This window comes from Typopeltis vanoorti, chromosome 6 (assembly GCF_054136105.1).
Source record: "Typopeltis vanoorti isolate ZY-2024b chromosome 6, IOZ_Tvanoo_1.0, whole genome shotgun sequence".
Lineage (NCBI taxonomy): Eukaryota > Metazoa > Arthropoda > Arachnida > Uropygi > Thelyphonidae > Typopeltis > Typopeltis vanoorti.
The window spans coordinates 45,329,677-45,390,490 of NC_143554.1; the positions used below are offsets into that span (position 1 = coordinate 45,329,677).

At 37.2% G+C, this 60,814-nt stretch overlaps 1 protein-coding gene across 1 annotated transcript; it reads right to left on the reverse strand.

Moving 5' to 3' along the window:
• Positions 1–30,420: 30,420 nt before the first annotated feature.
• Positions 30,421–59,889, reverse strand: LOC150105420 (uncharacterized). Its single transcript, XM_090394796.1, has 3 exons — positions 59,754–59,889; positions 33,907–34,200; positions 30,421–31,833 (listed from the first exon to the last, which is right to left on the reverse strand). Exons 1-3 carry the CDS (start codon positions 59,818–59,820, stop codon positions 31,454–31,456), a joined length of 741 nt encoding a protein of 246 aa, XP_090250922.1. The 5' UTR covers positions 59,821–59,889; the 3' UTR covers positions 30,421–31,453.
• Positions 59,890–60,814: the final 925 nt, after the last annotated feature.

The following is a 60,814-nucleotide window of genomic DNA, read 5'->3' on the forward strand; positions in this document are numbered from 1 at the left end:
GAAGCGGTATGGAAAGCAAGACCCGTTTTCTGTTCTCTTTTGTATTGTATACGTCTTTTTGGTGTTCAGCCATGCGTATTTCTCCAGATCTTCTGTCCTACGTAGCAAATCCCGCAAGAGCAACGGATTTTGTAGACTCCTGGTTTTTTAAGAGGATGATGAGGTGGTTTTGGTGGATGTAGGTATCTTGAGATTTTTTCCATAGGAAGGAAGGCTACTTTTATGTTGTGTTTGTTCATTAATTTGGCTAGCTTATCTGTAACATTTTTGATATAAGGAAGCGGGATTACGTTTTTGTAATCTTCCATCCTACCTATGGAACAACATCGATAGTGTTACATTCACCAATGCAATAGCGATCTCAGAACAAAAGAAACATACATTAATTCATAAGTTCAACTTACTCCTTCAGAAGAAGGAAATACATAAAAAACAACTAGATCATTCAAAAGTAGTTATTAACCTTTCTTCGAGAGTCCTTACAAAAGAAGAGAATAACCTTTTACTTAAGGGTTTTAACTTCGCTTTAACCCCACGTTTCCTACCAAAAATTAATATCATAGCACAAATAGAAAAAGGAATTAGAAATCTACCGGACAACACGGCAGTTCTTATCCGTATAGAAAGTACAGCTTTACTATTAAAAAGCAGATTACCTCGTTGGAATCTACCTTGCAATGAATACGCTTGCCTTAAAAAGTTAAAGGATGACAAAAATATTGTCATAATCAAAGCGGATAAAGGCAACGTAACTGTCGTTTTAAATGCTACAGAATATGATAACAAAATGAAAAGTCTCCTGGAAGATACAAACACCTACAAACCCTTAGACAGAGACCCGACTTGGCCTACACACAAAAAAAACAAATGATCTAATAAAAAAAAGTGCCTCTCTGGATACTTACAATCAAAACATCCTTTGATACCAAGAATATATGGTGTTCCAAAGATCCATAAGACAGATATACCTTTAAGACCAATAGTAGATGGAAGAGATTCACCGACTTCCAACTTGGCGAAATACCTCATCAACATGATCTCACAACATATAGGAAAAACATCTTCCTTCATAAAAAATAGTAAACATTTCATAGAAAAAGTGAAAGATATACATATTGTTCCAACAGACATCTTAGCAAGTCTAGACATTAGCTTGTTTACAAACGTCCCGAGACAAGAAATTTTGAATCTCCTAAAAGACCTCTTCCCTCCGGACATCTTAAATCTTTTTTAAACATTGTATAAAAAAATACTTTTTTCACCTATCAAGACAGAATCTGGGGACAAAAAGCAGGACTCGCCATGGGTTCATCATTATCACCGGTATTAGCAAACCTATTTATGGAAAAATTTGAAAACAATTCTCTTAAGAGTTACCATAAAAAACCAAAAATATGGCTACGCTATGCGGACGATATTTTCATCATATTTAATGGAACAACAGATGAACTTATCAATTTCAAAGATTATCTCAACAATTTGCATAACACCATAAAATTCACTTTAGAACAAGAAGAAAATAAAAAACTTCCTTTTCTGGATATTCTATTAGAAGTTAATGAAGAAAGTAAGCTCTCCTTCTCAGTATATAGGAAGCCGACAAACACTGGAAAATTTCTAAATGCAACCTCACACCACCATCCTTCACAAAAAATAAGCTTAATTAAAACTCTTCGAGACAGAGCATACAATATCTCCAGCACACAAGAAAGATATAATGAAGAACTAAAATACTTAACACAGATCCTCCAACAGAATGGATATGAAACAAAAACCATCAAGAGAATCCTTAAAATGCCTCCAGTTAACAACTCCAAATTATATATACGAAAATAAATTAACTGACATGTTTCCGAATACTGCGATTGTGATACGTATTTATTTAACATTACTAATATCCGTAGCATCAGGGGAAAGAAGTTTTTCGAAACTGAAACTAATAAAAAATTATTTGCGGTCAACAATGTCTGAAGAGCGTCTAACGGATTTATCAATTATATCAATTTAAAATAATATTATGGATCCATTATACATTAAAGATATTATTAAAAATTTTGTGGCGGCTAAAGCAAGACGGATAAATATGTAATATTTCTTTTTATATTAAAATAAAAGTAATTTTTGTTTATATATATATATATATATATATATATATTACACACACACTGTTGTATTTATATATCAAGGAATAAACATTTTTGAAAATTTTTATTATTAAAAATTCCTTATTAATGAATTTCAGTGATTACAATGTTCTACTACTGTTAAATAACATTTATTTTTATGTATGCGTATAAACTGTTTTGTACTTTTAACAAAGTAAAATTTTTCGCAAAAGGTTTTCGTGGAAACTTATTTTATGGGGGCGCTGAAAAAAGTTTTGCACAAGGGCGCGCCCTACCCACGGCGCGGCACTGACTGTAGCATCCCTTTAGTTCCCCACCTACAGTTACTTCCTGAATAGACTACCACCAAAATGAATGTAACGTCATAATTTCTGTGGCAGCGTATCGCTCATTACAACGCTACAATAATCGACAGTTTCTGTCTCCCCTCCCAAGAAGTCAAGACGTTCTTGAGATCCATCACTTCGATCTGTATTAAAAGTAGAGCAGACTAAACTAAGTTGATCCACTTATTTCTTTCACACTCTTTCGAATCCATTTCAAACTATCTCTCAACTGTTTGCATTGAGACTGTTCTACTTTCGACAGTGTGCTCCTTACGACTAGTTTTTTTTTCCCTTCACCCTTGACCTTTTTTCCGTTCGCAAAACACCCAAGAGTGACCACACATCGATTTGTCATGTCATAAATTCAAAATGCCTTCTACGGCTGCGATATATCTTGTAATATTATTGAAAAATAAATAACACTCCACCATCCCTCCTTTCTAAGACGTTAATTATCCTAGTTAGCAGTAACCATCTCTGCCGATTCGGTGTAATATACACAAACACTTCGTCATATAAATATCCGATTGCGTTGGTAATTTCGTTTGGCCTCGAGGCAAGTCGCGTTTAATTTGAACCATCTTTTTTATCGGTTCGCCTCCCACACGTAAGGGGTGTAGATGGAAAGACAGGGTGTATTAAATGTTAACTACAAGTAAAGCAAAACGGTAGGTCAGTCATCACAGAACACTCTTTTTGCAAAAAAAAAAAAAAAAAAATTACCTCGATACACGCCCTGTAATTTGGTTGAATGCAGAGTAATAGCAGCTAGTGACACGGCACACCCAACTATTTGTTTTACAGCAATTTTCTGTGATTGCGTTTGTGCACTAATTTGGCAGAAAAGAAAAAAATGTTTTTCTGTTGAAATCTTGTATTTGAAAACCACGGTTAAACCAGTTTTGGTATAGCTTCTGCCTTTTATTCACATAATTATTTGTTGTTTATGTCCCATTAAATCATTCTTATAGCTTATCGTGATGGCGCTTGTCTGGTTTAGCTATTGCTAACACACAAAATTGAATCTAATTTACATTTGATGGAAATATTAACACTACTGGCTTTTCATTTGGCTTTACAATTGCAAATATACTGAAAAACGGAGACAATTCTGTACAATCTGGTTGCATTGTTTGGCTGGAGTGATCAGCGCTACCAGGTTCTGCTATGGCATTTTATTTACGTAAAATCATACCCAATAAGAGCTAACAATGAGAAAGCCATTCTACCATAAGATTATAAAACAATTAAAATTATTAACACTGAACAGGAGTCTCAGTTGATTCCATTGTTAGCTGACAATTGCACGTAAATGTATAGGATTGTTTGTAATTACGTAAGTAACGTGCAATTTCAAGAAGTTTTTTTTTTTAATTTTTTTTTAATAGAAGCTGGCTGAAATATCTCACAATGATAAATGCACATAGCAGTTTTTGAAGTTTTGTCAAGCCACATTTTATCTGAATGTAAAAAGCCATGATTTATTTTTGAAAGGAAGCTCCGTCTGTTAACGCTTATGTAATTCAATTACATTAAAACCGTATGGCAGTGATTGACAATGGCTTCAATTTCAAGTCCCATTTTCTCTTATCTTTCGACTGATTTCTTGAAATCTTCCGTGAGTAACAAGCCTGAAGAAATGGAACATACATCAGATTTAAGGGAAAAAAAAAAGAAACGAGGGAAGTCAGCCAAATCTAAATGCACAAACATTTGTCTACAATACTGAATTTAGTCGAGGATTGCATTAGCAAAATCGAGAATAAAAGGGAAATATTAATGGCATTAAGGCGCTAAATACAACCAAACGAGATGTATGGAAACACAGATTAATCTATTGTCTTGGTTCCTGTTCAAAAAAAAAAAAAAAAATTACTATGCCAAAGGCTACCAAAAGAAAAAGTGAAATCAAAGGCTAATATTTCAATACAAATTAGCTGAAGGCTAATTTTAACACGTCGGGAAGTCGAAGGATAAATTAAGCACGTTCATAAAGGAATGAACAAAGGTTTCGAAGGGTAATAAATATATTTTAAATTGTTTGTTACCATCAGTGTTTCATTAAGGTTATTCAGCTGATTAACAAATGTTTCAGCATTGGATATTTCGAACTGGAAATTTTCGGTTAACTGTTTATTCATACCGTTGACACTAATAAGGTCTCATTACCGCCCAGCCCACATAATTTACAAATTACAATTTTATCACATCATAAGTAATCAACTAATAATAAATGGTGTCGATTTATCTGAAACTCTGTTAAGCGCTACTCCACCCTGGGCCTAAGGACTACGTCTATTCATTCAGTGAACTATTGAGGTTCACTACCCTCTGTGGGTTGTACTTTTAAAACAAATATCTGACGCGTCTATGAGTAATTGTGTGATTGATTTTATGCAAATTAGTGATGGTGATCGTAGTCAGCTTATTTTTACGGGGGGGGGGTGGAGTAAATAGTGGCAGTTTACGTGGTACGTGTTAGTTCAAAGGGTGGCGAGACACATACGAAGCCAGCAAAAGAAACAACGTGTCAAGGAGTACAAGTGGATTGTAATGATAATCCAACATCGCACCTGCAGTGTCTTAGGCCCTTTTTTTGTTTATTTTTTTCCTCCTTCCTAAGACGGGTTTACTCCAATGGTGCAGATTCGTTATAAGGTCGACTCGTATTGTATATCGACAAGTACTGGTGGTGCAGCAGCAGCAGTATGACACGTGTCTCTCCGAAAACTGGTGGCTCCACAGCTCGTTTCTGGTACCTAATGTCGGCGCCGTAAGGACTGCTCCAAAGGGACAAGCCGCCTCGTGGCGGCGGTTCGCTACGGGCAGACAAGTAACGGATACAGCTGCCAGAGCTTCCTATCGCCTAACAATAGGACCGTGTCAATTACTAAGATTACCTCACGTGAGATTTTTTCTGTGACGTCACTCGCTCGAGATGGAACCTCGTGGTTGAAGCAACGTTCGCTGAGGGAATCTGAAATTATTAATTACTGAATCGGGTCTTGGAGAGATTTGGAAACTCAGAACTTTTTTTTTTTCGACTCTGGTGCTGACGGCAGAGACAGTTGGAAAGGTGTGGGAAGCAGGATTTGACGAAGTTATCCTCGGCCAACCAGAAAAATGATTTTACTACAAAAAAAAAAAGATTACTACAAGTGCTTCATACGTTAGCAACATTAAATATGTGTTGGTAATATTGCTAGTGAGTGCTTTTATGATACAAAATTATGATTTTACACGTGTAGCAATAGTAAAAGTAATTCCTTTAAAAATGGGGGGGGGTGAGTAGGGATCTTTTCTTCATTGCATCTCTTCTAGCGTTTAAAAATAGCAGGAAGCATACAGGAAGAAATTCTTATTAACCCAGATCAGCGTAAAAGACGCACACTACAGGTTTTTTTTTTTTTTTTTCTGCTTTGACTTCGTTATAGCGTTCATTCTAGATTCATGGGGGAGGGATAATTTTAGGGCTGATCGCAAATGCTCTTTTAAGAGAACACATACTTAGATCGTGAACAAGTACAGTATTTATCTTTACGCGAGCGTAAGTAAGCCTTAAATTTAGTTTTGCTTTGATAATTCTCATGTGTTTTCTGGTTACATAGCTTTAATTATCCAGAGGATTACTGGGATAGTCACACGATCATCTTCCTAGAGAATTCATACGTCTAAAGGAGGGGGAATAAAAGACGACAAAAAGTGGGGCCTACCTCATACAAAGATCCGTAATATTTTTTCTTTGTAAATTCCACCTACGAAAGTTGTTGTCCACATGTAGCATACTACTACAGTGGGTGAGCTAAATGTTATAATCCGCTCTAGAGTTCCTAACATGGAACCTTGTTTAAGCCACTTCAACATCGTAGTTGAAGTGGCTTGAAAAAGATCGCTACACTGGTTTACTAATTCGTTTGTTACTTATAGACTGCTGTATTATTTATTCACAAACACATCTGTGTTTGTGAATAAATAACCTAATGGACCAGCTATATGTTTATAATAATAATAATAATTTAAATTCACATTGTATACAATGTAATCTTATTTTACAGCTTAATTATTACCTCTAAAATTGCACGCACGTGTCTGGCAGACTGATACATCAGTGTACTGTAACAGTCGAATAACAACTGCGTGACAAACAGCTGTACGCTACCAATGCGTACAAATCCCATAACAATAAGTATAGCGCGCCTGCATGTCTTTCTTCTTCTTCTTTTTTTTTTTTTTTTTTTTGTTATTCTTAAACTGTGTTAAACCGAATGTGTACGGTACAAAATGAAATTGTGATAGATGCATCGAAGAGATTGATCGCATCTTACTTAAATATCTTGCTACGTTTCTGTGAAACTGAATATTCGCTGGAAATGAAAATAGTCGGGATGTCGAGTTGCTTTTTGAATGTTTATTTTCACATCTCTTTGATGACGATGCAAATTGCGAAAAGGAAGGCTCTGCATGCTATCTCATTACGCGCCACCCTGTTTCATCTCCGATTCTCGACCTCTCGGCAGACCGTGGCGTACGCTTTCCTCCCTGGCCCAGCACTTCTTTGCTGCTGTTTGTTGTGAAAATAGCAACAATGCAAACTCCTTTCCTGTCAGCAAACAATGGCGACGCCACTTCACGAAATGTTCACCACAACTCGTGAACTTGTTCACGCGACACATTGTTAGCTCAACACAGACAGAAAGAGACGCAATTAAAAGTTCTTTGTTTGACCAAGGAATGCAATACGCTTTTTTTACACCGCGACCTTGGATTTCAGGTAGTTAAGTGCGGGTCATGATATCCAAGTGGAGCGCGCTCAGTTTCGAAGCACGCACCGGATTTCACATGAAGTGCACCTTCATTAGACGGCGGGAAGAGAAGAGAACATTCCGTCCGATGCAGTTAATGGATAGCCTCGGCCTTCCAAGTGAACCTTCTAATATCCCGAGTTCTTCGGACGCCGAGCGAAGGGGGTGAGACAGGAGTTAACTGATCGATGGGGCTGTCGTGAAGACAGACGCTCCCCTATCTTTTCTTCTTATCCTGGCAGTGTTGGTTTAAGGACATCGATGCACGACAGCTCGTTCCGGCGGTGTCTTGTCATGTTTTCCCGGTACGGCCGATGCCACTTTCCTCACAGGGAGATGTTTGATGTATGTAAAGACCAGCAACGAATACATAGGTTTTCCCATCGCAACGGCCCTTGGGAAACTTTTCAACAGGAGTGATTAAAAGTATAACAGAAAGAATCACTCATTGTTGATTCATGCAGCAATTCATTGATATGCACAGCCATTCGCGATTAGGTACCGGTAACTATTTCTCAGAAGCTAACGTTATTTTGTTGTCACGTGGTTAATGACGTGGCATACATATAATTGCCCGTGGGGGAAACAAGACAACGTGATCACTTGCCCCGATAATTATACGAAATATTTTTTAAAAATACAGGATATTTTTTTCTCTTAATTTTCCGCTAGTTCGTATGTCCTCACGTGTAGCGATTATTCGCACGCGCGTGCTTCGAAACCGAAAAAAAAAAAAAAAAAAAAAGCCACGGTTTAACAGCAGCGATACCCCACCCTTTCTGACTGGTACAGAAGTGAGCTATTAGATGGGATAAAGACGATAAGACAGACATATTTCTTTAACTTGTTACCGCTAAGAACAGCGGAAAATAAAGGTAATTGATATTGGAGAGACAGTTGCTAGAAAACACCTCCGACGTTGACAGCTCCTTGTCAGGTCCATAATGGCTTCCCTAAGATAAGAAGAGGATCAACCCATTACATGGATCTCGGGATCATACAGCTTATAATTTGGTTCCATCATTACATCGGATGGACAGATAGACTGTGTTTATCGTTAGCAAATATCGCAGTTACAACGCTCTGTGCAGGCCAATTCACACGCGATGGTGTCGGACCGTCAAAAAAAACAAGCAGATAAAAGTGTGAGTCCCTGTTACAAACACGGGACGCTAAAAAATCTTATCCGCTAAGAATTAGTTTGGCAACATTAGCCTAATTAAATTCCAAACTCCGGCTTCGACCCGCACGTGTTTTTTTCCTTATCTCGCGACATCACGTGCAGCTGCAACGAACAACGAAATGAGCTTAAAAAGGTACTCTGTTATCAAGCAGAAACACTTCGGAAGGGGGGGGGGCGGCGGTTAAGATGAGTTAATTGAATGCCAGAATTGTTCTTATCACGATATATTAGAACACACCTTCCTATTTGATGTTCGTTTTTATTAGAACGATATAAGTGATTAAACATTCATAACAGTCGCTAAGTACATCGACAGTGAGCCAATGTCTTTACTGATGTTAAACTAAATGGGGTATTTACGGTGCATCGATATATATTTATATTTTTAAATATTCTGAGCATCGTAACACAACTTTGTCCTGCAGCCATAGCATTCTTAGCTTCCTGCAAATTGTGTAGACGAGGTGGAAAGGAGAGAAACTATCTAGCAAGAAATAGTGAATGACTAACTCAGTACTTGGCATAAAGACTACTGCTTCCACATTACGCAGAAAATCGTGATTTTTCGAGCCAGCTGCCCTCACTCGATTGCCTGGAGATACAAAGACAGTAAACAAGAAAATAAATTCTCATAATTTTTCCGCACATAAAAATAATGGAAGCATTAATTTCTTTCAATTCAAGGTTCCTAATATTCCTTACATTCTACTGCGTGAACGTTAGTTATCCGTGAATTATAACTATAATTTAAATCTTATCGGAACTAAATTGCTTAAGAATACCTAACCGTATACGAAATGATACTTTAAATCTTCCTCTGAAATATCGCCTCCAAACAAATATCCCACGAACCAAACCGGCGGGGTCACATGCCTGTCATCATTGGACATGGTGTGTTGACAGGAGGGAGTGATTTACAGGGACTGTCTCTAAATTATTGGGTAAGGAAGACGTGGAAACGTATTCGCTCCACGTACAACGAGATCTGTTACGAACATTTCAACTATTATCATTAACTGGCAAGATCTATGGAAGCAAGAACCTGACCATCCGTAGCTATTTCTCGGAGTCTAAATACCTTTTCCGTTTATCCACTAATTGGTTGCTCCCAGTGACCTGTTAGCAGGTAGCACAGCTTCATTATCATTTGTCGTGGGTCTAGAAATACTGCGGAATTGGTGAAAAATGGCTTTTATCGTAAATGTAAGCTCTTTATAACCAACAACTTAAACCTTACCTTAACTGGCTTAGCTGCATCCGATCAGAAAACATTTTCAATATTTTTTTTATAACTGCTACTTAAAGTACAATTAATAAATGTTGCTAGGATGGCTGTTGGTAATTTATAGAGTGTGTGCAGTCTTTCGAGATAAGCAAGTGACTATTACTGCCACCACGTAGTCTAAAATATGACTTGCGCGCTACTTCAGAGTCAGGTTCGCGAGCTTTTGTCATGTAAATAACCGTTTCAACAAAATCAACATATAACAGTAAAAAGAAGAATCAACAGTAGAGGGCGTGGTGCTCGTTCAAACTTTCAATAGCTATGGACCGAAAGATGCGAGTTAGTGTTCATATAATACTGGTGGGTTTGTTATGTAGACGAGATGGAGCTAAAGACGTAGGCCGTTTCTATAAGGTTAATTTATGTCGGTTGTCAAACGTAATGTCTGGGAGCTTCTCTGTGGGAATAAATACGAGAGCAAACGCAGCGTTTTGGTCTTAAAAGTAACAAAGAGAGAAATACGGCAAGAATAGAGAATGTCTTGAAATGCAGGTCTTTTGTGAGTCGCATAATAAAACTGCTCGAGACGTTAAAATGAAGAAAAAAAAATAGTTTGAACCTTTTAACTGCTGGAGGGTAAAATCTCTGTAGAATTTGCGTAACACAATAATGTTTTTAATATTTATAATTTAAATAAATGTTTGATAGATCGGAATTTATTTTAAAATATTAAGCCCGCCTGTCTCTTTGTTTAAGTAAGTGATTTATTCCCAACTGCTCGTCCATCCAAAATATCCAAATCAGTATTCACACTGTGCGCTCGTTCGTGTCCTACACACCAAAGAAATCTTTTATGCTGCAATTAATGAAAGCAAGACAGAGCAGCGCTTCTGTCTTGCTATGCTGTTCCTGCTTCAAACGTATTCTTGGGTGGGCAACTCAATACTAGACAGACAGGATGATGTATGGTTCCATTTACTTTTTTCTTACTGTAAGCACTGAAGATAAACACGTAAGTTATCTTTGGTGTACGCATAGAATAATTTGCTCCTATTAAAATTATTCTGATTTTTATTTTTTCAAAAATTATCGTAATGGATAAAAATCCAATCAATAAAAACATATCAATCTTCTAAACTGAAGTGGTTGAGTCATTTAAACAGATGATCCAAATCATAATTATCTGAAATCTTTTCGATCATTATATAGTTTTTAAACAAAAATAATAACAAAATGGAGAAAAGAAATAAAACCAGTAAGTCATTACAGGAAGAAAACATTGCAGTTAACAGCTTACCTAAACGAAGCCCAAATTATTGAAGATATAAAAGAAAAAGAATGGGAAACTTTAATTAAGATAATAAGAAAAATAAAACAGTAAAAAGAAAAACATCAAGAAATTGGATGCTAAGAATTTTTGTTAAGAAAAAAAAGGAAAAAAAAAACAAAATCGTTGGGATGAATTTGTGAATGAAGAAATCAATCCATATATGGAACCCAATTAGATTCGAAGAAGTAAAAGAAGCAATAAAGGTATCAAATGAACTGGATTAGATGGCATAAATACAAAAGAAATTGAAATTAATGAAGATGTAAGACAAGGACTAGGCCTAGCGCGGCCTGTTCCGGCCTTAGAAGTCATCGTTGAATCGTTTAAGAGGACGTCCTGGTTTTCTTTTTCCTAATGGCTTGTACTTTAAGGCTTGTTTTGGTAATCTTTCTGTTTTCATTCTTTGAACGTGTTCCATCCATTTATGTTTATATTTTTTAATTTTTTCTATTACTGGTTCTTGGTTTAATTCTTTCATAATATCTTTGTTTCTTTTGTGATCAAATAGGGTATACTTTGCAGTTTTTCTCATAAACTTCATTTCTGCTGTTGTTAATCTTTGTTTGTCTTTTTGTTTTATTGTCCAGATTTCGCTTCCATACATTAAGACTGGTAGGCTAATGTATTGTATACTTTTAGCCTGGTTTGTTTTTGAACTAGGTTTGGTTTAAATATAGAGTTAATTACTCCTGTTATTTTTTAATATTTTGCAATTTTTATCTTTTTAATTTTCATATGTGATCGTACATCCTAGGTGGTTAAATGAATTCACCTGTTCTAAGATCTTGTTATCTATTACTATTTTAGTTCTTGCTGGATCTTGTCCTTTAAAGGCCATAGTTTTTGATTTTTCCGTTGATATTATCATACCATAATCTTTGGCTATATCATTTAGATCTAAAATTGCTTTCTGTAGTTTATCTTCAGAATTTGTAATTATTATTTGGTCGTCGGCAAAGAGGAGAGTATTTAAGTTAGGAGAAAGGTTAATTCCTTGATGTAAATTTTTATTCCATTTTATTATTATTTCATTTAAGTAGATATTAAAAAGAGTTGCTGAGAGGGGACATCCCTGTCGGACCCCTTGGTTTATCTCTCTTGTATATGATAGCTCGTGTTTTAATCTTATTTGTATTTGATTATTTTCATATATCCTTCTGATAGCTTTTAGGATATTATTTGGTATTTGTCTTTCTTTTAATATGTTAAATAATATGTTTCTTTTAACTTTGTCAAATGCTTTTTCAATATAATAAGATTATTAAAAAAAACAAAAGAAAACAGCAATGAAATAAGGAAGTATGGAGGAGAATATTTACATCAAAGGTACTTACAATTAATATGCTGGAATGGTCAAAAGGAATAAGCTGATTAAGCACATGCTGTAAAATATAGAATGAAAGTTTGAATAAAAGATTTCGAAATATTGCAAAACATCTACTCTTAGAAAAAACGAAATGGGTTTAGATTATCTGAAACACTTTGTTCTTTTAAGAGTAGATGTTTTGCAATATTGATGTTTTGAAACAAATTATGTAAAAAAAAAGAAGAGAATTTAATTTGGAGATGCATTTTTCCTTCGCATATTATGATAAATCTTTTGCTAATATAAGCAAAAAACCGCATTGGATTTAAGATGGACACACACACACACACGGGATCTATAACTCTTTCACATGAAAGTTAAAATTGTTTAATAGATGCAAAATTTTCAGACAGGTTTCTGAATTGACCTATGTTTTGACAACCCTCCGGCCTGTCTATATATTTGCCCCATCTATTTGTATTCCCTCCTCCCCAAAGTTAAGCATAATAGCATCTGAATGCATGGGTTCTCCTTAACAACCGTCGTAAATTCCAATACTCATGACCAGCGAAATTAGCTTGGAGAGAATACTACATCATTATCATTATCTTGCTTTTCTTTTTTTTCTCTCTTTCTAATGTCATGGCAACAACAGCTCTCCCGTTGAACGCTGCCCAAGTGTTGCATGTTGTGAGCCATAAGCAGGCTGCCGTGAAAGGTTACTTGCAATTAAAGAGAATTATTAGCGGCATAAAAGTCGACATCAGAATCCGCTGCTTGCACTCCAGAGTGCGCGTCTCGCTAGGCCTAGCAGAGGAGCTATTCCCTGCGTTAATTTCACGTATAATGGGGTCGTGAGTTGCAGCTAAGTTGGCGTCACACTCGCTCCGGTGTCATTGACTTATGTGGCGTTCTGCCGAACTCTTCATTTCGATAGAGGATTAAAGTAAGGAAGGTCTCTTAGACCCAACCGAGAAAGGAGAGCGTAAAGTTGAGAGGTAATCTGGTTTGATCGTACAGCCGCTGTATCTGCAGATGCTCTCCATTATGCGTGTCTGTTACAAACGACTAGTGTAATGCGTTGCAATTACGCAAGCTCCGTACCCTTGGAACCTTGATAATGGGGAAGAACGAATAACCTCCGTATTACTGCCGCGTAAATATGAAGAATAATAAATAAGAAGAATATTATCCAAATATACATTAATACTGATGTGCACTTTAACTTGTAGCTATTTTTATCAAAGTACCAATATGGTAATAACAATGTGATCGGGAACAATAAAAAAAAATTGTTTATCATTTAGCATTCTTGAGTAATGACGTCATTCTTCAGAACAATTCGATAATCTCGAGGTGCCGTTTTTGACTTTGTTTATTGCGAACATTATGTTTCGGTATCATTCAGAACTTTTTTTTATTATTATTTCTCCAAACAAAACAGCTCTTTTGAAGCCAAATTTGAGAGGATTGGAAAACGTTTAGTGGATATTATAAATTCTCAAATTAAATTCCTTCTGGCCGGAACAAAATTAATAACTCAGTTTGTAACCGGACTTGAAGATACGTCAGATGTAGTGAAAAAGTAGAATACCATCATGAAATGATGTTGGAGGCTCAATTATTTTAAGGAATGAACATCAGTAAAAAGCTCTTGTAATAAACTCTAATGTTTAAACACATTCGCGGAGCATCTATTCCTGGATTCGATTCCTTTTATTTATTTATTTTTTTTTTTAATTTTTTTTTGGAGACAAAATCCTAGAAACAAAAGCTGCAATGTTATTAAAAAAAAAAAAAAAAAAAACCGGAACCATGTGGTTTGTAAATACGCAGATTGATATTTTTAAGCATTTTAAGGCGCTATATTTTTCGTTCCTATCCATTTTCGTTGTTTCTAGACGTACTAATCAAAAAAGCTACACCTGCTTTGATAGGTTTATTCGAGTGGCTTTTTGTAACACACAAAATAATGTAAGTTGTCACCTGATTCCCAATCTTAATACTAGCTGCATTTCCTCGTATGTGTGCGCGTTTTATAATTAGGACTGCTAAATACTTGCAAGCATTATAAAATGAAAAACTTCAATCGGAACAATCGTGACAAAATGCGATTTCGTCGCGTTAAACTTTAATGAATAGTCTTAATTAATACTTTAATAATAAATTAAGACACGTTCTGAACATATATTTATGCGTATTATAAACAAAGTAAAGACGTTCGTGAACTACTTAACATCCCTAAAAAGAAGTATACAAAAATACAAAACAACTTCTTTTAATGACATTGGCTTTGAATGTTTTTTTTTTTTTCTTTTTGTTACTGATTTTGTGAAGACCACAAAATCAGTAACAACCATTTTGCCTGAATTACAAACTCAAATTCTGTATTTTATGTATGTAAAATGGAAACAACTTTCGAATGGTGCGAGTATCGCCAATATTTTACTCATTTATTTAAAGCATTTTTTTAAAAATAAATCTATCAAATGGTTAAGAATTCTTGATCCCCCCCCCCCCCCTGCAAGTGTTTACAGTTGGTGTCACTGAGGTGGCCGGATGTGCGATATCATGGTTGGTTAAGCGGTAGTACGTGACAGATTGCTACGCACATACTTTAGGTTATTGACCTATTTGGTGAAACGATGGCTCAATAACCCAAACTCTCCACTGTAAACACGAATGTGTGGCATCGCTTCGATTAATGGGAGCAAACGTTGACAAAATGGATTAACAATCATCCACTAACGTCCGCCATTTTGAAACATGACAGGACTTTGATTGCCACACGAGTCGGATAGGAGACATAAACCCTCTAGTACGCGAAGAGTGGAAATACTTAGCCCTCGCGTTTCTCGGGGAGAGGGGATCTGGTGATGAAATCCACCCACCAATCTATAGACGAAATCTCACGCTGACACATCGCAAAAGGAAAATGGTAAAAGTTCCTGGCGCCACGCTTCGTAATCCCACCCCACCGAGTTTCTGGTTTCCTTCCCCCCTTTTGGAAATGCTTTCATGCACGACTGACAGGATACACACGTGACAAATTGACAACAGACCCAAGATGCAGACGGCGCCAGAACAACAGTCGTGAGTAATGGCGGTGGGAAATTGCCGAAGACCTCTCCGTATCGATACAAAGTCAGAGTTGCCACCGACAAAGTCACTTTTCCTGTGGAACTTGAAGTATGCTAATAACGGGCTCCTCCATGTCTGGGTGCCTCGCTGTCCTCTTGTTAAAATGGACCATGTGCCAACTTTCGACTAATCCCTGCATGAGTGATGCTTCGAGTGGTCAAAGAAGGCTTTCGGCTTCCTCTCAGAGAGTTTATTCATAAAAAAAAAAAACCTTTGTGATATTAAACCAGAATATTGTTCACCAGTCTTCTAATAGAGGGCGCCACTACCTTACTAGCAAGTTTTGAGAACTCTTAGAAGTTAACCATTTTGCTTCTGTTTGGAGTGAGTTAAACAATGAAAACTGAAAAGCATTGCTACGTTTCCTATGAATTAGGTTACTGTAAAACAAACATTCACCGATAAACTGACTCATTCAGTTACTGTTTGCACTTCCTGCTATTTCTACAGTATTGCAACATCGTGTTTTCTAAGAATAGTTCTTCGCTCAAATACATAATAGTGTGTCCTGCTTGTCTAAAACAGGCCTTTTATCAAGTTGAAAATAAAATGAATGAAACCTTCTAGCATACTTGCCATCGCAATTTATTCGGACATTTTTTTTTCTTTTATCCAAATAAGAAATTTCGGCCGTGTGTATTTGAAACTGTACCACAAATAGAGAAGGATATTTGCCTACAAACATTAAGTTAAGTATATGTGGGTGTCTATAACTATGTGTGTTCTAAGATTGTCTGAGTGTGGGGGGAACCCCCCCCCCCCTTCACGACCGCGGTCCAAGAATGACTAACTCAATACGAAATGAAAAAAAAAACAGAGGATAAACCACACACACACACACACAACACACACCTCTGGAGGAGATTGGATCCTTGGTTATTTCATTCGCAAGGGCACGCCACTGCGCCACAGAGGCCCATGACATAAGAATATGTATTTCCATTCTTCATATCGAGATCCCGCGAGTCGTAGTCCCAAATATCGGCACAATATATCTTCCAGTTGTGAGAGATACTATAGCCTAATCGGGAATTTTGGATCCTATTTTCCGATTCAAAGTGTCAAAAATGCTGCTTATGTTGAACTTTAATATTAGTTTAGTTCTGTTTATATTCAGTGATTAAAAAAATATATATATTACTGTGATTCTAATCTGAAAACTTCAACATAGTCCTACTTTTCGAGTTTCAGATTGTTTACAAAACAATTGTTTCTTGTGGCGCCATCTACGCTCGGTGCACAAAACTAATATGGTTGTTCTTTCATCACCTAAAAACATCCGCCTGATTGACAAGCTTTGTATTGGCTTTAAAACGTTGGCTTTCTTGCATCCTCAAAAAAAAAAAAAAAAAAAAAAAAATCTGCATTCTCATACATTATATTTCTTTTAACATAGACGAAGACAATAATTACAAGAAACATTTTTAAGACAGTAAAAAAAAAAATGAAATGGCGGACAGGACGTGTGGTTATACTCACAAGGATATACTTTCTTTTCTCTCAGAAATAATTAAAAATACTTTGGATAAGTAAACAAGTAAAAAAACACTTGCGGCACAACACTGTGTCAAAAGGTTGGAGTCGATGAAAATATTTGTATATCGCTTAAAAACATCGCAATGTCTGCGTGCATCATACCAAACCTGGTATACATAAATTTCTCAGAACACGTGCAGCAGTTATACAGCATTCCTTCCAAGTTCAATTCAAACTCGCAGAGCAAATTTTACTTCATTTCATCGACTGTCTTCAGGAACACTTAGATTATACTCTTTAGGGAAAACGTGACTTGCCTTTTATTCTTTATCTGTGCAGGTGTTCCAAATTTACAGGAGCAGTCTCATTAGAGCGAATTTTCCTCGCAAAGATACGGGCTGTGTTTATCCACAACCGTGTCAATACATTAATATTGACACTATCCTATGCATATCCTAAAATATTCAAATTCAGAGTGTTTTAGAGAATGCTTTCCTACAGCTCCTGATGAAGTTGATCTGTTTTGGTTTTATTTAGAAAATTACTTTTACTTCCTGTTGATAGATGGCAGCATCATCTTGATTAACAAAAGCTTGATGTTAAAGAGTCTCTGAATTATATGATTCGTATATACTGTCATATAATTGCCATAATTATTGCAACAATTTTTGAACTAACACATACTGAGAATCGCCTTAATTAATATCAGAGAAATAATGAAAATGAATGCGATTGCAAGTCAAGGTCCTGTGCTGCCATCTAACGGTACCAATATTAATTTTCTCATTTATCGCGATCATTAAGCATTTGGATGTAAAGTAATAATTATAGAACAAGTTAAAATACATACATGGATAGATTACTCTTACAGTTATGACATCTGTTTTCAAATGTAAGATTCAAAGCTTTTTGAAAGTAGGGTGATTCATGATATAAGTTAAGCTTATATCATGAACTATTTACGGAGTGGATAGTGGCAATATTAATGTGTGGCAATCTACATACCACAAACGTGCCCACAAATAAAACTTCACATACTAGAAGACAAAGGATTTGACAAGGCAGCAGCAAGAAATAATAGTTAATATAAATATCAGTGGCGTCGCGTTCCCATTTCTGTTGGGTGTGCTGTCTTAGCTTATGCAACCCGCGCTACAAAATTCACGTCAATTTGACTGCATGATTGCATTTTTATTGATGTATGAAAGGTTTAAGAGTGCGTAGCGCATCAGCGCTCATCTTCATTGGGCTAATGCAATGACTTTTAAGATAATTTTGAATAGTTTTAATTTATCAACCAAATCTGCGCAGAGTGGGAGACAATGCGTTTGTTTTAAGATACTGTATATTAGAAAACAGTAATGATGCTATATTTGGTTGGTATATTTGAATTACTGAAAGGTGTAAAATTTGGAAGAGGAGGAAGAGGCTTACCTCCTTCGAAATATGTAGAATTTTCTAGTGTTTTTTCTTTTTTAGAGCAAGGGCCCCTGCCCCCCCCCCTTGGGTGTGCTATGCCACTGCTGGAGGCCACCACCATGGAATTGGCACCTTGGGCAGTCGATATGAGTGATCGTCTGGGCCACAGGGGAACAGTCACAATAAGGGTTGTCTGACAGTCTCCATTTATGCAGTATGTGGCCACATTTGTCCTGGTTAGTTCTGATCCTGTTGATACATGACCAAATCTTCCTAGGAAGGGCAAAACTACGCTGCAGAGCACAGGGATCTTCAACCAGGAAACCATTTGTTGGAAGATTGTTGGACGAGTATTCTCTCTACATGTCAGGTGTTCATGGTAAGGCAGCTGAAGAGAGTCCGTCCATGGACCAGAAAGGGTTTCTTGATTTTAAGCGAAGACTAGGTGAATTTGAGAGTCTGAGTGACAGTCTGAGAGGTGCAGAGGCAGGAGCGAGTTGCTCATTTCTTTATTAATTCTTCAATCGAGGTTTGTCTTCTCCGTTGTGCGCATGGTAGAGTTTATCTCGGTGTCTATAATGTTAGTGTGCCACTTCTTTCCCAGTCTGAGCCTACAGAATCCTGGATAGACTTCTTTCCAGGTTCATTCAAACTATTTCGGGTGAGGCTCATGTTCTACCATTTTGCCACAGAAAGACAGGTTGAGTGTCGATTCGCCTCTGCATTGTTCAGGTGGAATGCTGTGGACACAGTTTTTTTAGATTTGGCTTCAGGTACCACTGCTTGTTGGCAAAGGAGGTAGATTGGTGTAGGATCGCTAGTTCATCTGAGTACATATACTTTTGCTTGAGCTGGTATGGGATAGGTTGGACGCGTAGATGTTAAAGAGTAAAAGGACTAACAAAGAGCCCTGTGGGAGACCGTTGTGGAGGAATATGGGCCTGCTCTTTTTTCCAGCAAATTCTTCCCAGACTGAAACCAGCTTGTTCAAAGGGAGTGCTTTTTCGATGAATGGTGAAATTCTTTCAAATAGCTTAAAGGTGGAGCAAAGCAAGGAGATAGGTCGTAGATTTTTGACATCATTTGGATCTTTCCCTCATTTTGGGGAGGGCAATTATTTTGGCTTCCTGCCACAGATTTGGTAGCTTTCCAGTTGTTATAATTTTTGAGAAAAGGGCGGCAAGCCATGTTTGACTTCGCTGGCCGAGATGTTTTAGAAATTTGGGGAGGATACCATCCACTTATGCAGCCTTGCCAAGATAGCACTTAGGGGTGGGTGGTATTGCTGTGCTAATGATTTGCTCAATTTGTTTCTCAAATACATTCCATTTGGATCTGCGAAGGTTCCCTCTAACGATTGGGTTTGATGCGACTGTCTCTATTAGTGTAGGACAATTCTGGCTGTTAGGGAATCTGTTGAGGATGGTTCTGGTTGTTGGCAGGCAGAGGGTGGTCTTCAGAGTCGCTATAGACTCTGAAGCCCATCCTCTGAAGAATGCACAGATCTGGAGTGTAGGTTCTGTTCCAGCTGGCTGAGTGAAGAATGCTTTCCTGCTTGGCATCGTAAATCCAGTTAACTAGATTATCATCTTGGCTGGTAGAGGAATAGTCCCACATGGTGTGATGAGAGTTGAAGGTGGCGGCCTGTCCATCTGGTCAGGCGATGGTGGTATTTTGAATTTTAATACCTATAGAGTATTCTGCTTCAGGCGCTCATTGGGTTATATCTTTCAGACCAGGCCGGATGTAGGTTGTAAGATAAGACACAAGAATTAGGCCTGGGATCTTTAGTCTATTTTAATCAGAGATGATTATCAGGCACATGGGTTTCCCGGAGAGCCGGGTTCGTTCTTAAATATAGTCCTATATTTAATGAACATATCTTAAGAGAGTGTTGTTTAAGGAACTGTAACTTATTTTTCGAAGCTTGACCTCCTCCCAAACAAGCAACGCGATTTTTATTATTCCGGGCGACGATCGAGCTGGCATGCAGCTTTTTGAGTTGTGTTTTTATGATGGTTGCTGCAAGTGGTCCAGGAGGCTCGGTACCTTTGAACGCCAGAGACATTAGCTTCGTGTTATCAGCGTTACATCTCTGGGGCTTCTTTTGTCCGAAGCACAAAATCAAGTGATATAGGTTAGAATAGTTAAAGCTTATATAACTAGTTAGTTATATAATGTTCCACTACTGGGTAGGTGGGGGGAGAGATCACGGGAAGGCTGTCTCAATCCTCCCTAATAAGATTGGGGGGGGGGGTGTGAGAGAACAACGTTCAAATAGAATTGGTTGACACAATCACAGCTTGTAAGTGCTATTGTGTCAGAGCTCAGCCTACCTCGCCTTCTGAGCTGTTTAAAACTACTAGAACGCTAAGAATTTGACCCGCTGCGCTATCTGTACATCTTTTCGAAGGGCTCAAAGGTGTATGTATTTTGAACACACAACCGACCTGTTAACCTGGATGTAATGCGATTTTTACGCGTGGAAAAGTGTCCTCTTCATGAAGCATTAGTTTATTGTGTTTAATTTTAGGAATCACACGAAGCCAGGAACAATTAAGGGAGTCTCTAATGGGAATAAATGAAAAAATATAATATCGGTGATATCGTATTTTTTATGGTTGGCCTAGTGGCTATGCGCTTCGCAACCATATGCCTGGGGAAGGAGTGTCCTAGGTTTAATTCCCGTCAACGATGTGAGGAACTTAAGGATCTTCCTCGGCCATAGCCAAGTTAGCCGGTTTTTTCCCACCGTTTATCTGGGGTTTTGATCCTGCAGGCCATAGTCATAGTACGGCTAGGCAGGCAACGGGAAACCACTTTGCTCATAGTCATTTCTGTAGATGGTGGCGTATATAGAGTTGTCCCCTAAACAGCCGAAAGGCTATAACCACCACCACAACAACAAATATACAGAAAGCGACTATCACATTAGCTTCCTGTTATTAGTGCTACATCCCTAGGGCTCTTTTGTCCAAATCAAGTGATAAAAAAGACATTTTAACATATTGGATGTTAAATAGTTCTTAACATCCAATAATTACAAGGCTGCCCTGATGCTTCCTTTCTAGTGGCCTCATCGCCAGAAAGATCGCGCCGTAACAGCATGAAAGCAACTCCGCTAGTTAGAATAGTTATTTAAGATAGCTATATACCGGGCATAGAATAGTTATAAAGTTATTTAAAGAATAGTTATGACAGTTACGGTAATAGTTATGATAGTTAACCATTCCATCACTGGAATGCCTGCCGCACTGAGACATTCCATAACTATCATAATGTAAATAGGATCTTACCTTATGGATGGTCACCATCATCACAGTAGTAACCATCCATCATGTCTGCAAGGATAGTAAAAACACCATCTGGACATAAGAAGTAGCCTGGGAAAGAAGAAAGCATACCAAAAGTTCTTAGCAAATAAGTCGGCAGTTGTCCTAAAAGAATATAGACTAAAATGTAAGAGAGCTAAGCTGTGTGTGAAAGTAGTAAACAAAAGTCATGCGAAGACTTTGGTAAGAATATAGAAAATAAATAAATTTCTCTTCTCTCAGGTTCTGCAGGTTATTGAAGAAGCTTAGAAATGGAGAAAAGGTGCTGGAAAAAGAATCAAATATGATAAAGGCGACATGAAAAGCGAAGATAAGAATATCCTGGATGTCCAAAGTAATTACTTTGAAGGGCTGTTAAACGAACCAAGCAGTGACAGAACCATACTAGAAAATTTCCAACAGGAAGGCAAAGAGTGCAAATCAATACTTGAGGTAGAAGAAGGCATCAAAAACCTGAAATGTGGAAAGGCATCTGGATTCGACCAGAAATGCTCAAGCATGGAAGTATAAACGTTTTTCAGTGCCTTTCTATAAAAAGGGGAAATAAAACTGAATTTGAGGAGTGTAGAAGAATTTCTCTACTAAGTTTTCCAATAAGAACTATGCAAGCTTACTTGAAAAAAGTTTGAGAAAGAGAAACTCGGAGAAGAACAAGCTGAGTTCAAGCCAAATAGAGCCAAGATCAGATTTTCATTTTAAGACAAACAGTTGAGAAATCGCGTGAATATGACAAGGATCTGCACTGTAGATCTGGAAAAGGCATACGACAAAGTGCCAAGAAAAAAAAAAAGCTTTTGAACAAAAACACTGAAGTTATATGGCATTAATGGGACATTACGCTGGTCTGTATTTAAATCATCAGCCAGCAATTAGAATTGAAGGATATACAGGAAGATGGTTTGCTGTAAAATTTGGGTGCACATCATCTTCATTCATATACTCGTACATGAGATATGGATCACATTATGAAGGAGAGTGAAAATAAATCTGACACTAATATCAGAGATATCAAACTTAGCTTTTTGCAGACTGTGTTATTTTTAAATACCTACAATGCGAATCCGCAGGATTCTCTATCTAAACTGAATAACAGCTGTAACAAATTTGGTATTAAAATTTGCAATAAAAAGACCAGAAATATGAAAATTGGCAGGAACACACTTCAGCTGCATTCTGAATGGAGATCCTGTAGAACAAGTAAAATCTTTTAGCTATTTAGGCACAATTTTTAGTGAAGATGGCGGGTTAAATCTGTAAATAGACAACAGAATAAGCAAAGCTGGTGTGGTGGGTAGCCCACTGAATAAATTTATGTGGAATAAGAGGGAAATTAGTCAAAACACTAAATTAGCTGTATAAGTGTTCAAACTAGTTTTTTAAGTTGTGCATTTGAGAGTTGGCTCAGAAAAGTGCTTCATCAAAGACTGGAGACTGGAGATATGAGGATTCTGAGAAAAATAAGGGGGTGAACTGATGGAATCAATGGCAGAATCATGTTAAAAATGAAGATATTAGAAAGGAACTTGACATTATTAGCATTAAAGAATGTGTCGGTAGAGCTAATCTAAGATGGTATGGTCACGTAAACAGAATGGGCTAGGAAAGATTAGCAAAACAGGTGTTTGATGCCAAGATGGGAAAAGAGACCCAAAGGAAGACCAAGATATAGGTGGATTGATACAGTGAAAAGTGACTTAGAAACACGAAATGTTAGACATGACAACATTGGAGTACTCACAAGTAATAGATTGATAGGAGATTACATTATTATTAAACTTAATCATGTAGTGCTGCCATATATACCTCCAAGGGGTGTTCGGTTACTATCAGGAAGTTGATGATGATGACTTTCTTTAAAAAAAAATAAAGTTCATAAAAAATGTATATTACGATATAATTATAGTATAGTACAGGGTGGCCATAAAATAACTTTCCCTCTTTGGAGGCATCTGTAGCTAAAACCAAGAAACGGAATGAGACCAAATTTTGTATTGAGACTTTTGAAGGGATGGGGGAGATGATTTCCGCTAAAAAAAAAGATTTAGTACCAAAAGTCGCCGATAGGGGAAAGTTTGGCACTGGCGGAGCCGAAAACAAGCGGATAATTACATTAAAGGCAGATAAAATGGAATAATAACATTTCGACGGTGTAAGCGACAGCCTTTAATGCGCCAGAGAATATTCAGTCACAATCCGCTCGCTTTATTCGTTTAGGACACAAAGCAACTAACTAGTAAAATTCCGATTCATTATAAAAGAGAAATTTCTATCACGACGTATTTATTTTCTTCTTTGCTTTTTTAAATCTATTCACTTTTATATGCTTGACACAAACAACCTGTTAAGAGACGTAACCGCCCCTCCATAATGAATGGGATGAGATGGGAGTTGTCGCTGTATGCTATTGTCAGGGGGATGAAACTTGAGCGCTCGAAAACTTTTCGACTCATACACTCACGAAGATAGAAGCGGAATGCTGCTGATGGGGGAGGTGTCGTTATTATAAAACATATGCAAACAAAAAAAAAGAAAAAGAAAAAAGTCGCCTGTGGCATTTATTCTCCTCATATTATAAATGATGGTAACAATCTCAGATTCGTTCTTTTCATTATCATATATTTATTCCGAAATATTTGCACCCTCCAATACATCACACACTTATGTAATTTACTTTTGTAGTTCGAACCATAAAAAAAAAAAAACTTTTGGAATTTCCAAAGTCGACCATCAAATATGAGTGCTCGTGGAGCGACAAAGAAATGATGTAATATTTCCATTCAGTGTGATGCCAACCAGCATGACACGTGCTTCCATTGTTTAATTCTGTATCATTCATAAATATCACATCATTTCTATATTTACGTATTAGTCAAATTCCTGTGCACAGTACATAAAAGTAGCACGTGGCTGGGATTTCGCATTGAACAAAGAATCTATTTCTTTAAAAAAAAATGCTCATCAACGAGAATAATTCATCGTTTTGTTTCTCTTAGTAATGGTGGACTACAACTGATGTTTTCCTGTTGTATTTCTGAGCATGCGCGAAACGAACGTCGTCTGAAATGGAGACGGTGGAAATCCTTTTAAGTTAGTCCACGTGGACTTTATTGAATTGCAACTGAAAACTTTGTTGCTTTCCAGTAAAGGTTCTTATAAGATTCTTGGTATGAAGGGTGATACGACATATTTGTTTCTTTCTTCAATCTATTGAGACTTTTGAATGGATTTACTTTCATATAGAAAGTGCTGCAACTGTGGATAAGGTTTTAACAATTTGTAGTGACTTTCGTGCGGAATGTTTTGGATGCAGACAAGAAAGCGTATTTTCTTTTCTTTCCGGTATTAAGATGCAAGAGGAATCCGACTGTTCTACGACATCAACATAAATCAGTTCTTGTGGTGGTTTCCTCCTGTACGAATCCAAGAATCAGACGCTTGGTCCATAAATGATAAGAATCGTCAGTTTATAATAAAAACGAAGACGTTGAGTGGAGGAGGTTTTTTCATGCTGCTGGAAGTTGTGATCTGGGGTAAAAAAAAAAAAAAAAACTATTGGCGCTTGCGTAGTTAAATTCAGTACAATCTGTTGTAAATCATGAATTTCCTGATATTTACCCTCAAACGGTGCTTTGGCTACTATGATAGCATTAATTCGCATTATTTCCTCATCCATTCTGTTTAAGTGGCCATACCATCTTAGATTAGCTCCGCTAACACATTCTTGAATGCTAAGTTCCTTTCTAATTTGAGTCTGCCATTGGTTCACTCCCTTAATTTTTCTTAGAACCCTCATATCTGTGGTCTTTGATCAAGTGCTTTATTTCGAATCCAACTCTCAGATTGCGTAATTTAAAACTGGTTTGAACACTGTCTTGTACACTGCTAGTTTGGTGTTTTGGCTAATTTCTCTCTTATTACGTATAAATTTATTCAACTAGCTACTCACTACACCACCTTTGACCTGCATCTTCTCTAAAAACTGTGAAGCCTAAACAGCTGAAATATTTTCCTTTTTTTTTTTATGGGATCTCCCTTCAGAATGCATTTGAAATTTTCCATGTTCCTGCCTATTTTCATAGTTTTGGTATTTTTGTTGCAGATTTTCATTCCAAATTTGCTTTTTATTCCATTTAGAGAATCCTGGAGGATTCCGCCGGATGTGTTTAGGAGTACATCATCTGCATAAAGCAAAGAGCGGAGTTTGACATCTCCAATTTTAATATCAGACGTAATGCCATCCATATTGATGATGTGCATCGTTGTCTTACCACTTATTTTACATGAAACCATCTTCCTGTATTTCCTTTAATTCTAGCTGACAACATAAATTTAGAAGTGTGTATTGCTCTGTATAATGTTCCATTCACCCCTTATCCAGATCTACAAAACTTAAGTACAGATCGTTATCATAATATCGCAACTATTTATCTTAAAGAAAAATTTTGATCCTGACAACCTCTATTTGGCCTGAACTCAGCTTGCTCTCCAAGTTTCAATTCTGCAGCTTGTATTTTACTTTCGTCTTTCTTTTTACCTGTCCATGTTTATGAATCATATATAGTTTCTCGTCAGTTTTTTATTGAGTGTCCTTTTAATTGTTCCACAGATTTTCTGAAATTTCTTTATCTTCTAGATGTAAAATAAAAATGATGTAGCCTAAATAATTAAACTACGTCATCCGTTCTGTTATTTTATTTTCGATCTAACGTGTCATGATCCCGACCTTTAAATATCGCGACTTTTTGCCGTCTTTTGTGACATTTTTAAATTGTATTGTTGGCTTATTTTGTTTAATTCGTCAACTGATTTTCGAAGGTCATCTTCATTGTCTTGTAATATAATCTGCATACAGCATTGTATCGACAACAGTTCTTCTGGTTAACTGAATACCCTGTTTTGTTGTTTTCCATATTTTAATAATCGGATATTAAATAGCGTTGCAGATAAGCTACATCCCTAATCGTATTTTGTACCAAATGTAATGCACATCCTTGTTTCGTTATCTTACATATAGTTTTTCTTTGTGTATTTTATCAAAAGCTTTCTCGTAATCTGTAAAGGCTGCAGGAGGCTCTAAATTAAATAATTTGTTTTTGTACATAAATACTGTACATGATCTTCATGTCTCAAGCCATTTTGTTTGCAATATTTCTAAGTCCTTTTATTGTAAATTTTTAACCTGTATTTAACAACGTGATTCCTCTGTAATTTCCACAATCATCTTCGTCTCCTTTCTTAAAATAAATATAACCTTATCTTTGAACCAATCTGATGGAACCTCACATTTTCATCAACAGTTATTTATTAATTTTAAATCTGTGATGTAAATATTCTCCGCCATATTTTCAAAGCTCTGCATTTATGGCATCTAATTCGGATGCTTTTTTTATTTTTTGATACCTTTATTGCTTCTCTTAGTTCTCAGAATTTTATTGGTTCTATATCAGTATGAAGATTTCTTCAATATTATTTTCTGTTATTAAATTTGGGTCATACCACAAATTCTTACAACGTTCTACCCATTGTTTCTCTTGTATTATGTTGAGTTGTGCTGCAACTCTTTCTTCGTTATTTAGTTTTCTTAATACTTTTGTTCTGTTTTATTAATAAATCTGCCCAAAGAATCTTTGGTGAATTTTATGTACTATGGTTTATATATATAAACAAAAGAAATATAGCTTTCTTCTGTTTCCTTTGTATGTTTTCGAAGAAGGGATTTATACGCCAATTTTTTTTTCTTTTATTGCATTTTCTATATATATATATATTCATCATCATCTTCCTTATACCCTCTTTTACCTTGCAGTGTCGAGGGTCCATTGATCATCGGACCTCAATCCGTTTACAGGATAAGGTGGTCAGCCCTATGCCCCGGTATATCCTATGGCCTATAGTGTTGAGTTTTCAAGGCCAGTTTGCCTGCTTTGCGGGATGAAAAACCCCAGGATAAACTGGGGGAAAACCCTACTGTCGACGCCCAAGACCGGCTAACTTGGCTATGGCTGAGAAGATCCTTCAGCTCCTCACATCACCGACGGGAATCGAACCTAGGACACTCCTTCCCCAGGCATAGGGTTGCGAAGCGCATAGCCACTAGGCCAACCGCGCGGACTATATATATATAATCTGTGTTCCAAATGTTTTTCTTTCAATATTTTATTTTATTTTTATTTCCAAGTACCTCAGAGATTGCTTTATGGATTATTTTTATTAACGATTTCCATTCTTCTATATCTACATTGATTTCGGCTTCTTGTAGGTAATTTGTTAATCTTGATCGATATTGCATTCCAATGTTTTCGTCTTGTAATAGATATACCTGTTATGTTTTTTCTTCCTTTTTCCATTTTGCTAGTATTTCTATTTTAGAGACTATTAAATAGAAATATTTAAAATTTCTATTTAATAACTGAAAAAATTTCATTTCCTTTGTACATCTGCAACACTTGCGGTTAGTTTCTGATTAGTATTGATAGAATCAATTATACATCTTGTTCCTCTGCCATTCCAAGTTTATTTATTTATATTCTTTTTTTTTTGAAAAAAAAAAGTATTGGTTATTCTAAAGTTATTAAAAGTACAGAAGTTTAATAGTTCTTGACCATTTTTTATTCATGAAAATTTCTTCATATTTTCCTAAGACATTTGGGATGGGATTATTTCCAACTCTAGCATTAAGATCTCCTGCAATTAATATATAGTCCTTTTTATTACATTTATGTAACTGTTTTTTTAGTTCCTCATAAAATTGTTTGGGATCCTCTCTCCTACCTTCTTCAGGGGTATATACTCCTATGATATTTAAGTGGCTTCTATTTGTTTATAATTTAACTGTCATAATTCAATCGTTTACAAAACTGTACTTTCGTATTCTATTTTTCCATTTATTATCGATTAAAATGGCCACACCACTAGAAGCTCTGATAGGCTGGTCCACTTCACTATATATATATTCTTACGAGTATATATTCACATCGGAATTTTTTTTCTAAGACGGCACGTGATAAAAACTAAAAAATGACGATTGTGCGAATTGGTTGCTAAGATTTTAAGTGAAGGACTTAATGGAAAGAAAAAGTAATCATGACTTAAATTACAGAACTTGAAATTTCGCATATATATATATATATATATATATTTTTTGTTTTTAATTTTAAATTAAATTCATACTTGAATCATAAGCATGTCAGTTATCTTTGCTTCCCAGACATGATTAATTTTTTAAAATCAATGGGTGGTTTAGAAAGAAGCAGATTTTACGTTACAATAACCTCCTACATACCCTTAAGAATGAAATTCAGTTTTATTTCCCGCTGAAAATGTTCGGCATTATGTTTTCACTGCAAACATTCAACACTTTTATAAGAAGATGACGAGGTGAGTAGGTTATGTCGTGATAGCGTATGTTTCCGACCCTCCAATCGTCTATTGCATGTGGAGGAAATCTTGTCGCAAATCTACTTGAGAAAAACCAATGGGATGTACCTTTTGTTCTGCTATATTACGTGCACGTGTAATAAAATTTTAAAAATGTAGTTCCAGAATACAAAGGATTTTGAGTACTCCGAATAACCCGTTACTGAGGACAGTGTTGTCTGGCTACAAGCCACTGAGATTCGCCGATTTTAATATTTGCAAGACAGTCCCAACAATTAGCATAAACTTGAGCTATAAAACTGACCGTTCCCTTGAAGCATTCACGCTGTCCTCAGAAGCACTTTTTGTTCCCCTAGAATTTTGACAGTCTCGCACCAGCTTAAAGAAGAAAGCAGGGTTTGACCGAATACTGTTTAAAATGTTTGCTGTGCATAGACATCGTATAAACAAAAGGTAAACTTAGTAAATCTTATGCGATTAAAAAGTTGTAACAAGAAACCAACATTTCAATAGGGAAGTTTTTAAAATGAAATTGAGGTTCATTTCAATTAAGAGTACTCTGGTAGGGTTGGTTCTTCACCCTCTCAAATCTACTTATATTTCTAAATATACAGATTGCAAATAGGAAAGTGATGCGAATACGTTTTCCCGATTAAGGTTGAGACTAAGGTCCGAAACGAGACATCATTGTAACTGACGCCACGAAAATTCGACGATTCGTTTGCTCATAATTCACCAAAACGCTCCGATAACATTAACTAAGATACCGACAACACGGAACAAAATAGTTACCTCTGAATATCGTTGTGTAAGTGCACGTGCTATCTCATAGCGAGCCTGATGATTCATATTTAACTTACATCGATAGTCGCTATTGTCATGGGGATGGACAGAACGTGCTTCTGTAAAAATCATTATTTAATTCAACTGAATCTTTACCTAATACCATCCTCATCAGAGCTAGTTTTGTGATTTTATTTACTTTCGTTAACATCAATGTTTCGTCACGTTGAATATTCGACTACTAAAACGCATTTAAGTCATTCGAAGAATAGTGTTATACCCTTCATCAGCCAATGAAATTATCGAAATAAATCTTTGTATCAACAATGGCATTGTTGCGTGAGTGTTATATTCCAAGTGAGATCCGTGACACGAGCAGCAGTTAAATGTTACAAAATACTGAGAATGTATTTCATATTAAGAAATAGTGGAGGTATCGCTACAGTTTCAGGCCCTTGATTTTTATTGTTTTCAGAAAACCTTTTAATTTCTATATATGTGCAATTAAAACACAGCAGCTGACACAAAATATTTTAATTCCTATTCATTTACAATGCGAACGCCTTTTTCCAATAATTGTTTATTTTTGTACAATCTTTTAAATAAATGTGAACAATGAAATGACAACGTAACAATCACACTATTCACACAAGTGCTCACGTCATAACCCGTGAATGCAATAAATAATGCTTCAAATGTACAAAGTTTTGCGATTGTTCGACTTCACTTTGATTGTCTGAAATTCGGTTTCAGTATCAGCGACCTCTAAAATGACAACACTCAGGGATGGAATTTTTCCTGGCATTTTAAGGGTGTGCTGGGAAGACACTTTACGAGTTATCTTCAGTATATTTTTCTTGGTCCATCCGACAACGAACAACACAGAAATATTTCAAACCTAAGTACCACGAAATTATTTCTTGAGTTACTCTAAACACAAAGTTATGCAAATGAAGTGCTTTTAGTAACAATGACTTCACTTTGTACCATACAATAGGAGAACAATGAAGCAGTTCCTCGGAAAACAGATCGTATTTTACTGGTTGATTATTTTACTCAATGTTGAATTCCTGAGACAGTTGAAAAGATGCAATATCGGCTCGAAATTCTCATTCAGAAACAATTAGGAAGACATCTTTTCTGTTATCAAATTGTAACATACGTATTGTAGGACGGAGAATAAAGGCAACCCATATGTACATCCATAATAAATAAATCGACCAAGTTCATGTAAGAAAGGTCTCATCTCCCACTTGAACAGCTAGGCAGAGCTTAAATATAGCATAAAACTACACTAGAAGCTGCTCAAATTATCAATCCTACATCTCCATTCCACTATTTAAATGCATGCCTATTTTGTAAATAACATTTTTATCATAACGTAATGGATATGGTTTAACAATGCATTACATTCTTTACGTTTGGTGGAAGACGAGAGTGAACAATCAATTGTTCACCACAACAATAAGGGAAGTTGCACGAGGTAATCTTCCAAACGAATAGTCCATCTTTGTTCGAACAATGTACACTTCTGAAAGACAATATCTCACTGCAGATTCAATCAAATATAATTACAAAGAATTGGAGGATTCTTGTAGACGAATTACTAATAGCTTGTCAACTTCAATCACGTGCGAATGTTTAATTTATTAGCAAAAGTTCCATTTTTTGGACTTGGTAAGGGACGTTGAAGGTCTGTATTCTCTCTGACGATTTGTCGATGACCTTTCAGGTATCCGTTACGTTCGATGGTGGAATAATCAGCATCATATAGACGACTCTGACGTCGGAGTACAAACATGGCCACAATACCAATAATAATTAAACTGCAAATGCCAATTACCAGAACTGCGATGTACACAGGACTAATGATATGGAATTTGTTGCTAGGACTACTGTTGCTGCTGTTAGAAAGATCGGAGTCGAAGACGTTCAGCTGTTTTCCATCGAAATCTTTAGTTGCAGAAGGATCCTTGATCAGCGGTGTTGCCAAAGTTGCCGCATCACCTGAAAAAAAAAAAAAAAAAAGGACAATAAATAAAAGTTTATTTTTAAGATTCTTCTATCAAAAAAAAAAAAAAAAACGTGATTAATATACGCACCGCGATGCGACTTCCCCCTGTGTTTGAAAGACGATCCCGTCCCCGAAAGGGTAGAAACTTACAGTAACAAACAAATTAATCCGAATCGAATTTTCGTCATGTTTGGTTTTCGTTTCAGTTCACAATTTAGGTTGAGTGTTGCGTATTTTAACAGTCTCCACGATGTTTATTGATAGCGTTTTTAATAGTGGAAACAAGTTGACATCCATAGTGTTTCATTTCATTCATTTTTATGTAGGATAATACCCAAACCAACGCCAAGGAATCTGGCGTTGGTTTGGGTATTTTAATGCGATTTTAAGGAGGTTTAAGGGAGACAGCTATCTTTCTCTTGACTGAAAAGGTAAACTATACTTACTCAAGATCGTTTATTGTTAGGAAAAGTAAAATGAATCCAAGGTTCTCTGCTGTAGACTTAAATAGTGACTTGGAAGCTAATAGGATTAATGTCTCTGACATGACAGTCCACCGAAGATTGTTGGAAGCAGGGAGGACTGCCCAGAAACCAAAAAAGAGGCTCTAGCGGGCAAAGGTTTACTAACATTGGACTGTCATGTTTGTAACATTGGAGGTCATATTTGTTTGTGAAAATATTAGTGGCGGTCAGCGATAGATGGCATTGGTGTAGATGGAGACAGGTTGTAGAGCAAGTGCCCTCCCTCGATGAGTCCATGGACTCCCTGGAGGTGTCATGTAATAATGATCTGGTTTTTGCCGGTCTGGTTGGCCGAGTGGTTAGCGTATCCGCTCTCCAACCAAAAGGCTGCGGGTTCGAATCCCACCGTGGACATGGATGTTTGTGAGTGTCTGTGAAAATGGTGGTGGTCGGCGGTAGATGAAGGTAGTTGTGGAGTAAGTACCCTCCCTCCTTCGATGAGACTTTGGACTCCCTGGAAGTATTATGTAATAATAATAATCTCAAATGAGAGCCATTTCTTTGTCCAAGGAGAGCGAGTACAAATCAGCGGCTGAGAAGACTTCTACCGCTAACCTTCAACAAGCTGCTAAACACCCAGCTAAAAAAGATGTTCTGGGATTGTTTTACACAGACCGTCCAGGATCACTTGTGGCTGTTGACAGTATGATGTAAAATAACAATATTGGTCCAACAGATTGAGAAAGACAAAAATAAATAAATAAATCTTCCACACTTCAGTGTTCCTCAAAAAGCACATGCAATTGCTTCAATAGCCAGATAACTCGTGATATTAATCGAATAGAAAATTTGTGGACCATTTGTTGGTTGGCCGAGTGGTTAACGCATCCGCTCTCTAGTCAAAAGGCTGCGGGTTCGAATCCCGCAGTGGGCATGAATGTTTGTGATTGTCTGTGGAAATACTAGTGGTGGTGGTTGGCGTAGTTGCGGTGGATTGAGTTGTGGAGTAGGTGCCCTCCCTCGATGAATCTTTGGACTCCTTGGAGGTGTCACGTATTAATAGTGAAAATTAAATTGTGATAAAGGATAACTTAATACAATCTATTATAAAAGTGTGGTTTCGACATGCAGAAATAAGAAAAATGTGTTCACGTCGGTAGAGTCCGTGCCTAAGCGAATGATTATTAGGTAAAGTCGGAGTTTTATTTCTTTTCTTTGCGAAATTAATATTTTCTTTAAAATGTTCGGATTAATTTGTTCGCTGCTGTATTAGTGTCATGGGTGAACTAAGATTCAGCAAGTGTTCATCAAATAAGGTGCATTTTATACCACTTCAGTGACGGTAGTGTCACACCGGGAGATGAAAATCATCTAGCAGCCGAGTGAATTGCAAAAGTTGTGGTGGATATTTCCAAGTAAGTATAGAAAGGACTGTCAATTTTTAAACCAATCAAAATGTGAATCTCCTGAAGTAGAAGAAAATCTTACCGTTTTATGCTACCTTAAGGTAAGAATCTCCAAGTTAAAATGCATATGACGAACATTTACGTTTTATTAACAACTCAAGGCGTTTTATTTTTAGTTAACTGGATCTCTGCTTACCTTCATTTCCTAAGGCCTTTCCTGATGATCGCCAAGAAGGAGTGGTCGGCATTACGTCCTGGTTACACAAGTTGCTGTTACAACACATCAAAACGGGCCAATTTCCATCTAATATTGCAGGCCTGCGGTTTTCGCACAACAGAGGAGTTTTACTTGTAATGCATCCTCGAACTAAAGGATTAGAACCATCTTTTCTATCCAGATATTGAGTATAACACATACTGGTAGTGTTACATTGGGTTGTTTTTTGCTCCTGACACAAGGCCGTAGTACAGAGACAAGTAATTCCATTTTCTGTAATAAAAACAAAAGACTTCCATTAAGTAATGACAAGCTTGAGGCTACTGACATCATAATTGCACTTACTCTACTGTATAATCATGCTAAATGATAGTCATCATTAACAATGGCGCATACGGTCTACAAATTCGCGCATGCGTAATACTTACTTTAAATGCGTCTGGTAACAATTAAAAATAACAATTAGTAAGCTGAATTGATTTCATTGTTGTCGACACGCGATAAACGGCATAAATAAAACAAATTATTATTTTTTAATGTTTTCACTGATGAATCGTACATTAGAGGCAAGGTCACTGCAAAGTAACGATTATAAAAGAAAAAAAAAATTGGATGCGCGCCAGCTATTCATATCTCAACCTTCTTTTACGCGTGCTAACTATTTGGCCAATGTGACTTTTGAACCCAACACTCTTAAGTCTCTTCTTTTTCGAGTGCATCACCCTGGTGCTAACACTCCGCAGGAGTTTTAAGGAAATGAATTACTTTCCATAGCACGCGCGGTGTTTTCACCTCCCATGGGTAGGCTTGTGACCCATGGAACGCGATGCATTTAATAGAATAACAACCACGGGCAGGGATTCTTTGGTGCTTAGACGACAGACTGCTACGGTGTTAATTCTTCCCCACTAAGATCGGAATTATTAACTCAGAGTGAATGACCCTCCCGTGTTGTGTACAACTCGAAAGGAACTTTGATTTATATATCTGCTTGTTAAATATTGAGTATAAATGCGACTTTTTTTTTTTTTATTGTTGTCTTGTAGCGCCCTCTATCGAACTTTTCGGCTTATCTTTCAAATATTGAGTATAAATGCGACTTTTATTGTTGCCTTGTAGCGCCTTCTATCGAACTTTTCGGCTTATCTGTTTCAAAGATGAGTCAAAATTATTACGTAAGGTATGATTAGTGGTGTTTAAACGCAGATGCGATATATATATATATATTTTTTTTTTTTCAGTCGAATACGTAAAAGAAAATCCCTAAACTGTGTGGCGTAGTGTTTATTGAAAAGTTAATTGCTGGATGACAACTGTGAACATGCGTATTGAAAGAGTGATGACTTTAAAATTGAAGACATTTGGATAAGTAGTAAGTAAGAAAATATAATTTGCAAGACATTCGTCGCAAGAAACAAAAGAAAATTAATAAACTGTAATATAAACCTTAAATTATATTCTCGGCTTGAAAAATTGTCATTAAAAAAACGAAATATCCTTAAAGAATAACACGTTCCTGTTCATAATGCTTAGTAATTAAGAATCAGATAAGCCTAGACATACGTTAAATGACATGCATCGGGAAAAAAAAAAAGGCTACGATGTGTGAACCCTTTTCCTAAGGCATTATTCTACATAAGATTGCATTAATTTTGTTTTTATCACTTTAAACAATTCTCTTTGTCGGAAAAAAAAATGCTGAATGAGTAGTAGCGGGTAAACGTAATGAATATAATGACAAACCGTCACTTTTATCCCTCGGCTGTCAGGTAAATAAGATCGATCGTTTTCCCCATCTCCACTGTCAAGTTTTTGCTTACCGTTCCAATGAACCTGTGACACCAGGTGGCATCTGGAAGGCAATCCAGAACTGACCCAAATGCTTATGAAATGCGGTCCCTTTGTAATGCAAAGTCGACGGTGAGCCCACTCGGAATGAATTAATATTGACCCGTCTCGTTCATATCAAGTCCCTCCCACCTGCTTCAACGTTCGCTTGCACAGGGAATGAATGAAAAATATAAAATCTTTAATAGTAGGCAAGGAAACATTAAGTCGTTCCATTGAACTACGATTGATCAAGACAGCCTTCTAGAAACTAAGTTTCCGGTATTCTGACATTTGAACAAATTGGGGGGAGGGGAGAGAAATAGACGTGCACTCTAAAAGGCGAACCTCGCCTTTCAAACAATTATTCGCAAATAATTGATGACATCATTGTTGATTAGATAGTTTGTTTGGTTGGTCTGGAGTAAAAGTGATTCCGTGGATTATATTTCGTGCGTGGAATTATAAAACGTGCGTAGTGCAGTGGAAGTATTATCATGGCAACATGTCACAGTTTTCATATATAGAAAAATACATATTCCCAACATTTCAGGGAATATGTATCCTTCCCTTAAGTACCGACAGAGTAAGGGTTGTGAGGCAGTTCGAATCTCTTTAGGTTCAAGCTGAAAACATTACTAATTTAAAGAGGTTCGGATTTCAAAGTTTGTCTGAGGGGGAGGTGGGGGAAATATATGGACAAGAAGGAATTGGTAAATGTGAACCGTATTATAGTTCTCTCTTTCCCTCCTGCAAAAATATTACTTCGACTTTCAAATATGCAGGCTTTGGCATATTACGATATAAAAGACCGTCTCTGCTGCAAGTATCCTAACAATAGGGGGTCCGAGTTGCGTCACCACTTAGCTTCCCTGTGATGGATTGCCGTTGACTGTGTGATATTGTTCTACCTGTCAAGCTGTCACAGCTGTGTCTTTTTCTCTTAGCAACTGACGGACGGAAACACTGACGACTCATCAATTCATCTGCCAACGTGTCGCCAAATGAGGATATTTCCAAGACACTGCGCAGGCGAGGGATTATTTCAGGGAGGTCCTAAGGATCTCTCTCTTGACAACAGCAACTGCAGTATGATTTAATTATGACGTGGATGTCAAAACAAGTCAATAAGTGAAGAATTAAACGATAAGGTTTTGATGGTTTCTTCCTCCATCACTCGCTCATCTAGACACTTTCGTTCGTTCAAAATCTTCATTCGCGCATGATCTGTAGCTTACTGGACCCGATTGTTGCCAGACGTACTTTGTGAACGATGCCTTTGAGATTAGAATTTTCCCAGCTAAGTATAAACTACTTAATCAAAATGCAAGGATTTACGAGTTGAGATAAAAATCCGAACTCTTTCTTAAGATACCGCAAAGTACTTACTGAATTTCTTCATTCGTTAAGACAAGTGAACTGCTAAGAGTCTATCAATGATTGCATTCACCCCAGAAGAACTCTTATTTAAAAACACACACGCAAAGAAAAGGCCACTTGTACTTCGCAATAGAAAACAGTCAAGGGCGACGAAATTCTATGAAAGCACTTGCAGTACAAACACACATCTGCCTACACAATCGTTCCTTGTGTCTTACAAGCAGCCATGACATCGACACGAACTTTCACTCATAGAGCACCGAGCTAATAGCGAACTATTTGACAGTACAACTTAAATGAGTTCTTGGCCATGAAAAACTGGCGATATACTCAGTAAAAGAACTTAAAAGGGTCCCCCTTACTGTGACCGATTAAGAGATTTCATATTGAAGAGAAAAACATGCAGCATTGTTGCCATCTGATGGCGAACGATTATCTAAATATATTCCGCATTGTTAGCATTTACAACAATCACTCCCGTTTGAAGCATAACAATTATTTTTGGTATTTATAAATCAACAATGCGATGCTTTAAGTGGTTTTTAGTTTTTGCTGTTTTCTTTGTTTCATGCCGAATGAACTGTAAACACACTGCCACTGCAACGACTTAATAATCTGCAGTTATTTTTGGTACTGGTTTAAGCATAATTAATTTCAAGTCTCGCATGGCTAGACAGCAGCTATTTTGAAAGGTTTCGGTGGGGAGGAAGAAGCTACAAAAACATACCGTCAACATTATGTCGGGTAGCTGGTCATTGTAGAATTATAAAGCTGCTCTAATTACCTTTTTACGTCTTGTTCGTGGCCGTTTCGCCAGGCTGAGAACTTTAGAAACCTTGCAACACCTAATGTCCGCTCTAACCTTGAGTACGTCTGCGGTCACTGCTAATCTGCCATTAGGGGCAATTTTTTTTCTTTTCTTTTTTTTTTTTTTATTTGCTTTTGGAAGGGGAGTTTTCGCGGCTAAATCACAGAACTCACGGCAGGCATGACGGCAGAGTATATCATTAGGTTCGGTCGAAACTTATACTTTGAATGCTACTAACTCGGCCACGCTTGGCCACTCCGTCTATGGTAGCGTTTCGTAAATGAAGATAAAGAAAGGAAGCGAATACCAGGTGGGCTGATGAGAAAAAGAGGACATCCGTCCGACTTATTTCGCGAGCAAAGACAGGAAAATAAAACAAAAAAATGTAAAAAAATTAAACGCCTCCACAAGAGATGTTTCAAACTTCTGGGGAAAAAAAAGTCAAGTGTAAGGTACTCTCGCGCCAGACTGTCCCTACTCTCGACATTCACTGCCTGAGGAGTTATCTGCGCATTTCAGAAGCTTCGTTCGGAGGCTGAAGAAAGACAGATGCGTGCTGGCGACTGCGAGTTCTTCCCCCCGGCCTATCCATTAATGGTTTTTAGGGGAAGGGCGACATCCAGGGCAGCTGTTTCGTGTGCGAGAGCACTCACAAACAAATCCAAAGTGCAGTTGTCTAGATGCCAGATCCATTTAGTCATCACCTTGCGCCATTAAGGTTCGCTGTGGTTGAAATAAAAGTAATTTGGACTCGCTGAGGATCATTAGTATTTTGATTCCATAGTACTCAAGCATTTACCAATTTTCAGATTGATGCATCAAAGAAGAAGAAGTGCTGAAGCGTTACCCCTGAGCACTCAAAGAAACTGCATTCGTATTCTGTTTAGGATGATAAATATTTTTGCATTTTGAAAAGACGTTTTACCTTTCAGGAAATGGTTTGTGCTACCGATAGCCTTGAAACGGCACCAAATAAATTGATTTTGAGCTAGTACACGTTTTGTGCGTCTTTTCTGCTAGAACAAACTTAACAGACAGTAATTAGAAACGAAAATAATTTTCAATTTAGATGTGAAGAATAAGATATGCACTAGTTGTATAGGAACCATCAACTAAATGCCAAAATGATCTTTACTACAAAGCGCACTTCGCTGCAAAGAGTTCTTATCCATCCTGATGGAAACTCAGACATTATATAAATGCAATTGATTAAATTATATCAGGAAGATTGATGCTGTCGGATATCGTTTCCATGCAAGAGGGCGTAGCATTACATATAATCTTCTAGTTAGCAGAGGAGACTTGCTAATTTAAGGAGAAACACGCGACCAAAGTTTTCTCCCATTTTAATCCACGGTTTGATGAAGCGAAAAAAAAAAAGTATTTGAAAATTTAGATCAAGGCAACTAAGGCATATTGTAACTGCGTGTATTCTGAGGCTGGTTTGTTAGTCGAGGGATGAAAAAAATACTTTTCTATGAAATCGGCTGAATCATGTTCAGTTGAAAGCCCTTGTGAATATTCCTCGCTTCCTAAACGGGATTCGAACCCAAGTATACAGTTAGTACCTATGACTGCAATACATAATAATAAATGCTTAATCCACGTGGCTAAACTTGACGTTAAAAGAATTGCGAAAGTTGAGCGTATGAGAATTGTCTTGGTGTCCTTGAAGACCTGTCTTTGAAGTAGTCTTCAAAGACACGTTCATAAGATGAATATTTACCGTATTTACTCGAATATAACTCCCACTTTTTTCCTCCCAAATTAAAGTTAAAAAATTGTGGTGCGAGATATATGCGGGGATTTTCCGAAAATAAAGTTTTTCAGGAAAAAAAACTAAATCGATGTTTATAATTAAATCCTCAGTATTCATTATAATTGGCCACATTATTTATAAAATGAGTGCATTTAAATTTTAATTATTCAACGTTATTTACGCGATCAGCCGCTTACCTTCATCATGCGATATATTTGAATCTTTTAGCGATTTAATGCTTCTGCGATTAAATTAATTATTTCTGGCGAAATAATGTCCCAAGTTCTCGTGATGGTCTCTTAGTCTTAATCCATCCCTGTGCAATCCAAGATCGAGTAGAAGTCAATGCCTCACTCCCTCTACGGGTTCCTTCCGTCTCTCTGCATACGATTGTGTGGTATTAACAAAAGATCGCGCGACTCAACGAAAAAGGGAAACCGACGAGTGTTGAGTCGAAATACTAATTCTATTCAACCGAATTATCTGAAACTGTCATGAAAACATTCATTATCTATTTCTTAAAGTTTTAAACTTTTTTCGTGTGCGAAACTTTATTTTTTCGTAAAGTAAGATCAGGTGCGAGATATACGCGAGGGCGACTTATATTCGAGTAAATACGGTACTTTTATTAGATTAAGGATTTCACTGGGCTAACGTCTGTTTCAAATTGTTGACTCTCATCGGAGAGTCCCTCCAAATACCGCAGTAGCTTACTTTGGAAGGCTTCGTATTTTTCTTATAATAAGTAATCATTGTAGTTATAGCATGTGACAAACATGTTTAGCTGTCTACAGCAATGAGTAATACGACCCTGTTCATTGATTATTATTTCATTCAGATGTTTTCTGGTAAGAAAATTAGGTGGATGGACATGATATGCGTTGAATTTTTTGCTGTTTGACGTTTCTCGTATTAGCGAATTTTTATGAAATCGTAACAATTTTTTTTTTTTTAGAATTTCTCTGTGCAAAATGAAGATGAGAACAAAGTAGTGTTCCTATAAAATATTATGAGCAAGTTATGATCAATCTGTTTTCCTTTTCTTTCTCACGTAATTTCATTTGACCCCCCCCGTACTACTTTCAGCTTATCTGTCTGTCAATATACGTCATTAATAATTCTCTTCCTGGCTTCTTTTTCCATCTCCCTCACTCTGTTATTTTCTCGCAGGGTGCCGCATATGACGTCTTTAATATCAGGCAATGAAAGGAGATATCTTATAATTTTCTCCTCTTCCCTCAAATTATTTAGTAGCCACACTAACTAGGCGGAGCCACTGGTGGCCACATCTGATTTTTCCCCCTCTTCTGTAGGTAAGTTTTTTTTTTTTTCCATTTTCGTGCTACACCGCGAACAAGGTTGCACGTCGAAGACACAATGAGGTGGTTAATTGTCTCGAGGTCTAAAACGGAAGGGTCGGATTCACATGGCGTTGTTTCCAGTTCGTTTCTTAATGATGACAATAATAGTAGGGGGGGGGGGGTGATGTGATCAACAAGAACATGAGAGGAAATAGGAGGGAATCATCACGGACGATGGAGAGGAAATACATTAAACCTAAGTAGCAGCCTTGTCGTAAAAAAAAAAAAAAAAAAAAAATCCCGCTGAAATGACCTTCGCTATTCCGACTTTTTTTTAATTTCTTTCGCGCATGTGTATGACAACAGCTGTTTAAAAGGAACGCTTGTATTTTTTTTCCCCATAGTAAACTGGTCCCTTTGCTCGCACCGTTGTGACTCCGTAATTAGTCGTCGCTGTGTTTTTTCCTCGTAATGCTACAACGAACTGCCGTGAACTATCGGGGGATGTCAAACAGCACCAGGTAGGGCAAAAATCGGACTCACCTCGATGCACGAAAGCCGAGAGTGAACGCTACGCTAGCGAACGAGCCAAAAGTAATGGGAGTTTAATAACAGCTTCCAACTCCCGCTCCCACCCACATCCTCGAACCCATGCAAACAAAAACAGGAAAAATCGCACTCTCAAACCCCACTAAGTTCAGGTGTAGAGCTCCCGTCTGGCGTCACTCGGTCGTTTCCAGGACGCTGACAGCTACAACGAGCACTGGGACTGCACCGACCCAGACAATACTAATGACAGACCTCGATGCGGAGGAAACTTTTATCTTTCGCTGTTTCGTGCCCCGTTCCACGGGAGGTGGGATCGGGTCCTTGGAATCGCCATTGACACATCGGCTTCGGACAATTGCTAGCTTGCGCCAAATTACAGGCTCTGGTGCTCGCGACCGTCACGCACGCCGAACCGCCACGTTTCTCATGCTTCGTTATAGGCGGTGCCGATAGCCAACTGTTGCTGCGGCAATTGGGACATCGAGGTTGCAAGGATTCATTAGTGTTCCCTCAAAATGACTGTCCCTTTCGAGGTGGCTGTTTTTCTCCCTTTTTCCAGTGACTTCCACAACATGAAGCGACACAAGAATTCGCCAAGGAGAAAAAAAAATAATAATTTCACAGGTGAGGGACGACGATAGAAAAAAAAAAAAAAATCTGATGATGAGACCCTGCAATCAAAAAGTGTCAATGAGTCCTAGTGATATCAATAAACACAGCTTGGTTTCTAAAAAAAAAAGTATTTTTCTTTTAAATTTAGAAATGATCACATGTCTAAACTACTGTCTAGAATAGACAGACCAAAACAAATTACAGAACATTACGTAATGAGTTCACATTCCTTTCACTTTCATACACTCGAGGAGGGAGGTTAAAGAATCGTACGTCCTCTTTATTGCCATCAAAGAATTGACCTGAATTTGATGTTAATAAAACACAAAAATTACTTCCTGTAAGGTTAAGTTCAGGAAGCAAAGATTCCTCCTGTGGGTCGAATTACGATCACAGTCCAGTTTACACCAAAACACGAAGCGTGAGGAGGAAGGGATCGAGTGGATGTATTTCTTGGTCGGAAATCCAATACCAGCACTACCCTGTCAATGGTTGGCAATTTAGTTGGATTATAGCTGGGAAATTAAGATCTTGAGAAGTTTCTTATATCGCAACATTGCATGTGTTCTCCAGAAGGAAAACGAGATGCCACTCGCGTGGGAGACCGGATAACTACTTCTAAAAAATAATAATTTATCAATGCATTTCACTGCAGATGCCTTGCTAGATTGTTACACAAAATGGGAAATTTTGTGTAACAATTTTACAACGCAATAATTTGAAACAAAACCCCAAAGGATGAGAAAGTACCCACAATGGATGGGATAACAGCAGAAGCTATTAAACGTGGAGGAAAACAGCTTCGGAAACAACTGCTAAATATCTATAATACAGCTTTAGCTACTACCAATACCAACGAAAGGCAATCTAAACAACCCAGTTAATGACAGAGGAATCGCATTACTTCCTACCACACTGAAAATCTATAACAGGATGTTTCTAAACTGAAATACCCCCCCCCCCCCCAATACCCTTCTACTCAAAAACCAAGCAGTCTTCTTAAAAAGAAGAAGAAAAAAACGGTTTAACCCATCCTCTGCCTTAGAAGGTTGCTAGAGGGAACAGGAGATACAAACCTTTAACTCAAATGTTCGTATCTCCTGATAGATTTCTCAAAGCCTTCCAGTCAATCAACAGACAATGTTCAAAATTGTCAGTTATTATGCCATCCCCCCCCCTTCCCCTTGAAAATAATCAAACGAATAGCAGAACAGTACCAGAACTATCATCCAAAGGTAATGGTAAATGACCAGGAGCTTTCCTATTTTCACTCTAGTCTTCAGGGAGACTCTCTGATACCATAGTTTTTTTTATCATCACCCTTGATTATGTATTCAGACTCACAGGAAATGGATAATGAATAAATCTGGAAGATTTGGTAGGAGAAACCCACATAAGTAGTCTCTGCTTTGCAGTCAACTTGAAGTCTCAAGGAAGAACATAATAGAAGGAAATATGACCTACGGAGCCAAGGTACTGAAATAACTTTTAGTACCTTGGCTCCGTAGTGAAAAGAAAGCAGCACAAAGCTCTTCAATTGCATAAAATCCTAACTAATGTCTGGAAGTAATATCAGATCAGATGGTAGCATATGCAGATGATGTTAATGTGTCAAAAATCAGCACAAAAGATGGGACTAAAATTAATCAACAGAAGACCAAAACCACGCAGAATCAATTGACTGATACAAGTGTAGAAATTTGGAACCTTGAAATAGAAGTGAAATAATTTAAATATTTAGGAGTAATGATTCCAAGTCAATCAAATAAGATGGTGGAAGTGTAGAATAGAATAAAGACAGACAATCAGTTTTTTTTATTCTCTCTCTCTCCATGTATACTCAGTTCAAAAGATATTTATTGAAAGACTAAAGTAAAATATATAAAGTAAATTAATCCGTCCGGTTGTTGCTTGGGGATCCGAAGCTTGAAGAATTTTATTTCAGCTTTTGAAAGGAAAATCCTTACAAAATTATTCGGCCCAGCAAATGATAGTGGTCTCTGGAGGATCAGATACAACTAGGAGTTATATTAGCTTTTGTAAAGAACCCACAATATCTAGTTTAAGTTCAAAAGTTGCAGTAGACAGGACATGTTTTCGTATGGAAAATAAGAATATTCTTAAGAAGACACTAAAATTTTTAGTAAAAGACCCAAAGGAAAACCCAGAACAAGATGGATGGACACCATTAGTCAAGTTAGCAACATCGTGTTTAATGTCCAAGCTAGAGAAGTAAAGTGTTTGGGACAGACAGGGCTGATTGAAGGCAACAAATCCAGATGGCAAAGGCTCAATTTGGGCTGTAGAACCATAAGAAGAATACCTGGACATCCAATCTCATCACCACAAATAGCAAAACTCGTCCGTACTTACCATCACTAATAGCTTTGGAACAACATTTCCTTCGATGAATACTAGGATACAAGTGGCAAAATCACATTCCTAATATCGTCATTCTTGAAGGAAAGCCTGCAAAGATCCCTAACAGAAAACAATTAAAAAATAACCTGAAATGGTTGGGACACCAAATTAGACATCTACCTTCAGTGCTACTGCTCTTTACAGGCCAATTAATGGACACAGAGGAAGACCAAGGAAACAGTTTTGGCAACACATAAGCAAACTTCATTTTGAAGGCTCATGAATCAGCTGTTGGCACGAAACAGAGCAACTTGGCTCACTGCGCTGTAAGACTGCAACCTCTCGTATGTGTAAAAGGTTTAATGGTTCTGTCCATCGGTACACACATAGCAGATGTTTGCTGTCATAATAAACATTGGACCGGAAATGGTCCAAGATAATTACATACACAAAGAAGTGCTTCGTAATAATATTGTTGTATAGTGTCATCCTTTATTATCAATTGAAAGAAAAACATTGTGACTATGTGCTGTAAGACAGTTTATCAGAAGTAGTCAATCCCGAAATACCACTCCAGAGAACAAACATGTGGTACACTTTTTAAGCTTGTTTGAAGTGGTGGCTTCACACCGAGCGATAAAATCATCGTCTGAAGCCTTTCACAGAAAACATCACGTCACATTGGAAAATTCTAAACTACAGCCAATTAGTTGGAGGGTAAACGTTATCCACTCTTCTATCGAAGTCAACATTATGCGTACAGACGGACAAAACTAATTTCATCGATTCTTATTTTAAATATAGGTAGAGGAGATTCTCTGCATTAAGTGATGGATGGTTCTTCACATCATCCTAAACAGGATTCGAATCCGGTTCCTATCCACAAAATGGCATCGCCGATACCGATTGAGATACAAAGAAACATCCCACACACACACACACACACACTTAACGCCGTTAAGCTTTGCGGTTAACGAAGCAGTGACAGCATCGAACCACGTGAAGAATTGATAATTTAGGGTGTTAATATGTTATTAACCAGATTTACCAGAAAAAACGAACTTAAAAAAGAAACGGCATTTAGCATATTAAGTTAACAAGTTGATGACGACGCAGTAGTCACCATGTGTTAAACACGACGCATTAACATTCCGACATCCCCCCCCCCCCACACACCAACAACCATTTCGTGTCCTACCAACATGATTTGAAAGCCGGCAGAACTTCAGAAGCAAAGCAGTGCATGAACGCTGTCCAGTGGCAGTTAATCTTGACAGGAGAAGGGGAAAAAAAAAACTTCATGTTGGGTAATTACGGAGATGAATATCCCCCCCCCCTTGATTAAAAAAAATACTCCGTTTTCACAGACATCACCTGTGATATATTTAATCGCTCAACCACGTGCGGACAAAGGGACGGATACAGTTTTTATTTAAGGAGAGATCAATCATAGTTGAGACAGTAAATTATTGACAACAGTGTATTCGATACGCTCATCTTAACCCAGAGGCAGAAGTATGACACCGTTCACAGGGATCCGATACATAATTGATTACATGGGAGGACCTAAGACGGACAATTACTAGCAACTGTGCGCTGGCTAATATCACAGGACGGTTGGGAAAACAACAACAAAAAAAGCATATACAAAGAAGAAAATCATTTGTCCTTGTAACAACGAAGCCAGAACATCTTTTAGCACATGCAGAAACAATGTAAGCTCTCGTTAATCACGAACAAAATGGTTGCAAGAAATCTCTAACGAGACTCCAACTAGCACGCCGCTCAATTGTTAAGGGCCTCTAATTAGCGCACTTGCAAAGCGAGCACTCAAAAAAAAAAAAAAAAAAAAATTATATTTGCTTCGGAATTCTCTTAAACTGAGCAGCTGTTGCTACGGTAACTAAATGACCCAATACAGAAACGCCTTTTTATCTTTGCGAACCTATTAACATTAGTATCTCATATTTCTTTATATCTCGAGTCACGCGCGTTAGTTCACTGATTGTTGCTTTTACACCAGCTATAATTTCATGGCACGTTCTCAGTGAGCTGTTATTGATCAATTTCACTACCACGCATGCTCACATTTATTTCATATATCAGTGTTCAGCATGTTTATATTTATGTTTCAATGAAGGCACATAACTCAGACAGATAAGGCAGACGTTCCTTGCCTTCAAGCGCAGTTGCCTATCGCTGTAGGCCGCAGTTCATCATCCAAATATTTATAGTTGGAGAACGCTCTCATTTCGCTATGCTGTACATAGAGTCAGATTCCAGCCCCTGGAGCAGTTGACCTTTCTTCATCTTTAGATTTATGTATCTCTTACATATCGTACATCTTACGATCCGTTTGCTATTTATACACGAAGATTTCAGCGACATCCACAGTCTTTCGTGGGACATTTCTTCCTGTTTCTCCCTCTATAATTTGTCGTTCTTAAGTTTTCTTCCACTTGTAGAGAATTGAAATGTTTCTTGGAGAAGACCAGGGTTCGGTCCTAGAAGAAATCTGAATCCAAGTCGTTCGAAGTAAGACGCATTATTTTTATTAGACGTGCATCTTTTTCGCCCTTTCTCACTATTAGTGTTTCAATTAATTTATTCGGTAGGGCCGGTTGATCATTTATTAGGAGCCATCGCAAGAAACTACTTGCAGCATTAGGTAAGGATGATGAACGACTGGTTTACCTTTGTCTGTTACACGGCATCACCGAAATATATGAAATCAAAAGGTGTCTCCCTCCTTCATATTCAGGACAGGTAGAAACAACCAATCAGAGTTGATTGTTTTTATCCTCAACCATCGCATATTTCTTGCTAGAATTCTGTGTTTCAGAATAACCGATATAAATTAAATTTTTAGAGAACAGATTTACATTAAATCAACCCCACAATTTACTCATTCAGCTTAATATCAAATTCTACGTTCAACAATTAAATCCGTATTATCACGTAATCAAATCACAACAATGTAATCTCTTACAATATAAACAATCATCACAATCGAAGTGACTCTCACATTCAGAATCAGATCAAACATTGAGAGTCACTTCGATTGTGATGATTGTAAGAGATTACATTGTTGCGATTTGATCAAGTGATAATACGGATTTAATTGTTGAACGTAGAATTTGATATTAAGCTGAATGAGCAAATTGTGGATTTGATTTACTTTAGAAGCTTAGACCTTCCAACGTCACAGTTACGCAATGCCAGAATTGCTACTTTGAGAATACACTTATAATAATGAATAGTCCTAAATAGGTTGTTGTCTTTGAGGGGCTGAACAATGATTATGTCACTCTGGAATGGAAATGAAGTGATAGATTAATTGGATGGGTTAATGAGTTGGCAAATTGCACAACGTTGCATCTTTTCTGGAGGCGCAATGTTCAGGAATAAATACCATCTTTTATTTCGATTGACGTCTTAATTCTTGAAGACATCTTTAGTAAAATGTGTTCATGAATTAAACCAAAGATGGATGAAACAGAGGAAACATTATTGTAGGAATTCTATAGTACAAAATAACAAAGAATCGACATCTCAATTCTATTGGATGGAAAGGCAATCATTCTCCAAACGTTTTAGGTTTTCCAATCCCTAATTCTGATCATTGCATCAGAAGAATGAAATTATCCAATGACAGTCCCCTGCCTAGTCAAAATTATTCATAATGTGGAAATATCTCATAAAAACAACCGCATATGTAAAATAATTGAACCAGGTAGTGGGAAAGCAGAAGTTCTGCTCGCTTGAAGAGAAAGGCATCGTCCTTATTAGTGATATTGTTGCTGTTGTTCTGCTACTCACTGCTCGAATTTCTAATATTAATTTACATTCTGAACAAAGCCAGCCGAGTAGCCGCAACTAATTCATTATTACGTGACGCTTCCGATGACTCGCCCCAGGAAGACACTCTCCACATTACTCCATCCTCCACCTACCGCTTATTAATAATATTAGATTGTAAATTGCGTATGTTCTCTGACCGATTTTCCTGTATATGGGATGAAAAACCTGATTTCGAGGAGTTTGTGTTCTCTTTTATACCTCTGCCGAATAAAAGTGACGGGTCGATAACATTCCAACAGAATCAGATTTACAGTAGGTCGGATTTTGTCTCTAATGATTAGCAACCAAATATATAATGTTTGCTTCTATACGGATAACACTAATAAATGTTGTAGCATTGGAAACTCGTATGTAGCAATTTCGTTCACTGTGCTGAGTGAAAATACGATTTCACTCAGCACCAACTCGAGAGTGGTGAGGATTTTACTTTTCTTTCATTGTTTGCCAATGAATATCTTGTAATAATTAAAATGAGCCGTATTGTATCCATTTACTGCAGGTATTCTTTATCCGCTTCGTGGAAAGGGGGAGGGTGAGAACCAACTTTTCTAGGTGTAAATATGCTCAGCATACTCGGCTAATTGCACGATTTCCACTCTTGGAAAGCAATGGAAAACTAACTTTATCTGACCAACATTTTAAAGCGGTCTAAAACTCTCTGGAGGAAGGAAGAAAATGTGGATGATGTTCAAAGCTCTTCCTCCTCCTCCTCTTGTTCGCACAAAATTTTCCGCAAATCATCTGGAATGTGTTGACAAGTTATGAAAGACCCACTTCTGCTCCACTCTCATATAAACTGGCGGAATAAATCTAGATTCGCTGGACCCAACTTTTGTGTTCAACGCACACATTCTAGCTCGAATCTTGAAAGAAGGCCTCCACCGTTTATTTGAGGAAACCATTGCAGTTTTCTTACTTGTTGCTTTCTCAAAGATTTTAAGGTTCTTTTATTATTTTTGAGATTAGGTCTTCAATTCCTATTTTTTTTTTTTTTTTCAGGATGATTTTGCTCTTTAATTATGCCATTGACCTAATCCAAATATCTCAAACAAGAGCACGATCGTCTCTCCACTTTCTTTATTTATATTGTAAGTAAATGTGACTGGAAATGATAAAGTCTTTGCCTTTATCATTTCCAGTAAAAAAATTACAACGCCATAGTTATAATAACATACTATAAATATTTTAGGTAAACTTCGTCACCCAAATCACTCTCCAAAATGAAACAATTTAAAAACATAACAAATCATTGATTTAAAGAATTCAGACGTAACCAAATTAACCATTTTTAAAATATTACTAGCAGAGAAATATATTGATTTATACGATCTGTAACAGACAAGTCTTACAGCAAATCCTCTTTACTAAAGGATGAACATATTTTAAAATTAAAAACAGCATACGTTTAATCATAATTTATTCTGCATAAAATGCTAATTTATTTAATATAACTCATTTGAGGATTTATTTGCTAATTCGATATATTTTTATGAAGTCATACCGACATTATCGAATAAACGATGAAGGGAAGAGGAACCAGATAAAATCTGTTAAACTGGATTTGGCCGGCAGGCACCGCGTTAGTCAAGCTTGTTATCGATGACGTCAATCTATCTTTAATATTTAACAATGTTAGATGTTCGAAACAAACACCAGATGAGAGCATCTGTAGCAAGAAGTAACATCTCCCACTATGATAAATCGTGCTATCCATGAGACAGCAGCCGAAGCACTTAAAAAGAAAAAAAACTCCAAATAATCTATAACTATTCGGATAATTATTAAAACATGTCCGGTTTTCTATGCGCCACTGGAGCAGAATTTTTTCACTTCTTCAAATTCTACAAGCAGTCATGTAAATAAGGAACGCTGCCATCGTGAATTCAAACATATACGACATTCATGAGGAGCGGGGAAAAAGTAAAAGTAGCGATTGGTCCAGTGTTTCAGCCAGTTTATCATAAAGAAAATCATGGAGTGTTCATATAACCTGGAGGAGCTTTGTCTACACATTTTTAAGCAAGCATACAATAGTGATTAGGTAATGAATCAGCCCCTTCTATTCACGTAGTCATTTTCTTTCTGTTCAATGTCTTCAAATTATAATTCTAATGAATGATTCCAACTCTAAAATTCAAAAATTTACTTGCAACATATTAAACAGTCGATAATGATTTCTGCTATGTCAACTATGAGGTCATCATTCAATGCCCGATTGTGCGTAATGCTATATAAATATTATGACGTCATAATACATAATCAGAATTTCCAACTGGAATTTTCCGAAACTGTTTAGTGGAACATCACAATATGAGTTTAGCTTGTCCATATCATAAACAAACTTTTATTTAAGAAATTTTTAAATGGATTCAATGAGATCATATGAAAATTGTTAAAATGGAATCCCTATAAATAAAAACTTATCACGAGATCCAAATCCACTGAAATATTTTATTTACGTGAGGGGAAGAAAAAATTTTTTCCATCTTCAAAGCCAACTTTAATTTTCAGTGGACAATGAACGCAGTAATTTGACTTTCATGGGTGCTCTGATTCTATATCGCCGGATCTTCCACTTCCTGGTGGCTTCTCTACTCTTCAAAATGTCCTTCTCAATGATCGTACTCCCAGCATGCACCCGGAGCTGAAGGCTAAATAAAACAAAGCCAGGTCAAGAGGACTCCAAGGACAGTAGAAACAACTGCGTCTCCCCCACTCTCTGCCCCTTCCAGTTCTCGATTCATGTACCCCGCAGTCAAAAAAGAGCCTCTGTAATTTACATTCTCTCTCTGTCGGTACTGCGAGGCCTACGCCTGTAACCTGTTTGTAATGGCGTGGAAACAAACACACATTACTGCGGCATATATAGAGGACAAGAATGACATTTATTCTTCTACTTTTAAAGTTATTTTCTTCATAATTACATTTCAATTTTTTTTTCACCCATCACAGGACTCATTAGGTGGCGAAGTTGCTACCGATGAAATTTTTAATAAAGAGAAGTACATTACAAATAAAAACATAACTAGAAAACTCTGAACCAGTCCTTTGTAAGGAGGGGTGAAGGGTAAAAGATGAGGGACAACTCACTCACTGGTTGTTTGTTATGCACCGAAAGCGATGAATGAAATTATGGGATGGACTTTGTCAGTCGCATTATTATAATTGTAATAGACTTGTCTAAGATTGTGTACTTTGTTTAGTGTACTGTCGACATTAACCCTGAAGGGTATCTGTTAAAACAGCCTATGCACGAATGATGTGACCTTGACCAAGAAAATAGTAAGATACTAAACGAAACATGAAAGGTTTGAGTGAAACCTGGAGGGAAAATATTTTTCTTAAAATTAATTTTTATTTCATTTTTTTTTTAAACCAAGCAGGCTCATTAATGTTTGTGTTAATAAACTGCGTGACGTTCTTTAGCATGAGTTGCCTTGATGTTCTACCCTAAATGATATGGTTATCAAACAAGCAACAGTTAAGAGTGTATGTTAGGGTTCTCATCGATTAAGTAGATCAATACATAATGAAGCTTTTACTACCGGAAACATTTTAGCCGAATGATTTTTTTTTTTTTTCATTCATTCATAGCGAAAAACTGTTAAGACGCAAATGACTTGATATTGTTCAATTTATTATTTAAGCAAAAAACGGATCTATCGGATTGTTGTAAGTTCTACGTCAACTACAACAATGAAATATTCAGCATTAGATCGACTTCTTTTGCATATGCTGTTATTTAATAATATACAAATTAGCTTCTAAATTAAATTTCATATAAAAATTCAAACGATTACCATATATAGTTTGGGGAAAGCCAAAATTAGCGATCTAAGAAGGGAAAAAAATGCGAGACATCTTTTTCTCACTGACCACTAATTCTGGTTATGAGAAAGCGACTTTGCCAAACACAGATGATAGTAACGTAATAAAATCTCTGCTCAACATATGTAAAGCAGATTATCTTTAGAAAATTAGTGACTTTCTGATTTTTTTAAACCGTATTATTAAGTCTAAGGCATCATTACAAAATAAACAACTTGGGTTTTTATTGCAAATGCTTTTCTGTCGGAGTGAGATTTCTGAACTTGCATTCAAGGACAAAGCCTTCGGCTTAATACCAATTTGCAGCCTTCCCCCCCTCACTGATCCCCACATGTCCATTGCACACATACTTTCGAAGGCATGGATGACAATCGTCAAGTGACGAATGACTGTCCTTCCTACCTCCTTGAAGGCTTCACAGGGGCATCATTCATTACCAGCAAGTCCGATTATATCTGCTGGAGAAGGTATGGACAGGCTGTATTTTAATAGCGTATGTAAACCAGGTATTTTCTCCCATTTCGCCATATGATGTCGCTGCACACATTCCCAAGATAGCATCTGACACACGTTCAAAATAACGAGAGTTACTGAAAAATTATTAAAGCAGCGAAAATTTCAGTTTTTTTCTCCCTTAATGAAGACATGACTTTGATGATATCACGTGGTAATGTATTACGCTCCACCCGCTGGTACACGATCTGTCACCATATATAGGATGTTTATTGGGCAGTTTTCCTTGCATGCAACGAACATTTACTCGAATGGATGAGATGAGAATAAAGATTTGAGAAAAACACGGGCTGCTGTATAACACTGGGAAGAAACTGGTGCAGGGATGTCAGTGTGTAGATGTAGTAGCAGACGTGGTAGCCAAATTGCAAACGATATCGCAATTTCATTCATTATTATTTTAAACTTAAAAAAAAATAAATAAATTGTGTTGATCTCAACCCCCCCCCCTAATATTCCGTTGTGATTTGATCAGATTCTTTTTTGTCCGTTGGCATTCATACACTATCCCCGCTGGACAGATTTCATTGCAGTTTGGAATCATGAATCCAAATTTGTCGATCCGATTTCAGTTTTCGTTTAAACTTCACAATTTAAAAACATACAGCAAAACTATGGCAGATGAAGCCAAAAATGATTCTCGTTCGTTCAATTCTGTAAATAAACGTAAATAAGTCAACATAGAGACTGTTTCGCGTTTATCAACTTCCAGTGAAGTAACAGAAGGGTAAAACAATACGAGGGACGCTTATCATGCATGTCCTTTCCTGAGTTCAAAGTTTGGAGTGAACAGATCGATTTTAAAATTTAGGATACAACTCCTTTTTTTAATTTTTTTTTTTTTACGGTCAACCTTATGACAATCGAAAAGTCTTGCCAAAGCCCATAGTATAAATGCTATTACAAGAAAAAAAATCGCTATAGCCAATTATAACGGAGGCTGTATTCGGTATACCTTATTTTACGTAATGTGTATAGAAAATAATTTACTTTTTTCCCCCCTCAATAATACGTCTGCTTTTGGAGGGGGATGCCTCAAGTTTTCCGCTAAGCCACTGTCAATTATATATTCCAGACTTATTTTAATTTATTAAATTAATTCGAAAATAAATGAATAAAATGTTTTCGTTATGCTGAAGCTGCATGTTCATTTCTATTAACATCCACTAAGAACTCATCCATTCATAACGCTTGAAAGCGGGCTGATATTTTGTAACACTCATCTGAGAGATAGCATTACATACTTGACGGGTGAGCTAACCCAACAAGTGTTGCAAGTTAACGTGGTCTTTTCTTAATTTTTTTTTTTTTTTTTACAACTGTTTATGAAATACAACCACTCATTATTTATAGAGATATTACGAAGATAGTTTGAACTTGATCATCGCTTTTTTTTTATTATGCTCTATTAAATCACCAAAATGTTACCATTAAGTTTATTATTCCACCCACCTTAATACTGTTAATTTATTGTTGTTTAGTAAAATATATACTTAATTATTAATAACTCTTTAGTCCCGTACAACAATTATTTGAAATATGCGTATATCATCGGAACCATCCCAGGGAGGTTCCGATGCTTTCAAATGAATCATTTGAAATCATTGGGACTTCAATTTTCTTTCAAGCCAACATTCTCTTTAACGTCCCCCACAAACCCATGGAGTGTAAAATGTAGGGGGTGGGGGGGATTAACAGAAATGGAAATGTTTAATGCTATGACGTGGCAAAAATACCTCCCTGAAACCCAGGGACGTGAAGAAGAGCGGGTGTTACCTCGAACTATCTCGCCCAACACTCACTCTCCCTCCCTGAGGTCAAGCAGAGTTGTTTGCCACACTTTTAGGGCAAAGAGGGAATGCTAAAAGGGCCATTGGAGCTTATCACTTAGGCTAAGATAACGGCACTTAACGCTGGATGTCCAGAATGGGAACGATGGGAGAGTGGGTGATAAGAACGCGAAAAATGCGATGGTTCGCGTATTGGGACTACTGTAAGGTCAATACTTAGTCCATATTCCATTCGGACATTTTCTTCCCTCCACAAGCACGTGCAGCAATTCTCATCCAGTAACGATAAGAATTGTTTGACTTCGCTTGTTTGTACGCAGATGGAGTGCTCGAGTGTGGCCGAAAAAGGAAGTGGTGGTCATGTGGCTGGAAATGGAAGGAGATAAGCGCGAGATGGGAGGCAGAAAGGGTGAAGATTTTGGAGATTTCGCAGAAATTTTGATTCGAACAGAAGGTCCACAGAATTCCGGGGAAGGGTATGAAATGCACTAAGACTCAAACCGTTGTGTAGCTTGGGTCTAGCACGAGATTAATTTTCGCTTTTGCACACAAGTCTTGGCGCGAGCCAGAAAAAAGCGTCGCACAGGTTCCGCACGCGCCATTAAAAACACCAGCCCGCCTACCTGTCAATAAGGTAGTTAGTTGGTGACGGGAACCCCTACCGTATTTTAGGTGATCTAAACCTTTAGGGCAAAAATCTTTGTAGTGAACACACACGTGGGGCTAAGTGGAATGCGTGGTTTATACATTTTTTTTAAACAAAGAAAACTAAGGACTTGAAGTCAGTTTTCTCTTTAGTATGTTGTGAGAAGAATGCAGGGACGTTACCACATTACATTTTGTATCTTATCCGCAGTTCCAATTATCATTAAGAAGGTTTAACTTACTTAAACCTCCTCCATCGTATCTGGGGGTTAGAGAAAAGAGCTCTATTCGGAGTCCCCCCCATATATATTTTTTAAAATTTTAACGTTATTTTTTCTGTTGTTATTGATACCCACAAAATTCTAAAATGCAATGAAATAATAAAATATTCGTGTGTATTCTAATAAATATTGCAGTAAAATATTTAAAAATTAGAGGGTTCAGAGAAACACTTCAGTTTCCCCCATTGAGGGATCGCATTATCTACTTAGTTCCAAGTTCTGACTGCTCATTTCCAAATGTAGTTTCTGTACGGCACACGTCCGACACCATTCTTCGCATGCCCTTGTATGTAAGGAGACCATCGTTCTTCCCACCGCTCGGCTTTAAAAATAAAAATGCCGCAGCGCATTATACCTGAAGTGTGTATCGTTAGCGAAAAACCCTCTTAATTCAGCCCTTTCAAGTGAAAACATTCTCGTAACGTATTGTCCCCATCATACATATTCTTCGTGGTTGTCATAGTAACGCGATGTAGTTACTGCGCGCAGGTTTCCGAATCATTAGAGCAGTCGCTGCAGACTTCAGAAGCAAATTTCTTTGACAGAAGAAGGACGTTCGTCACGACCAGGGGAGACGTCGTCGCCAATGATGGCGTTTTATGGCGTCTCCGCAAGGAAAACTAATGCCGAACTCCTGCCGCTCGGTAGGGAGTCTTCGCGGCACGTGCCGACAGTCAACAAGTCTATTCATACACGCTACGAGTCAACTCGAAAGGGTCGAGGTATTTACTTCTTTCTGAAGGTGACGAGTAGCGGTAATGATGACAAGGTGCGAGGGCGGATGGTTAAAATTCCGGACAGCGAGAATGAACGACAGATGTCTCTGAGAACCGACTTTCATCCATTAATTCAAGAAAGAATATCTATAATGAAAATGATTCGTCCGTAATGATCAAAAAACGTTATGTTGCCTTGCATAATATGCTTATATTAGCCTCAATGTAATCTGCATATACAGGAGATTAGAAATAAAGCGCCCTCTACCGACAAAGTTGGAAGAGAAGTTAACTATTTTAAGTTATCATAAAGCAATTTCAGTATTTGGTTTTATTCTTGCGTAAGCACTTAACTTTTAGTCTATCTACAGTACTATAAGTTTACAAACTTCCATGGGTGGGAATGACAAGACACAAACAAAATGTCATGAAGGAATCCATGTCATTAATTCAATCACATAGCTTCCTTAACAGAAGAAAAAGGGCATATTCTAAATGATCTGGAAATCACTAATCAGATATTTTAATATATCACAATTACAAACTCTACAACGAGACAGCTGACACGTGCCACGCGTCGTAGTTATATTTCATTGTTGAATTGTGTTATTCTAACGATTTATTTAGTTTAACATTAATTGCATAAAAAGCCGTGATGAAGCCACCAGATTATAAGTATTACATTTGAGAAAGCAATCGGATTCTCATAGCACTTGCTTTTTTTTTCAGAAAAACACTTTTAATTATAAAAATAATTGAGACTATTTAATGTGACGTCACTCGTGAAATTCCAATTACTAATGTGCACAAGGGGGAAAAACAGCTGACACAACAGCGACATTTTTTTTATATGTATCGCACCAGGTGTGTTAATGACCTTGCCCCGTGGCGACGGCTGACTTCACTGTCGGCGCCGCAGAGCCGGCCAACAGTTTCAGCACGTGCCTGTAAATCTCACCAAGAACACACATTGAAAATAGAAGGACAGCAAAGCTGCTTCCAACATTATACGCTCGTTTTGAGTAGTTAGTGCTACCAAGAGGTAGCTACAGACACATTGTGACGTGGCTACTTCTACGCTCTACGGGAAGTCGGCTTAAAAAACACTGACGCGGACGACAGAACATGGAGTAGTGGCAGGAGAACCTCTGGCGGTCCTTTAGATGCGTACCCAGTTAGTAAAATTATGGTAGTTACATAATTATAGTACAGATAAGTTGCTATGGTGATAAGGACGTCACTTGAAAAAAAAAACATTAATGAAATCTAATGCTGTATATATACATATCGGATGTATAAGGCTCTAGCGTAACCCAGAAAAAATAATAATAATAAAATTAACACCTCAAAAGGTATCCCAAAATCTGGATTGAGAACAATACACCAATGTTGTGTAAATCTTTGCGATCGGTGCTGTCTTCTTTCGACATGACTTTTGGCTATTTATTCTTCGCGTGGTGAAACCGGCTTTCATAGAGTTAAACGCTACGTTGACAACACCGTACAGCGAAAGATTCAACCATAGCTTTCTTTACAACTTTTATTGGTAAGATGACAAGTGGAGTAGAACAAGTTGCTTGTTCTACCAAGGGCAACGACCTATGAAAAAAAAAAAAAAAATCGTGTACCTACGTTATCTAGAAAGTCTTTCCGCTATTTTTTTTAACCCTTTCGGGCTCATTTATTTAAAAACATACGATGTCAAACGGACGTGCTTGGTTGGATGAAGTTCCAAATTAACAACACCCATGTGTACATTCGCATCCAAAACTTAAGTTAAGAAAAAAAAAGGATCTTAAGTGATGCGTGAAATTCGTTTTCATTCAGGTGGTATCTTACTCAATTCTTATCTACTTCATCACTAATCAGTCACTGAATGAAACATCCACATAAATTAAAATACTGTCACAATCTTTTTTTTTTCTTTTGAGATGATTACATCCTGTTTATTATTATTATACTTAGAGAAGACTTAATTAATGCCTTTTTTTTTGTTGTTGTGACTGGAGAACTGTTTCATCATTGTTGCAATGTCAAAATTGTCATAAGTCGATCGTCTGCTTCTACAGAAGCAGACGATCGACTTATGAAAATTTTGTTTGTTGCAACATTACATAAACAATAATACGTAAAATACATAAAAACATCGCGAAAAGTTCGATAAATATTTGATACATTTTATATTGATTTAAAATCTGCACATTAATGAAAAATTAGTAATTTTACATAAATATGCTTTAGTAATTTAATTATGCACGACCAGGTTAATTTTTAGTTGCTTTAAACATAATTACATAGCACATGCATAAATTTCAAACGTATTAATTATATTAACATCTCTGCAATATAAAGTGAATAATAAATCTGCTATTGCTGTTACTAACGCCAAAGTGAATGCATAAATTACGAACTTCAAAGAATGTAATTTTTACGCCTCACGTCTCCTCATGCAAATTTCAACTATGCCAGCAGGCGGAAAATCTCATTCTTGTATTGCGCATGACCTGTGCTTGGTCACATAGTTATCTGGTGTACGTGCTCTGCTTTCTAACAATGGAAGATCCACGTGGTTGTTGCTAGTTTCATTGCAGCAGCACGATGGCTATGAGAGCGAGGATTTACCTTGGAAGTTTATATATCTAAGTACGAGTCTAAATTTTTATTTCGGCTAATTTCACTAAATCTAGGGTCATGCTGATATGTTTTGCGATATATTTGTGTTTCCGGTTGTAGATAAAGCAAACGTTGATGTCGACTATAAAATGAGGTCACTTTTATGAGACGTACGAGGTGATACATTTCGTAATGGTAATTTATGAAGGATTAACATGTGCAATAAAAGATAGAGAATGCCACTACGTAAAATGGGTTTTCATTAAGAGTCAAAAGTAAAGGGGGGGGGACAACTTCCAGGTTTTAACTCATCAAGATGAATTCTCTACTTTCTAGATTTATTATCGCGACAAGCAGTCTATTAAATATTTGTTTTAATGGTTAGTTGACATCGTTGCAATAAGAACTGCTGCTAAATTAAACATTACTAGAATGAAAACAATTAACTTATTACGTCATATTTACGCCATTTCAGTATAACATACATTTTTCAACAATGTAAACTATCGGTTTGAAATCTGTAACAATCAGCAGTTAACAACAAATTGTATCCGCTGTTGTCATAACAACAGCGCATGCTGATTTCAGACGAGCAAAGAATGTCGCTACAATTATCGTAACAATAAATTCTATGAAATTTTTAATTTCTTTTTAAGTATTGTTTTGCAAAATATCGGGATATATTTTTGTAGAATATTTCGTTTAAATAAAGACAGAACCTGTTTCACAAATACAGATTTAATAGAAATCATGAAGCAGACCGGATACATTAAATTTGAGTATTTTCTAAGTTATGCTGGCGCCGTCAGCTTATTATGAGTACACGGCAGGTGATTCTTAACATGACTTTGCAATACGCGTAAAGCTATCGGTGTCAGCGAACTCGGATTGCTGGTGGTGTGTGTGTAGCTGCAGGACATTGTGCATCAACAGACCGACATTACTAGTTTGATATCGAGAGAACAGAAGCCATCTCACTTACCGTTAGCCTCGACGAAACAGACAAACACCACCGCGAAAGCCAGACTCGTCGTCAGTTGAGAGTGCATAGTTCTCTATTCAGCCGTCAAACGCTGACATTCACTCCGACACAGACACGAAAAAAAACCCGTCAGTGCTCTCTCTCCGTAGGAGACCTCTCTCTTTGCGTTAAGTTGCTTACTCTTTCGCCGTAGCTGTGTACTAGTGAGGAAATATAGGCACCCCACATTCCCGCACTGGTGTGTACCGTGCTCTGGGGAACATCTGTGATTGGCTGGCCGATTAGTGTGTTGACATACGGCAGCGGGCTAGTTACAGTCCACCGACTCTCAAATAGGTTTCCATTGGCTCCATCCAGGCAATTAGAAGACCAATTTCTGAGATATTAGTCGTAGCCGCAGCAGTTCGGATTCCCTGGCTTCAGGCGTGCGAACATCTATTACGTCTCTGTGTAAGAGGCCCACACGAAAAAAAGTTTTTTTTTTTTGTATTGTGTGTTACGTCACGGTGTTTCCACGCGTCCGAATGTCTTGTTATAATAAACGGAAGTTATTAATATCACAAGAGATTGTCGAATATTAAAAATCGTATAATGAAGTTAAATGCCTTGTTTAACAGAAGGCTCTTTAGTAAGCTTAGGTAGATTCGTGAGTAATTGAACTGCGTACCGTTGCTATAGTGATGATTCACAGGTTCCGTTCGTTCTTGACGACTTTTTGCTTCGGGCTTGTGTTTTAAATAGTGGATACAGTAAGGGTGGGTCTTCATCGGAATCTTGAATAAAGTATGAAATTGAAGAGTGCATTGAAGGGCGCTCGTGCTACAAGCTCCGTTTAGTTTAACAATGCCTTAAGGTGGTCATCTGACCTATCGTTTGCTGTCAATGAAATTAATCAATACGTGATAATAATTGGCGATGTTAACTAAATAAAAAACGTAAAATGGTAGATTTAAAACAGTATATTCAATACGACTACAGTTAAATTTATTTTTGCTTAGGTGTTGGCAGTGGTAAACAGGAAGAATTGCGAATTGACAGTATTTCGAACTGAGTTTTTGATG

Excerpts from the sequence above, each read along its gene's own strand:
- LOC150105420 (XM_090394796.1), bottom strand. The coding sequence starts at position 59,820 with ATGCACTCTCAACTGACGACGAGTCTGGCTTTCGCGGTGGTGTTTGTC. Across the intron at positions 34,201-59,753 it reads CTGTTTCGTCGAGGCTAACG|AAAATGGAATTACTTGTCTC; the intron begins GTAAGTGAGATG and ends TTTTTATTACAG. Across the intron at positions 31,834-33,906 it reads AAAGGCCTTAGGAAATGAAG|GTGATGCGGCAACTTTGGCA; the intron begins GTAAGCAGAGAT and ends TTTTTTTTTCAG.